Genomic DNA, 61,150 nt, shown 5'->3' on the forward strand with positions numbered 1-61,150 from the left:
TAATGAAAGAATGGTGGAATATTTTTCTTTTGTAGGAACGGCGGGTGAATGTTTTTCAAAGAAGTTACATGCTTTGAAGGAGAAATTGAAGGTGTGGAATCGAGACGTTTTTGGGAACATTGATAGGGCAATTGACTTGGCACTTACCAAGATGAAGGAGTTAGATGAACTAGATGATGAAAGGAGTTTTGACGAAGGTGAAGAAGACATGCTTGTGACGGCTAAAATGGAGTTTGATGTGGCTCATCGTCGTCAAAGCATAATGTTGCGGAAAAAGTCAAGACTTAGATACTTTCGAGATGGAGATAGAAACACCAAACATTTTCATCGTGTAGTGAGGGGTTATAGAGCTTTTAACAACATCAATAACCTTCGTATTAATGGTCGATGGACCGAAAATAAAGAAGAAATCAAGTTGGGTATTGCAAATCATTTTGAGTTAGCGTTTGAAGAAAATTCAAACAATCGTCCAAGAATCAAAAGTATGTGTCTAAAGTGTATTTATGAGAATGCAAGTATATGGTTGGAGAGATCGTTTGATGAAGAAGAAGTTAAAAATGCAATTAAAGATTTGGGAATTGATCGTGCCCCAGGTCCGAATGGATTTCCTATGAAGTTCTTTCTTGTTTGTTGGGATTTTCTAAAAGAAGATTTGATGAAGGTTTTTGAAGAATTTCATGACCATAATATTCTTCACTCGTCTTTGAAAAACAATTTTATTGCGCTCATCCCTAAGAAGGCGGGTGTAGAAGAAGTAAAAGATTTTCGGCCAATTAGTCTTATTGGGAGTGTGTACAAAATCATTTCAAAAGTTTTGGCGGAGCGTTTAAAGGTATACCTTCCTACTCTAATCTCAACAACTCAATCTAGTTTCATTAAAGGAAGACAAATTATGGATGGAGTATTGATAGCAAACGAATGTGTGGATTCTAGACTTCGTCAAAAATTACCGGGGTTGGTTTGTAAGCTTGATTTCGAAAAGGCGTTTGATAATGTGAATTGGACTTTTTAAATGAAGTTCTGTTCAAAATGGGGTTTAGTGGTGTTTGGAGGGCTTGGATTAGAAATTGTTTAACATTCTCAAAGTTCTCGGTTCTTGTCAATGGATCGTCTTTCGGATACTTCAGTAGTAAAAAGGGACTTCGTCAAGGAGACCCCCTTTCTCCTTTTCTCTTTATAATTGTTGGTGAAGTTTTAAGTTGTATGTTGAACAAAGCTCAAGAACAAGATCAAATCTCGGGTTTTTTCGTCAAGGAGGGTGGAATTAAAATAAATCACTTATAATTTGCCGATGATACAATCATTTTTCTTAATGCTAAGAGAGAACAAGTTGATGCTCTTCGTTACCTTCTTCTTTGTTTTGAGTTAACTTCGGATTTGAAGATATATTTCTCCAAAAGTAGCTTATTTGGAGTCGCGGTTGATGAGGAAGTTGAAAATTATGCTTACATGTTAGGATGCAAGTATGCGAGTTTTCCTAGCATATATCTTGGCCTACCTTTGGGAGATAAGGTAGGAGGCATTCAAAAATGGGGAAACACACTTGAAATTAATGGAAAAAGAATTACTTCTTGGAATGGAAAAACAATAGCAAGAGGAGGTAAGTTAACTCTCATCAAAAGCATTTTAGCTAGCCTACCCATTTATTATCTCTCTATTTTTCTTGCTCCTTGCTCCATAACTAAGAAAATTGATAGAATTGTGAGAAATTTCTTATGGGAGGATGAAAATAGGAAAAGAATCCACAATATTGGTTGGAAATTGTCTTCAAAAGAAAAAGAAAAAGGTGGTCTTGGTATAAGAAGAGCTAAGCAAGTGAACTCGGCTTTGCTAAAAAAATGGTGGTGGCGCTTTGGCGTAGAGAAAGAAGCGTTTTGGAGGAAGATCATAGTTGAAAAATTTGGTGAAACATTTACCGGTTGGGAATCTCTCCAACCCAAAAGATCGAAAGGCGGTAGCTTGTGGTTCAATATATATAAAGATCTTGAAGATTTCAATAAAAATATTAGATTCAAGATTGGAGCGGGTAAGGAAACTAGATTTTGGAAAGATTCTTGGCTTTGTGAACGAAGATTGTGCGATATGTTTCCTTTTGCTTATGAAGATTCTAGGACCAAGGAGTTTATGGTGGCTAGTATGTATGAAGTTAGGGAAGATGGTGCAAGGTGGGAATTTATGTCTAGGCAAAGACACTCTCAAACCATTACAAGTGAAGTGTTATCTATATCAAATCTTCTCTCTTTCATCTCTATTCAAGAAGGGGTTACGGATACCCGAATTTGGGTTGGTAGTGATCATGGTCAATATACGGTTAAGGATGGAAGTAAAGAAAACGACGATCAAGGTGAGCCGTATTATCCAATCAATGTTGTATGGAGTAATGAGTACCCTCACAAAATCAATTTTTTTCTTTGGCTTCTCTCTCATGATCGGGTAATGAAGGCGGATAAACTTCTGAGAAGAGGTATGGATGTCTCTAGTGGTTGTCGTTTTTGTGAGGAAGACGATGAATCGAGTTCACACTTGTTCTATGATTGTTGGAGAACCCGGAGAATATGGGATTACTTCGTTGAAGGGTGCCACTTTGGATGGTCATACGACCCTAATATCATTGTTTCTATTAAGAATTTGAAGTTTAATTGGGGAGACGAAAGACTTAGCCGCATATGGAATACCATCCCGGTTGCAATTTGGTGGTGTATATAGAAAGAGCGAAATGCAAGAACCTTCGATACCAAAAAGAAAAATTTGGCAAGCCTCATTAGAGATATCAAATTGCAAGCGTTTTTTTGGGCCAAATCAAATACAAGAATGTTAGGGCTTACAACAAATATTCTGATTTCTTTATGGGATTCATTATACCGGTCTCCGTAATTTTTGTGTTTTTTTATTTGGGTACCCGAATCCCCTTTCGGTTCCCCTTTTTTTGTTCGGTTGTAATCATTGGGTTAAGGCACCCTTCTTAAGTGCTTTTTTTCAATGAAATTTCTATTGGACCGATCAAAAAAAATTGTTCAAGATAGATTGATTACTATCGATAAATTTAATTTTTTTACTTGGGTTTATTTTCACTCTATGTGGTAAAGATGAACAAACCACTCGTCATTTGTTGATTTCTTTTATGCTTTCCACTGTCAATGAGTCCAGTTTACTTTGTTGGACCAACTATTCTGACGAAATCAGAAAATGAAAACTGTGAATTTTGCGACCCAATTTCGGAAACACCAATGTGAGAAAGGTGAAACTGTAAAAGGAAAGACTCCTGGTTAGTGACGAACCAGTCACTACACGAAAATCTAGTTATTGTTACACCATATATTGCCACATGTAGGTGTTGCGAAAGAAAATTTCTAGCCAAGGTACTTTTCAGCTGCATCTAAAAGCTAATATAATTTACTGTTGTAAAATGAAACTTTTGCCATACAACTGTAGCAACAATATGCAAAAAAAATTGGCAAAAAAGTATAATATCTTGTTCCAACAATAAATATCGGGTGCAGCAATAGACTTCTTACTACATAGGGTATCCCAACACTAGTATAGGTTTATGTCATAACCATCAGGTGTTGCAATATATTAAGTTTCTTGTAGTGGGTTGTACTCTACTGTAGCAGTCTGTTTTTTTTTTTGAAGCATTAGCAGTTTAGTTATGTAAGAAACTCATGCAATTAATGTTGTCATAAGTCTGCGTTTAAATTGTAGTTTGCTACTAAGATTGACTTTGTTAGTAGTCTTGGCCCTTGTTAGAAACTCACTACAAGAAACTTAATATATTGCGGCATCCATTGGTTATGGCATAAATCCATACTAGTGTCGCGATAACCTATGTAACAAGAAGTATATTGCTGCATCCAATCTTTATTGCTACAGCAAGAAATTATGTTTTTTTGCCACACTTTTTTCATATTCTTGCTACAGTTGTGTGGCAAAAATTTCATCTTGCAGCAATAAATTATAGCTTTTAGCTACAGCTGAAAAGTAGTGTGACTAGAAATTTACTTTTGCAACACCTATATTTAAGGTGTGGCAAAATATAGTGTAGCAATGGTTAGACTTTCTTATAGTGAGTGCCACCCACAAAATCAAGTAAGTTGGAATTAGGAGACATAGTAACTTTGGACGAAATCACCCCACCAGATTCTGATCTTGTCGTTTGTTGCGTAATGTTTCTTTAGAAAAATTATACGTGACATAATGCAGCCTAGAAATTCGGCTCCCTTGAGGCCCGCTGGTAATTAAGCCTAGCACACCAATTACGACTTCATCAAATCTTAAAGTCGGGCTTTTGCTAGATTCAACCTTAAACTCAAATTTCTAGCACGATCCACTTGGATCGTTGGATCAACTAACCTCAAGTGTAGAGAATCCAGCCTCAAAATTAAAATCAAATCCAGCCCGCTGATGAGCATTAAATTCTAAATTAGGGCTAGAATTTCTTAGTAGTTTGAAGCTGTATTTTTTCTTTTTTTACTATAAAAGGAGGATCCTCCTTTTACTATCCTTTTTCTTGGTTTCTACGTTGGCTTCAATATTACTCAAAGAACATGGCCCCAAAAAGACCGAGAGTTTCAGAGTCGCAATATTATACTGATGAAGAGATGTTGTCGTCCTCGTCACGGTGGATTTGTGAGACTGTGAAAGGTTGTCATGAGTTTAAGATCGAAGGATATTCTCAAGCAAAGGGAATAGGAGTTGGTAACTGCATGACTAGTAGCAAATTCAATGTTGGTGGTCATGACTGGGTTATAGTTTTCTATCCAGATGGACATACTGAAGCTACACAGGATTACATAGCCGTGTACCTTTGGTTAGTAAGCCCTGGAGAAGTCAGGGCAACGCTTGAATGTAAATTATTAGACCAAACCGGAAAAAGGAAACATGGTTATTATTCGATTACTAGATCTCTAAGAACGTTTAGTACAACAGAGGATGCCTGGTACGTACATGTTTTCCGATTCCTACGGTTATTGGAAATATTTTGAATCCTTTAGCTTTTATGGTTAACTCAAGATGTTTTTAAACTGAACTAGTAATTTCCTCCTTACAAAGCCTCTGTGCACAGAAGATTCGAGCTACGGCTTGTGCGCAGTGCAAGTTACCCCAATGATTAAAAAATAACTCGTTCAAATTAACTTTAGAACTAGTATTGGATTTGGAACTAGACAATAAAGTTTAGGTATGTGCCCGTGTTGGTATTATGTTGTAATAACAGTAATTTGAAACCTTTGAATTAGTGGAGAATCTGGAGATGGAGATATTCTGGACGCCCTATTTCTTTTAACTAATTGAATTTATTACCTAATTTATTGATACATATTTGTAAAGAACTCTTCTACCGTGAACGACCTAGTGCATAAATGACGTTTCTATATGAATTGATTTCAGGGGCTGGCCAGAATATATGAAGAGGTGGAAGTTGGAGACCTCAAGTTATCTCAGGGATGACTGTCTTAGCATTCATTTTACAGTCGGAGTACGGGAAACTCGTGTTGAAGACGTGGAACATTATGTTATTCCCGTACCTCCTTCAGATATGAGTCAGAAACTCAAGAGTTTGCTGGAATATGAAATTGGTTCTGACATTACTATTCAGGTTGGCAATGATTTATTCAAAGCCCATAAGTCAATTCTTGCAGCTCGATCTCCTGTATTTCGAGCTATGTTTTTTGGACTAGCGGGTAATCCAGACATGGAAATAGTAGCCATTGAAGATGTTGATCCCTTTGTTTTTAAGGTAAGGCTTATAACAATTCATGTATTAGATTCAGAAGTAAAGTCCTGCTAACTTACATGATGTGCTGCAGGCCATGTTGTTATTTTTGTACTCAGATGAATTTCCTGAAGCACGTGATGTTTCCGATTCAGATTCTGTTTGCACTTCAACTACAATTACGCCATATTTGTTAGCTGCGGCAGATCGTTTTGATCTTTCACGATTGAAACTCATGTGTGAGGCAAGGTTGTGTAAAGAAATATCTAAAAATAATGTCGCAACAACACTGGTTCTAGCAGACCAGTACCAATGCTTGCAACTGAAAACTGCCTGTCTAAACTTTGCAGCGAAACCGGAAAATGCCGGAGGTAAGTGTTACACTTCGACCTCTGAGAAAGTAATTAGTATGTTTCATGAAGAGTACAAGTGTGTATGTCCTATTTTGGGCTAAACATATATTTTTCTTACCAATTGAATGTTTTACTTGTAGATGTTATGAAGTCCGATGGGTTTGCAGATTTGGCGAAGAGTTCTTCCTCGCTGTTGATTGATCTTTTCAAGACTAGTGCGGCTGTAAATAAAAATTGAAGCATACTACTTTGTATGAAAGGAATGTCGAAAAAAATAACAACACCACCTACTGCAGGCTCCGGATCGTCTACACCAAAAACTCCTCCATGCTTACCATATTTCCTATATTGTACCGTGGTCCTCTTTTGTCGTTTTTATATCTTCCAGATGGTTTCCTTTGAAATTTTTATCCCTCATTAATTTTTGGTCTCATACTTTAATGAGTGTTTTTCTTTAAAATTTGTTTTTGAACCTTCAAGCTTCTGTGCAAAACTTATGTAGACCAATACATATCACCATTTGGCATAATATATTTATGGCAAAGATACGCTAAAATATTATTCTTGACCATAGCTTAAATATAGCTTCTCCATCAAAATGCCCAATCTCATCGATCAATTTAACCCAACCCTAAACTTGCAGAAACAATGTGGGAGTTCATTACCGATCATCCATGCTCTTATCGCGTCTAGCTCATTCTGTTGCAGCTGTTCCCGTCTTTGTTGCCGAGATGGAGCTGACTTCAAGTTTTGCTCTCAGACTCTGACCGGAGATACAGGAATTGCAGCAGCAGATAAGAATGGGCTTATGCTTATAATGGTTTCATTAACGCTCGAAAAATTTCATGATATTTCCAATGACATTACCTTTCTATGACATACCGTCACCGAATCTGTACTGAAAGAAAGGTTAATTTCTTGTCAAGAGAACTATGTCGATGCACATTTCTGGTCTCAAAGAATGTATGATTCTGCGGTTGCAAAGTCGTATTATGATATTTTGATTTTCTATTTGTTAAGAAGAGAAGGATGGTTTGCCGCTAGTGTTTGCGAGAATGGTTTTAAATTTGAACCTGTTCGTGCATCACCTTTAACAGCCAATTATGATCTGTTGGATCAACTAACCTCAAGTGTAGAGAAATCCAGCCACATAGTCAAAACCAAATCCAGACCAGCTGATTAGGATTAGAAATAACATTAAATTTTAAATTAGGAAACTGGAATACTCTTAGGAGTTTTTTTTTCCCTATAAAAGGAGGATCCATCTAAAGACTGCTCTTATATTGTTTTCACTGAATTTTCCTCCTATTACTGTCCTTTTCCTTGGTTTCTACGTCGGCTTCAATATTATCCAAAGAACATGGCCCAAAAAAGGCCTAGAGTTTCAGAGTCTAGTACTAATAAGGGCAACCAGATGTCGTCGTCGCCGTGGAGTTGTGAAACTGTGGAAGGTTGTCATGAGTTTAGGATAGAAGGATATTCTCAAGCAAAGGGAATAGGAGTTGGTACTACATAACTAGTGGCGAATTCAGTGTTGGTGGTCATGACTGGGTTATAACTTTCGGTCCAGCTGGCCATACTGAAGCTTGCCAGGATTACATAGCCGTGTTCCTAAACTTAGTAAGCCCTAGAGAAGTCAGGGCAGCGCATGAATTTAAATTACTGGACCAAACCGGAAGAGGGAAACATGGTAATGTTTGTCCAAGTCCTCCATCTCCAACAATATTTAAACCAGAAAGCCCCGCATCACTACAAAAAAGAAGGCCTCTAGGGACGGCCACTTTAAAAAAAAACGTCCCAAGAGGTTAGTTGCTGGGACACTCGGCTGTAGCCGTCCCTAGAGTTGATTATTTGGGACGTGCGACTCTGGCCGCCACTATTGGTCAACTAATGGGGACGTTTTATTTTCAGCCGTCCCAATAGATAGGATTTCAACGGTTGTGATTGAGTCATCAGTAATTTATTTATCTTATGCCTAAAAGCACAATATAACATTTTCCTTCTCTTTTTTTCTTGGTTATATCGTCGCTTCTTTCAGTTTATCTCTCTTCACTTTCTGCTGAAAAAACTTCTTCTCTTTCGTGATTTTTCCCCGTGTGATCTCAAATTCGTTCGCATTGAAGCACCAACAACAATTTCTAACTTAATTTTCAGGTTAAATTTCTTTCTCTTTCTCTTTCAATCTTACGTTGATTTGATTTTAGGGGTTGCGAATTATGTTTTCAAAATCTCTAAGTTAAAGATTTGAAATAATCTCAATAACCAATTGGTATTTCATTCCATTGGTATTATAAAACATGATTCAAAAGTGGGAATGTAGTTCATTCAAGTGACTACTAATACTAATTTAACCCTAGAAATCTCAATTGTTTTATTTTGTATTTTTGTTGTTTTTATTGGAATTATCTAGTGGGAAGAAATAATATAAGTGTGAATGGATTGTGTTAGCTAGTTTGAGCGAGCTGATGAGCTAATCAGATATTGGATACAAAACCAGAATAATCTCATAATGTCACTGATTTGTGTGTTTGTCATGTTATCCACAAATGTAATTGTGATTATTCCATGCCAATAGAATAGATTGTTTAATCGAGCATGTGTGCCTGAAAGGTCCAATTAAATGATCTTGGTCTTACTTTGATTGATTGATTATATTAACTGGCGCAATATATACGAAATCCTCTCTATAAAAGAGGTGGTAATTGATAGGGAAATTGACATTTGTTCCAATATACTAGAAGGCAACGTAGACTTAAAGGTTGGTGGTCATGATCATTTCATCTATGTACAGTACTCACTGATTTAAGGTGTGTTGTGCCAGGTGCATATTGCTGGTGTTGGCGATTGGGTTCATTTCATCGCAGGATCATTCTCTGGCTTGCATGCTCATAATCATCCCTCGCTATTAACTTATAAAGGTAATGAAATTGTTAAATTTGTAAAGTTTAGTGTAACTATCACCAAGTAATTCTTACTAATTCATGTCTGTCCTGCGTTCTTTTCCTCTTTCTGTTGGGTTTGTGGCATATGTGTGCGTGTGTGACTAGTGGTTTCCGTTAATTATAAGTTTTTTCCTTAGTCAGTTTGTGTAAAACCATGGATAAGAGCTGGGTTCACAAGGCTCGGTGGGGTAAAGAGTATGAAGATGGCGTGAGGCTATTCTTGGACCATGCATTCGAGAAAGGGGTTGTTACTGAAGATAGTAAAATAAAATGTCCTTGCAGAAAGTGCAATAATGTTAATTACAAAGTTAGAAGTGAAATTTTCAGTGACTTGATATTGCACGGTATGATGAGAAATTATACTACATGGTTTCATCATGGTGAGAGTTTAAGCTCAACGGTCTCATCAAGTATCGCACCACAGGATACATGTTTTGAGGTCAGAAATAACAATGATGAACGACCTGGGGATGACCTTTTTGGCATGTTGCGAGCTGTGTGTGGAATACCAATGCGTGATGATGAAGGTATGGATGATAGGGGTGACGGTGAAGGTATGGATGACGATGAAGATATGGATAATGGGGATGGAGGAGTGAGTGGTTTACCAAGTAATTGTACAACTTCTAGGTTTTATAAATTGCTCGAGGAGTCAAAGATACCATTGTATCCTGGCTGCGACAAAATGTCAATGATGTCTTTTCTTGTCCGATTTTGGAACTATAAATGTGTTGGCGGGATGTCTGAGAAGTCAGCCAAGGATATGCTTCAACTTATGAGGGATTCGTTTCCTGATAATTGTAATTTGCCAGAAAATTTCACACAGTGCAAGAAAGTACTTTCAGAGTTAGGATTGACTTACAATAAGATTGATGTGTGTCCGAATGACTGCATTCTTTATTATAAGGAGTACGCCAAACTTTCGAGATTGATTTACTTGGTCATCTGTTTCTGCTGAACAACACGTATACCTTTATACTTTTAAGTTTTCTTTCGGGTCATCTGTTTTTTGCATTTATAATTCAAATTGGCCTAACTTTCGAGATTAATTTACTTGTAGGATCGAATGGTGGAAATACACAACCAGGCTAACCAACCTGTATCTGGAGTCGTTTTAGGTGGACAAAATGATGCATTTGCGGCTGTAATGGGACCAGATAGGCGTGGTCGGGTCCGTTGCTTTGGAAGCACTGGGAAGCCGAAACAGTTTTGGGGCGAGTCATCATCATCAAGTAAAGTCGTTCAATTGAAAGAGGAAAATGCAATGCTCAAACGAAGGGTTGCAGAATTGGAGGCTCAAGTTGCAGTATTACCACCAAATCAGAACAACGAAGGACTCGAGGTATCGTACATCATTCACTTTTTTTTCTTGTACATGCAATTTCAGTCAATAGTGGAAATATTTTGGCAGAATGCAACTATTGATTGTTGCCATTTTTAATTGATATGATTAACCTTAGACTTAGTGGTTATTTAGGCATGTATGAGCTTCCGTGTTATCTAAGTCACTATCTCTTAGGCCACCTGACAAAAAATTAGGTTCTCAATTATGCCTTAAGCGTCATTGTTTAGGCTTCATGGTGGTCTCTAAGAACTGGGAAGTAAGTATTGAATATGTGGAGTGGCTTAGCAACATGTGCGTTGTGACTTAAAGTCAGCCTATGACCCTATGTCTTAAATTTACCTTAATGCTCTATGTTGTGTTAATTGACGAAAAGAACAGTCTCCATTAGAATCTCAGAACTGATTGTTGCCATTATGTATGTGTTGAGTTTTTTTTCTCTTTTCCTGGCTGAGAAGAATGTAACTACCGAGTATCTATGGAGTAGATTTCTGTTTGTTGCAGGAAATGTGACATGGAAAGGTGCAGGAAGGGTTAGTTGCTAGATTTTGACAGATGATAGACAAATGATAAAATAGCACTCAAACGCCGCATGCCGCTAATTGTAGTTAACAGATGAGACACCATTTACTGTAGAGATTATATGAACATCTAAACTTTTGCTTGTTTTTTGAGAATGGTTGGGTCTCTTTTGTAAACAAATAACTTGGTTTTTGAGTATCCATACAAAAAAAAATCTTCTATGAGTTTGTCTATGTTCTGTGGATGTATGGCATTCTAGTTGTCTTTAGTTTTATGATGTATGTCATCTAATCCTATGAGGGGATGGCATTCTGTAAATTAAAGCATAGGAACAGAGCTTCAATATTCAGATATTAGGTACGGTTTTTAAACCGTCCCCATTGTTCCAGTTTAATCTTGTTTTTCTAGCGGTTTAAAAACCGTCCCTAGAAGAATTAGTGGCGGCCAAAAAGAAACGTCCCTAGAAGATGGAGTCGTCCCTAGAAGTATTAGTGGCGGCCAAAAAAAAACGTCCCTAGAAGATGAAGCCGTCCCTAATAGTACTACTGACGGCCACTCAGAACCGTCCCTAGAAGGAAAATCCGTCCCTAGTAGTATTAGTGACGGTGGATATGGGGACGCAGCAACAAACGTCCCTAATAGCTTTTTGGGACAGCTTTCAAGTTCTTGGGACGTTTTTCTGACCGTCCCTAGAGACCTTCCGTTTTGTAGTGCATGGTACGTTTTGTAATTCCCATGGTTCTTGAATTTTGTTGAATGCTTTAGCTGTTTTACAGGTGATTCGAGCTGTTTGGAACCTCTTAATTTCGCGTTCTTTACACATTCAAATTGCATTACGGAGCCTCTTTATATCATCGATTCATAGGGGCTACGTGTTGTATGCAGTGCAAATTGGCCTGATGCAACTCATTCAAATGGTTGCTCAATCCTTTGAATTGCTAGAGATGGAGAATCAAACTGCTATTCTGGATTCCAAACTTAATTTTTACTATTTTACTCCTCATGCAATTCGTTGATAGATATTTGTTAAAATAGCTGTTCTGTTTAGGATGGCCTAGTGCATACACATGACGTTTTTTTTATGGATTAATTTCAGGGGATTTCCTCATTATATGATGAGGTCAGAGTTGGAGACCTCCAATTATCTCAAAGATGATTGTCTTGGCATTTATTGTCCAATCTCGGTAGTGCAAACTCGTGTCGAAACATTGCAGACTCGAGTTGAAGAGGGGAAACATTGTGTTATACCCGTACCTCCCATCAGATATGAGCCAGAAACATTGTGTTATACCCGTACCTCCATCAGATATGAGCCAGAAACTCAAGAGTTTGCTGGAATCTGGAATTGGTTCTGATATTACTATCCAGGTTGGCAGTGAATTCTTCAGAGTCCAAAGTATATTCTTGCAGCTCGATCTCCTGTATTTAGAAAACTGTTTTTTGGACTTGCGGATAATCCAGACATGGAAATAGTAGCTATTGAAGATGTTGACCCCCTTGTTTTTAAGGTAAGGCTTCTAACAATTCCTTTATGAGATTCATAAATAAAGTTGTGCTACCTTAAACATAATTAAATGATGTGTTGCAGGCCATGTTGTTATTTTTGTACTCAGATAAATTTCCTGAAGCATATGATCATCTCTCCGATTCAGATTCTCTTTGCACTTCAACTACAATTACACAACATCTGTTACGTACATCAGTTCGCTTTGATCTTGCCCAATTGAAACTCGTGTGCGAGGCAAAATTGTGTGAAGAAATAACTGCAAATAATGTGGCAACAACACTTGTCCTAGCAGACCAACACCAATGCTTGCAACTGAAAACTGCATGTCTAAACTTTGCAGCTAAACCGAAAAATGCGGGAGGTGAGTTCCATTTTGACCTTTGATAAAGTAATTATGTAGCTATGTATTTCAAGAGGAGTACCTAGTATGTTGTCTGTCCAGTTTTGGGTTAAACATGTATTTTTCTTACCCATTAAATGTTGAACGATTTTTTGGGGACCATGTTTTTTGTGGGATCATGGTTTTATTTTGGGTAAAGGTATTAGAAGTAATTCTAGGTCACCCCATATCTAGTTATTTATTTAATACCTAATCTACCCTCTTAATTAATTTTAGGTTATGATTAGTGAATGATTTAGTTAAAAGCAATTAGTGAGATTAAACTAAAAGATGGGTTTATTATTAGTTGAGTAGAATTATTGAGAGAATAGAGTTAGAGAAGATGAAGGAGAAAAACATGGAAAATAGATTTTTTTTTTCCAACTAAGTTTGAGTATTCAAATGATGAAAACTCATCTGATTCTTCATCTCCATCCTCTCCTAGAATATTTGTTAATCTTCAAAATGATCCGGATTTGAACTGGATTTTGAACAGTTCGGTTACTTTATATGAAGAACAAGTAACCGAACTCATCTGAAGCTGTAGTTCGGTTACTTTATATGAAGAACAAGTAACCGAACTCATCTGAAGCTGTAGTTCGGTTGCCCCGTGAGATGAACAAGTAACTGAACTCATCTGAAAGTGTAGTTCGGTTACTTGTTCCAAAAACGCAGGTTACCGAACTCTCTAATAATTTCTAGGAGTTACAGCGTTATGTTCGGTTGGTTGTCAACTAACCGAACTTTGGTGTACAAAGTTCGGTTGGTTCGCAAACTGCATGCACTTTTGATCTAACCGAACTTTACGTAATATAAGAGTATATAAGTTTACAAAGTGCGGTTCTTTCGCAAACTTGAACCTAACAGCTAACCAACCGAACTCTGGGTTCGGTTTCTGCGATAAAATTGTGAAGTTACCGAACTTAACAAACAAATTTTTTTTGAAGTTCCAGCGTTTATTGGCTAAGTTCGGTTACTTTGTAGTTTTAAAATTTTTTGCGAACAAACCGAACTCTATTGGCTAAGTTCGTTTATTTTGGAACTCAACATAGTGGCCACAACAACACAGTTCGGTTAGAGTGGACTTGTTTTTCTTTCGGTTCTAAGGGTGGAGTTCGGTTACTTTGTAATTTTAAATTTTTTTGCGAAACAACCGAACAGAGAGTTCGGTGACTTAGTTTTAAATCCAATAGAACCGAACTGTTCTTCGTGTTTTTCATTTTCAAGAAGTTCGGTTAGTAAACTAGGGTTTTTTGGAAAATCGACCTAACCTAACATGGCTCTGTAACTCCTATTGAAACCCTATTTTGATAATTTCTATTCTATTGAAGCAATCAAAATCAAATTAAAGTGAAGGATTTGTTGGAAAATACCTCCGGAGTGGTCCCATGGCAGAATCAGGTTGTGGCTGGCGTCTTTTATACTTGATAAAATTATTATGTAACCAAACTTAATTGTGATTGCATTGATGTTGTTACATTTCTTAAATAGGCGGTGGTGATGGTGGTGGGAGGAGGTGGTGGTGGTAATCGGTGGTTGGTGGTGGTGATAATCAGAGGTGGTGGTGGTGGTAATCGGCGGTGGTGGGTGGTGGTGGTAATCGGTGGTTGGTGGTGGTGATAATCGGAGGTGGTGGTGGGAGGAGGTGGTGGTTATTAGGTTGGTTTTAAATTAAATTAAGTTAAGGGTAGGTTAGTCATTTCAACGTTTTAGGACACCTCTTATCATTATAGGGAAGGTGGCCTAATAAAACCATGGTCCCCTAAAAAAAACCATGATCCCTAAAAAATCATTCTAAATGTTTTACTTGTAGAGGTTATGAAGTCCGATGAGTTTGCACATTTGGCGAAGAGTTTTCCCTTGCTATTGATAGATCTGTTCGAGACTAGTGAGATATTAAATAAAAATTGAAGCCTACTACATTGTATGAAAGGAATGTCGAAAACAACAACAGCAACAACACCTGCTGCAGGCTCCGAATCGTCTACACCAGAAACTCTTCCATTCCTACCATATTCCATATATTTTACTGCAGTCCTTCTCTTTTGTTGTTTTTATACCTTAGAGATTGTTTCCTAAATTTTTTATTCCTCATTCATTTTTAGCTTCCCTAATGAACCTTCAAGTTTCTCTTCTGTGTAAAACTTAGGTAAACCAACTGTCGTGATACCGTCTCAGACTCTCAGAGAAAATACACATCTCCACATCTCCATTTTTCATTTTCCCATTGATAGAACTGATGGGCTTATAACTGACAGTCGCCTTTGATTGAAAATTAAGTTGGCTTTGAGGTTGTTCGAAAGCTAAGCTCTAAGAGTAGGGAATCTCGTAACTGGATGACCACCATAGGCAACTCGCGGAAATACCAGTAAGCACCAAGAACAATCACTTTAACCAAAAGAAAAAAAAAATCAATAGGAACTTAAAAGAAATTTAAAAATCCTGCAATTTACAAGCCTTAGACAACTCCCAAGCCGATTTAACATTTTCCATGTAAGTAATTGTGAAAATTACAGGGAGACCTATTTTTCAGTTTTTCTCCACTGTGAAACCCACGCCCAGAAATCTTCAGGCGCGCACCCATTTTCTAGGTAAAAATTATGTTTTATCAATTATTTATAAAATTATGTTTTATCACACGCCAGCAAAATTTCTTCATCAATTCCTTCTCTTCTTCTTCTCTATTGTGAATTTCTTCTCGATTCTTAGGTTAAAGTCGTGAAGCTGTTGCGGCTGGTGGAGGAAATCGATGGAAAGAACCAGGGGTTGAGATGCTATGATGAATAATTAGTGAAGGGGATAAGTTTATGGTTTTGGGTTCAATTTCTAAGAAGTTTTGAAGCTCAGTTAGGGTTTATTGAATCTTTTGGAGCTGAGATTTTGTGTTGATTGCTACATGAAGTTGCAGATGAAAAGTTAGGGTTTGATGTTGAAGACTTGAATCAAATTGAGGAGGAAATGATGTTGCAATACTGATGGAAGAGATTGTACGAGAAGGAATCAAGTGTCTCCAGTTCATATACTGAATAATTAGGGCAAGAATCGAAATAGGTTTTCTTTGAATTCGATCTTGAGGTAATTTTGTTAGATAATAAAAGGTATTCAATTTGTTTGATTACTCTTAGGAAGTCGTAAATTCTGCTTAATATGTACTTTGAGGGGTGTCTTGCTGAAGCATTACTCATAGTATTTTTCATCATGGAGTGTTCAGATTCGAGACTCGCTGGTGATAACGTAGAGGTATGTTCATATTTCTTCTCTGTTGACACGAGTGCAATCTCAACTTCACCAAGTTCTGGAGTTCAATGATAGAATCAGGTAATCTAAAAACCGCCGAATGGGAAACTTCAATGATTCTTAGATTATAAAAAATTTAATTGTTTAGGTAATTCTACAAACTTCTTGCAATAAAAGATATCCAGTGTTAGCAATTTGTGGAGATTGGTAACCGAATCAGGAAGGGCTTTTATACCTGTATGTGAAAGATTGAGGTGCCTTAAGTTTTTCATCGATCCAATATCTTCAGGAAGCTTTGAAAGGGTGCTGCAATCGTGCAGTATCAGCGTCTGCAAATTGTAGAGACTACTGGCAGAATGATCATGTAATACATCAAGATTATGACATCTTAAGAGCTTAAGATATCTTAAATTTTTCAATCTGGAAATGGATGATGGTATGTTCGGAATTGATGAACCACTGATATATAATACACGCAAATTCCTAAATCCAAAAACACGTTCGATCTTGCTGCAGTCGCCTACTTCAATGGAAAAGATTGTGCGTAATTTATTTACATGACTGCCCGCGGCTGGAAATATTTCTGGCGCATCTTCATCAAATACTAAATGCAGACGTCGAACTTCAAAAATACGCATCACCTCCTCATCTTTTAATACGGAGTATTCGTCACCAGAAACAGTACGGGCAAGATGATGTACAAATTCATTCATCTTATACCTCTGAATATCGCCAAGCTTTTCTGTATTTTGAAATAATGAATGAGATAACAAAGTGTTAAAATATGCTGGATAGATCATGCATTTTCCTCGAATCTCTTTTATCTTTATATTTTTTTTTTTTGAAGCCTATACAGTAGTCAGCAATTGGAGGAGTCAACAATTGGAGGAGCTTACAGAAAAAGTGGGGGAGTGTAAGAGGTACATAATCGTTTCCCAATTTTGAATGGTGGTGACTATAGGAAGCATGTCAAGGAATTGGTGTTGCTGCCGGTAGAAACGGAAGACATGGGTCCGCCAAGGTGTTTTACTGAAATGCTTGTATGAGTTTTGGAAGTTGCAGAAACAGCGTGAAAAGGCAACAGAAATAGCGATTGAGGTGGTACTAGTTCTAGATGCGTGTGCGTGTGACGTGCATTTAAAAGAAAATGGAGGTGTGAATAGTGATGCATAACAGGTTTTGCATCTGCATAATTTGTTGCATAACTTGTTATGCATTCTCGAAATTCGTTGCATAACACGTTATGCAGCTATTTTTTTCTTAGTATTGAAACCAACAAAAAATAAGGTTACATATGCCATGCACCTATAATAATATCTACATAACATGTTATGCAGTCGTGAAAATTGATGCATAATCTGTTATGCATCCGAAAATATGACTGCATAATGCATTATGCATCGAGAAAATTGTTGCACAATCTTTTATGTATCGAGAAAATAGATGCATAACCTGATATGCATCTGTAAATATGGATGCATACTGCATTATGCATCAATTTTTTATGTACGCACTAAAATCAACCAAAACAATGATTACATAACTTGCTAAAGATGCATAACTTTGTTATTCAAATGCATAATTTGTTATGTAGTGGAGAAAATGGTTGCATAATTCGTTATGGTCTGCAGAATGTGTTATGCATATTTTTTGGTGGCTGCATAATAGTTATGTATCAAGTTTTCGAAAATTTTGCCTAAAATGATGATCACCTCCGATTTTTTCGTGAAAAACAAAAATTTGATATTCTTGTTTGTACTCGTTGGGCAGCTCTCTTAAAAGGATTTCCAACGATATAAAATTTGTAAAATTCTAAGGAGCGGATTTTTAGATATGTTATATCAAAGTTGCGTTGCCAATTATACCCCTGATGCATAACTCGTCATGCGGATGCATAATCCGTCATGTAGACATTTTTAATAATTTCATATAATTATGGGTGTCATAGAAATAATTATGGGTGTCACAGTACCTAAAATTAATTGTGGGCCTGACAATAAAAATATTACCTTTTTTTGGGCCTACGCTTAATTTTCCCAAAGTAATTACTAAGTAAGGCCATGAAACAAACTAGACCAACGGTATATTTTATCGTTCAAGCACAGCATGCGATCTTCACAAGATATTAAAGTTGCAGAATTCAGACCTTCATAAAGGACATACAATGTATCTACAGTTCAAGCATATAACAAAAAACTAGTCACTTGAACTCTTGGAGCCATTAGACTCAACTTTAGCGTTGTATTTACTGGACTTTAACCGAGCAAAAAAAAAAAGTAATGCGGACCGGGATTTTCCTCAAACTAAATTGCCCCCGACATAAATCTGGTACTTTCTCTTAAAGGGTGAGAATTTGATGTTTATATTACTGGAACTCGATGTTACCTGCTTATTTTATAAACAGGTGCACAGATGAGCCTTTCCCTTGAGTCAAGATGGCCTTTCCCTTGAGTCAAGATGGCTTCGATGAGCGCGGCAGGGAATTTCTACTCAAACTTAAGCTTCATATTTTCATTATATTTATTCATCTGCTAACAGGAGGTATACGTAGTCAACAAAGGGAATGGAGGAGTTAATACAAGATAAGGCACCAACTGTAATTAGGTGGTGGTGTGTACGGTGAGAAGAGAAATAAATGATAAGACTTTTATCTAATCACTATTCTATTTATACACTATTCTATCTAAACACTATTTTATGATTCAACATTCTCCCTCAAGGTGGTGCGTACATATCACATATGCCCAACTTGTTAAGAGAATCGTTAAATATAGTACAGTATAACTTCTTTAAAGTAATAATCGATCATATAATATTCTCGTTAAAATAATAAAATTTCCCGGCCCTGACTCGGACCCTTAGTGCTAAAATAATAAATTCGATAAAATCACAAAATAATACATTTCAAAAGTTCCCCTTAATGATTATTAGGTCCCAAATAATACATAAAATAAAAATGCTACCTAGAAAAATAAAAAATTAATTTCATACATATTAAACTTTCCCATAATATGATTTAACATTGGTTTGTTTTTCTTTAAAATTCAAATCAAGTTGTATTTCATCTCAAAAACTTATAATGCAATCAAAGTACCCAGGGCCACGTTGTTATATTGCAACAAGAAGTAATTTTGAAGTGTCATTAATACTTGGAGTGCTTGTATTTGTATTGCGATTAATTAATAATATAATACTTTTACAAAATTAGTGGATGTTTTACTTAACCTACAAGTATTATTTAACCTCCAAGCTAGGAATTACTTTTTAAAATAATTATATATATTATTTAACTGTAAAACAATAATTTATTATATTATGGATAGTATAATATTTCTTTAAAATATAATTTTTCTTGGTCCCAAGCCTATTATTTTATTATACTGTATTTGACACGGCCTTGGTTAACATATCGGCCAATTGTTTTGTAGTACGGACATATGGTACTTCAATTATGTTTTCTTCAAATTTTTCGTAGATAAAGTTCATATCAATCTCCACATGTTTTGTTCGATCATGTTGTATCGGATTCTCTGCGATTTTGATAGATGACTGGTTATCACAAAACAACTTCATTGGTTTTTCATGGGAAAAACCAAATTCCCCTATAAGTCTTTTCAACCATCACAATTCACAAATGCCTTTTACCATTGCTCTGTATTCTGCTTCAGCACTGGACAAAGAAACAACCTTTTGCTTCTTAGATTTCCAACTCACTAAATTACCTCCAACAAAGGCAAAATATCCCGATGTTGATCTTCTCCTGTCACCTTTGACTCCCCAATCCGAGTCAGTGTAACCAGAAATATCAAGATGTCCATGTTTTGAGAACATCAAACCTTTACCTGGTGCAGACTTCAGATATCTCAATATCCTTATGACTGCATCCATATGATGTTGACCCGGATTATATATAAATCTTCTTACGACACTAACAGCATAGGCAATATCAGGTCTTGTATGGGAAAGATAAATTAAGCGTCCAACTAACCTTTGATATTGGCCTTTGTCTGTTGGTATTTGGTCGGAACATTCTTCGAGACCATGGTTTTGTTCCATATGAGATCCAATCGGCTCACAATCAAGCGTACCAGTTACTTTTAGTAAGTCAATCACGTATTTTCACTGAGATAAGTAAATACCTTTCCCAGAACGCATGACTTCAATTCCCAAGAAATACTTAAGTCCTCCTAAATCTTTCATATCAAACTCAGAATACATATATAATAAGAGCGGTTACCCTGTCACCTACTCTTTTAAGGAACAAAGTATGATGAACATTACTCTGGATATACCCGAACTTCTTCATTGCAAGACGAAATCTACCAAACCATGCTCTGGGAGATTGTTTGAAACCATATAAATCCTTCTTTAGCTTACATACAACAGTAGCATTGTCTGGAGCATTATAACCTGGAGGTAGTGTCATGTAAACTTCTTCTTGCAAATCACCATGTAAAAAGGCATTTTTACATCATACTGTTGTAGATCCCATCCTAAATTTGTTGCCAAGGAAAGCAAGACTCGAATAGTATTGTATTTCGCAACATGAGCAAATGACTCTTGATAGTCAATACCATAAGTCTGGGTAAATCCCTTTGCCACAAGTCTTTCTTTGTACTTATCAATCGATCCATCTGGATTATGCTTGATAGTAAATACCCACCTGCATCCAAGTGTTTTCTTTCCTTCCGGTAGTGAGACTATATCCCATGTACCATTTTCTTCATGTGTCATCATCTCTTCTTTCATAGGACCAGCCCTTTTCGGATTAGATAGTGCTTCTTCTACCGTTCTAGGAATGGTAACATCTGCCATTTGACTGACAAATACTTTGCCAGCTTCTGATAATCTATGAGTAGACATGTAGTTGGAAATATGATATTTCACCTTCTTTATTGCTTCGGGTGAAAAACGATCTGCTGGCACACCACGATTAATTCGTTGTGGAAATTGATACTTTTCAGTCTCAATTAACTCACATATATTGTCAGTATTAATCAAAGTATATATGCTTACCTCAGAAATATCAGCAGGAGAATAACTGGGTGTAGGTACTGCTGGTGAAGAAAGAGAGGAGTCTTCTATAGTACGAGTTTCGACTTGTTCAAACGATTCTGAGGGTTGCACAGACTTACCAGAAACTGGAGGGATCCTTCGAATTGCTTATGTTTCAAGGATGTTGATCTCACTATTACTCGGAAATATATTTGTCCAATTCAACTCTTCACTACTACTCTCTCCCTAAAGAGGAGAACTGGAAGCATATGTTGAATAAAACTTCTCATGCTCAGAAAATGTAACATGATAGACACATTTTTTTGTCTAAATTGTACTCAATGTCTATATTGTTAGTGCTCGATTTTTGTACTAATTTTGATGCTTTGTGTGTTTGTAGGTGTTTTTGGAGAAATACACTTGTGTGGAAAAAATTGCTCAAAAAGTGCTATTTGGACTCCAGGAGAAAAGTACTAAAGGCACCCTCCATTTGGATAAGGGGAACCTCAGTTGGGCACCTGCTATTCGCACCCCCAGTTTGGTTAGGGGGACACCATCTTCAACATTTCAAAAATTCGTTTTGGCGGGAAAATTTTATTCTCAACTGTGTAACTTTCTATCGATTCTTGAAGGAGTTCTGGGTAGACTAAAGGGCTGAAACTTAATGGGTAGTTGTGATATGTCCTAACAAAGCTAGTATGGGTGTTTGTTTCGATCAAATTTGTCTGGATAACTTGGTTTAATCCAAACAGGGAGTTGGAGGAAAAACATGAGCTTACACGAGTTGTGGTGAATCTAAACGTGTACTACACGTGCTTGGAAGCCTTAATCAACACTTTGGAACGTGAAGAAGATTTATAAGGAATTTAATCCAGCTGCAGATGCGTAAAAATAAAAATCATTGATAAAAAAAGAAAGAAAATATCCCGAGTAAAAGAAGATTATTTGGGATTAATGGAGGAGATTCAACGCGTGTTTTTTCTTTAAATAGATTCTCTGGGAGTCCTAGAGAAGGGGTCGAAAATCTGGGGGGCTGAGGAGAGCCATAGAAGAAGAAATTCGAGTTTTCCCAAACTCGGTTTCTGCTGTTACTGCTGCACCAAGAACACGAAGAACATAAGACCCACAAAGAGCAGTATTATTTTGCTACAGTTTCAGCGACTGTTGTACGACAGTCTTATTTGTTACAGTGACAGTCTTACTTGTTACTGTCGTGGGACAGTCTTATTTGCCTAGGGTCATAGTTCTCTGGTTTGTAACAAATATAATTGTTACAAACCCGGTTTTGAATTATTTCTCCCCTTTCATCATTTGTAAACACCCTTTGAGCAATAATAATGATTTTTGAGCGTGTTTCCAACATGATGAGCAGCTAATTCTCCCACAACCAAGGCAATGAGGAAGCTATTTACGCATGAATAATTGGTAATTATTTTATTTTCTCTAATATTTAATTATAATTCACTCAATCACCGCTTTTGCAGAGTTTTAAATTGTTTGCGTAATTTTCCTAATCAGTTGTGATTCAATTAGATAGGTTATGCTTTGTTTAGATAATCTATGCTTAAGGGATACAATTGATGTTTGAGAATTTGCTTGATTATTAGTGAGTTAAGATATAAAGGACTTAAAAGATAATTAGAGTTTTGGATTATTTACCATCATTAATTCATGTGTAATAGTGGAATCAGTGTCTTGGTTGTTTTCTCATACCTCTCACTTTGTTAATATTTTTGTATATAATTTTATTAAATCTTTAAATTTAATCTTCACAAGTCCGAGAGTTTGAACCTCATTACCACAACATCATTCAAAAAATATTATCATTTTGGCGCCGCTGCCGGGGATTTGTGCTTAGGTAGAATTTTTAGGTTTTTTTTTTTTATTTCATTTGTTCTTTTTACGTTTCTTTGGGTGTGTCTTTGTATTACAGGTTTGAAGTTGGATACTAAAGACTTGGAATCAAAGCTTAAAGCCAAATGAGAAGTAAAAAGACAAAGCAAAAAAAAAAAAAAGAGTGAAAGAAAAATTAATAAAAAAAAGAGAGAGAATTTTTTTTTTTTTAGAGACCTTCCATTTTTTTGTAATTATTTTTTTTATTTCTTTTCTTTTGCACTTTATTTGGACTTTGGACTTGGACAATTATTTTTTTTAAACCCTAAGGAAGGGTACATTAAATATAAAACTGTTTGCAGGGAAGGACGACGATTACAATATCGTCTCGGCCCCTCGGGTTCGCAAATGACATAGGAGTCGTGGCCCGAGTTGACTTCGGCGGTTTTGCGCCCGTCTGGTACGGAAGGTAAGCTTTCGAAACACCCGCGAATCCCCTGTCAGCGGGTTTATTGTATACCTTAAGGTGAATATATGTTGAGGATTTGAATACAGTTGTTTTAATTTCCTAGTAAAGGGAAAGGCCTGGCCAAATTAAGATAAGGACTCGGATTTCATCACCGTTTCCTTCTTGCCCGCCTTAGGAAAACGAAACCAAACGCGAACCTAAGCTTAAAATTTTGACTAGAATGAGACCTATAGGGTAACGAGCTTAATAGGAAAGTCGTTCGAAAAATATTGGTTACTCTTTTGAGCATACTTTGAAGTTCATGATGGTTTCTGCGAGTTGAATGCGTGACTGCGCCGCCTTATAATACCGGTGAGACCTTGGGTATCAAAGCTCCTCGCAGCTTCCCTCGTCTCAATTCAACTTACTTAAACTCGGATTGATTCCAGAGAGGTTTGCTCAGATTGTAACGAATTCCTTTTCGAAAGATTAGAAGCTTGTCTAGAAACAATCTAAGTGGAGCCATCATGCTTGTTGTTTGCTAGATTTTATAGGTTTGATTTGGTCGAGTCAGCATTGTTTGTGATTGTGTAGAATTCCCTTGCGATGAGGTTGTCGAACTGGTATTATAATAGCCAATACAATGAGTATCCGACTGAGCAGCTTGGACATTATCCTTTTTATGACCATAATGTGAATAGTGATTGGGAACGCGAAACGTTTGAAGGTTATGGTCCATACCATTGTGAGCCCAATTACTATCCATATACCCACAGGTCATACGAGCAAAACAATCCTTCTATTTCTCTAGAAGAGTCTCTCAAGAGTTTAAATTTGTCAACACGGAAGTTATTTATGAAAGAAACTTATAATATTCTTCTCCTAGAAGATTCCGTAGAGCGGTCAACTAATATATCTCTAGAAGAGACCCTCAAGCAATTTACTGAGAGTACAAATAGGATTGTGGAAAAACTTGCTCAGGATAGTCTTAATTTCCAGCGTAGTTTTCCCAATACCACCCTCGAAAATAAGGATAGTTTTTATTCACATAATCAAGATGACGAGGTTAAAATTGGTAACACTACTTGTTTTGATGAGGTTCGACCTTTTTCATGTATAATGAGGACTGTGATGAGGATAGTATTGATGAATAATCTGAAATATATAGGCATAGTGATGAGGAATCTGTTACTCCCAATGAGCTCTTTAATGATAATATTATTTCTAGTTCAAATCCAAGTAATTTTAATAATTATTCACCTATTCAAAAGGACGAGGATTTGACTAGAGATACCCGCGTTTTAGACGATGTAGTATTTCCTGTTTACAAAGACGATAATGATTTAGAGGAAAGAGTTTACCCTGAGAATACTGTTTTAGAATCTAGCGATTTAGAAACACTAGTCTTAGAAGATGATAAACTCGTAGAGATGAGTGAGGATGAACCAGACTTAGAAGAAGCAATTGACCATTTTCAAGAATCTGATGACCTAAAAATTAGGGAAGTTGTGACTAGTCTTTCTAGAGACACAGAAAACTCTAAGTTTGGGGGTGATTATCATTCTACGTGTTCTTTAACTCTTAGAAAGTACCCTCCTGTAGGACTTGACATTTGTGCCTCAAACATCTTATAAGATTATCTTCATACACGTTTTCCCGAACCTAATGATGTCCAGAAAGAAGCTCAGTTGTTAGAAACCCATCCTATGGTTGATGTGGTTAACCCAGGCTATGATACCAAGATTGACTTTCTTTTCCCACCAAAAACTTTTCTTCCAATTGTGGGAACTTTTGATTTTCAAATGTGTCGAATATTTAGTTGTGAGACTAAACCTAATCACTTTAGGATATTAGGGTAGACACATTTTCTTAAGGAAGACAACCTCTTTCATTGTGGTCATCTGTGTGAGTCAAATATGATTGACTTAGAGGATCCCCAGTTATTCAGGTTATTGTTATGTGCTTCTAAGTTCTTAGTTGAGTTTTTCCAGACTCTAATACCTGAACCAGATCTTAGTTTTGAGGAAATCCAACCGATGAAAACCTGCTATCTAGACCCAGTTAAGGGTATGTTCGGTATCTTTTTGGTCTGTTGCAGTTTCCTCTTCTTGTGGGTAATACTTTTTGATCCAGATGACCCACAGTTATTCCGGCTACTTCTATATGATTCTATGAGGTGACTAATTCTTCCAATGTCTTTCTGAAGACTTTAAACTTAGCACTTCTTGGGAGGTAACCCAATATTCCTGCGACACGGTAATATGTTTCCTTATATCTTTTGCTTCAAGTGGTAACAGTTTCTCCTTGTTCATGCTTTTAACTTTATCTTTAGAACATCGAGGACAATGTGAGATTTAAGTTTGGGGGTGGGGAAGAACTTTTTAGTTGCACTTTTGAAACTTCTAGCGTCACATGGTACCCGGTTAGCTAAGTTTACATACTGTTTCTCACCGAAAAGATAGAAATTGGAATGCTAGGGATAACAACCTTTTGAGACATTAGAGAAAAAGACATTGATATCCTTGAAATTCAGAAGAGAACTTGTTCCTTTTAGAGGGTAACCGTGATGGACCTAACCATACATGATGAAAAGGCAAGTAGGTCAGGAAATGCCAGAAAGACAAAGCAACCTCACAATGTAGTCTTAGTTACTGGATTGCGACTCTCTCAGTAGAAACTTATCATCATCAACAAGCGGAGCGACATCAAAATCTATGAAGAAAGTTGAAGACGTTTTAGGTTTAGAAGCAACAATAGAAAAGAATAATTCAAAAATCAAAGTTGAAGTTATAAGAGAAAATGATATAAGTTGTTAGAATCCATGATACCAAGACATCACAAGTTGCGAAGATCCAAGTTTTGAAAGTCCTTCTCTCATGGCCATGTAAATTGTTGTCTGGTAAGTTTTGTTTCCAAAAAAAAAAAAAAAAAAAAAATGAAAAAAATGAAAAATGAAAAATGAAAAAAAATCATCGTTACGTTTTGTTCAATAAGGCCAAAGGGAAGTAGAAATTTATAAGTCAAGCAAGAAATCGAAGAGAATAGTTAATTTTCAAGGTTCTATGAGGTTCGATAGTTTATCATCAACAGTTGAAGACCGAAGAAGACGTTGTTTCTACTGAGCACTATGAGAGAGTCGAAGAAAGATACATTTGGTTGCTTTGTTAGTCCGCTTTCAATCTGGAACAAGATATTTCTAGCACTGATTTAACTCATCACACGTAATTAGTCCAGCTGTGTAGCAGATGTCCCTTTCATCTTTATCTCTCTCCTAATCTTATCCAGCTGTAAAGCAGCGGACGCATCTTACAATGTTTATCTAGCTGTGTAGCGGATATCTCTTTATCTAGCAGTGTTGCGGATGTGTCTCCCCTTTTCTTCAGTCAGCTTTAGAGCTGACACCTTTAATTTATCTGGCATTCTAGTTACTTGGAGATAGGTTGAGAATATGTATGTCCTCATAGCTCTTTGGATAAAATTCGAGGATGTCAAAAAAGATTTATTGAATCAATGGAAGCTATCAGGTTCGGTTCAATTTATTCCATGGAAAAAGGGATATTTTGTTATTAAGCTTGACAATGAAGATGATCGAAAACGAATAAGCTATGATGGTCTGTGGAGGATTAAATCTGAAACAGAGTTCCAACAGCTTAAAATTCATCCATGGACGCCTATGTTTGATCCTGGGAAGGATAAGATTACTAGAGCTGCAGTTTGGGTTCGTTTCACGGCTTTGCCAATGGAATTTTGGGATGAAGAGACGATTTTTCGAATGGCAAGAGGGCTTGGTAAGCCGATTTCTGTTGATCCGCGTACTCTGCGTCATGAATATGGTTACTTTGCTGCTGCTTTGATCGACATAGATTTCTCTCAACCTTTAGGAAGGATTTTGATTGATGGTGAAGAGAATGAAGAAATTTTCGTTCAAGATTATGAAATTTTAAATAGGCCAAGTTTTTGTAATTATTGCAAATCTATTGGCCATAAAAAATCTGATTGTAGAACAAAAAAGTATGATGATTTGAAAGACAAGGCTGATGAAGAAATTGATCCTGTGATCAAAAAATCAATTGAAGATGATATGGATGATCTTAAGAATTTCTGGCAAAAACAACGTATTCCTAAAGGTAAGAAGAACGTACCAGAAGATCCTCCAATCATGGAGAAAGATCAAACTAACAAGCCTGAAGATGATCCAAAAACAATGAAGAATTCAATTCTTGAGATGGCTACTAGAAAACATACAATTTTCCCCGAGCATAGTGCTAATTCTGGTGAAAAATTGGGTGAAGATGGTAATGAATCAGAGATGCATAATGATGGTGAGGCATTGTCTGTGCCGCACAATGATGGTGTGTCATTATCTGGGGTCCGCAATGAAGGTGTTGTGCACTCTGTGCAGCACAATGATGGTGTTGTTCATTCCGTACAACGCAGAGATGATGCCAACGATGGTGGTGGGACTCAACCTGTGCTGCACAATGATGGTGCAGAATCTGTTTTACGCAATGATGATGCTGAATCAGTTTTGCGCAGTGATGGTGCAGAACTTGCGGAAACTGTGCATGATAATTTGTGCAAGGAGAATGATACTAATCTGGAGATGCAAGAGATGGAAGCTTATAACACTTATGAGGCCATGAAAGAGACATCCCGATAATGTGAGGTTGATGCTGAAGTTGTTAGGATTCAACAAGAGATTGCTAAGGCAAGGCTAGAGAATTTGAGGAAGAAGGTTTTAGATTTGCAACATTCCCCAGTTACTAGTCCGACTCCTATGGATGATCATGATGAAGCTAGTTTTAGTGAAGCCACTAAAACTTCAAGAAGATCTACTCCGGCTAAATCTTTAGAGAACTTAACGCTTTCTAATAGATTGAAACTGGGACCGAAGAAATTGATGAGGTAGTTATTGAAACTGATAATGGAGTTGCAGATGTGGTGGACACGGTAGTAACAAATACTTCCAAGGCAGTTGAATAGGATGCAAGAAATTTGGAGTTACTTGCTAACAAAGAACTGGATGAGCGTGAGAAGAAGGAATTGGTTGACAAAAAGAAAAAACCGAAAGTTACTAAAAAGAAGACTATTACTGTGGCAAATGTTAGTCAAGTTCAAACACGAGGTGGTAAATCTTCCAGACAGGGTTCGGCAAACCCTTCGAAGAACAGAGTTAATTAATGCGTGTCTTTTATTGGAATGCTCAAGGCTTGGCTAAAGATGGTGCAAGGGCCAAGTTGAGTGAGCTTTATCGCTTGCACAATCCTGATGTAATTTGTATTGCGGAGCCGCAGGTTCGTTGCACTACACGTTTTGTTAGGAATTTAAATTTGCTTGATTTTTGTGAAGATGTTATCACTAATGAGGTGAATGGTCAGAGAGGTAACATTTGGGTCTTTTGGAGGAATTCTCTGGCAAGGCCGAATGTTCTATCTTCTTCAAAACAGGCTATCACTTTGGATTTTTCTGGTAATTATATCACGGCTGTGCATGCTTCTTCTGATGCGGTGGCAAGGAGGTCTCTTTGGCGTCAATTGGGGTTGGGATTTATTTCTATTCCGTGGTTGGTGTTGGGTGATTTTAATTGTGTTTTACATTTAGATGAAAAGAAGGGTGGAAGGCCGATCAAAGAAATATTTATGAATGAATTTCGAAGTTGGATCTCTGATAATGGTTTGGTGGAAGCAGATGCTATTGGGAAGAAATATACTTGGTCTAATTGTCGGAGTGGCATTCATAGAATCGTTTCTAAACATGATAGGGCTGTTATTAACGATGCTTGGCATGATAAGTATGCTAAATGGAGGTGCAAAGCTATGCCAAGAATTTGCTCTGATCATTCCCCTCTTTTTGGTTTTGGTTTTGATAATCCAAGGCCAAATAGGGCTCCTTTTAGAATTCAGAAAATGTGGCTTTCTCACCCATCTTTTTTGGATTTTGTAAAGGAAAATTGGAGTGTTAGGCTGGATGGTGCGCCTCCTTTTGTTTTCACGTCTAAGTTGAAGAGACTGAAGGATGCATTGAAGATTTGGAATAGAACTGTGTTTGGGGATGTTCAGTTTCGCTTAAAACAAGCGGAATTGAATCTTGATAAGGAGAATGATATTCTGGATCAAAATGTTAGGTGTGAGCTACAATTTTTGAAGGTTGTCGATGCTAGGAAAGCTGTTGATGAGGTGCGGACTGAATTGGCAGTTATGCTTAAGCAAAAATCGAGAACTAGTTGGTTGGAAGATGGTGATAAAAATACTCGATTTTTCCACAACAACATTCGTATGAGGAGAAGCCAAAACACAATCTCTGAATTGAAGATTTCTATTAACTCTACTTTGATTTTGCAGGATGAAATAAAAGATTACATTGTTGATCACTACCGTGCAAAATTCAATGGTGGAGCTGTGCATATTGATCCAAAGTTGTTTGATTATGAGCATGAAAGCATCTCAGCTACTGAAAGTGCTTTTATGGATGCTATTCCGTCTTTGGATGAAGTTAAGGAAGTTGTTTTTGATTTGGGCGCTGATTCTGCTCCTGGCCCTGATGGATTTACAGGTTCTTTCTTTAGAGTCTGTTGGAACATTATTTCTAGAGATCTTTTTAATGCTATTGCAAACAGTTGGGCGATGCGGAAAATTCTTAACGGCATTAACTCTAGTTTTATTGTTTTAATCCCCAAAAATAATAAATCTGATGCTATTAAGGACTATAGGCCAATTGGTTTAATCAACTTCTTCTTCAAAATCATTACAAAGATTATGGCTACCAGACTTGGTACAGTGCTGAATAAATTGATTTCTGAGGAGCAAGTGGCGTTTATGAAGGGAAGAAACATTCATGAAAACATAGCTTTGGCGTCGGAACTGATCAATGAGATTACTGTGGAAAGGAAGCATGGTAATGTTGGCCTCAAACTGGATATATCCCAAGATTTTGACACGATTAGTTGGGAATATGTTGTTGAGGTTTTTTGTTAATATGGTTTTTCTGATGCATGGTGTTCGTGGATGCTTAATATTCTTAACTCTGCTCGGATTTCTATTATGATTAATGGTAGTCCTGAAGGTTTTTTCAGTATCACTAGAGGTCTGCGTCAAGGTGATCCTCTTTCACCTTTGATTTTTGTTCTTATTGAAGATGTCTTGAGCCGCAATCTCTCTAAGTTATTTGCAGCTAAAAGTATGCACCATAGGGTGAGCAAGAAAGGTGTGGCGCCAACTCACTTACTCTTTGCGGATGATATTCTTATTTTCTGTAAAGGTAATATTCACAGTTTGCAGCATTTGAAGGAGATGCTTGGTATGTATCAACTTGCTTCTGGTCAATACGTTAGTTATGCCAAAAGCAAGTTCTATTATGGTGGCGATAGACATTCTCGTGCTCTTGCTATTGCAAATTTTATGGGCATGGAAAGGGCGTTATTCCCAGATAAATATTTGGGAATCCAATTAAAACCTGGTAGTGCGTCATATTCATGTTCGACAAGTAATGGAGAAGATTATGGATAAACTGGCAGGTTGGAAGGGTAAGCTCTTGTCTTTTCAGGCTCTGCTAGTTTTGATTAAATCATTGATTTCTAGTTATTTGCTTCATTCCATGGCTGTGTATAAATGGCCATGCACGGCTATCAAGTCAGTTGAGAGGGCCATTCGAAATTTCTTGTGGTCTGGAGATGCTGAGAAGCGTAAATACTTTACGGTTCTTTATGATGATTTATGCCGTTCTAGGCGTGAAGGTGTGGGTTTCGATTCGTGACTCTAATAAGACTTGGGCCAGATTCTTGAAGGCGAAGTATTTCAAGATAAATGAGAACTTGATCGATTATAAGTTGGGTTCTTCGGTTTTTCCAGGAATCAGATTGGTGCATAATTTTGTGCAAATGCATACACGATTAATTATAGGTAATGGTGATAATACTTCCTTATTTTTTGATAATTGGTGTGCTGATTTTTCAACTGCGCAAAGACTTGGCATCACTAAAAAGGGTCCTAATGATTTTAAGGCCAAAGTTAGTGATATTATTGTTGATGGCTCTTGGTTTATTCCTCCAAAGAATAAGGAATTGATGTTACGATGCAATATTGATATTGATAATTTTCCTCTTATTGGTGGGGGTGATGATTACAAAATTTGGGACTTGGACAGCAAGTGTGTGTTCTCTGTCAAGTCGGCTAAGGCTGCCATCAGGGCACCTATAGAAATTTCTCCATCTGCAGCTCTATTCTCGAGAAGTGTTGTGCATCCTACTTTAAGTGTTCAATACTGAAAGTTATTTAATAAGCAAAGTTACGCTACTGATGATAATATCATGAAGAAGACAGGTAGGGAGATGCCTTCTATGTGCCTCTTGTGCAGGGAGGATTGCGAAGATGTCAGTCATATTACTTGGCATTGCAAAATTGCTAAGAAGATTTGGAATTGGGTAGCTGATATTTTTAATCTGAAACCGAATGAAGATCTTGTGGCCTCTTACAAGGTTGCAAAAGGGCGGAGTAGGATGATAAAGGATCTGTGGCTTGTTGCAAATCTTGCAATAGTTACGAAATTATGGAAGCTGAGTAATAAGGCTTATTATGAGGACATGCGAGTTCGATGGCTTGAATTTAAGGGACGGGTTCATCAGGTAATTCGTGATAACTCAATTAGAATGAAGGGCCACATGTATAATGCCTTAGATGATTTGCGAATTTTGAATTTCTTTAGAGTGAAGCATAGATCTTGCAAGCACTCTGTTCCAATTGAAGTTATTTGGACGCCTCCTAATCCAGGTGAGCTTATGATCTGTTGTGATGGTGCATCACTTGGCAACCCGGGCCAAGCTGGTTCTGGTGTAGTTTTTCGTGATTCTAACTCGGCAGTTTTGGGAGTTTTGTGCGTTGGACAGGGCTGGCAGACCAACTTCTATGATGAAGTTTGTGCGGTTATCTATGGCGCAGTTGTTGCTCAAAGATGGAATGTCAAAAATCTATGCGTCGGATCGGATTCGATGAGTTGCATTTTCGCTCTCCAAAAAGGAGAGTTACCGTGGCAGCTAATGCAGAAGTGGAGAATGGCGAAGAGTTTTTACAACAATATTAGTTATGTTCATAGCGACAAAGAGGGTAATTTTTCAGCTGATGCCTCGGCCAAACAAGCTTGTTTGTTGGCTGAGGAAATTTATGAGTTTTATGAGGGTAGGCCAGGTTTTATTCATTCTGTTGAATGGCCTGGAGAGGTTTATTTTCGTTTTAAATAGGTTTTATTGGCGTGCAGCCTTTTTGGCTTAGCGCTAATATAGCCTAGTCCCTGTACAGTTTCCTTTTTTTTATTCTTTTTTTGTTGACCGAGTAAAATAAAGAAAAAAACATAGCTCTTTGGATACTTGTGACCAATTACAAGTCATGGTTTTGTGGGTACACCTCTGGTAAACCCTCCCGAGATTAACTCGGTTTTATTTTTTGTTAGTTTTGCTCGAGGACTAGCAAATAATAAGTTTGGGGGTATTTGATAGACACATTTCTATGTCTAAATTGTACTCAATGTCTCTATTGTTAGTGCTCGATTTTTGTACTAATTTTGATGCTTTGTGTGTTTGTAGGTGTGTTTGGAGAAATACACTTGTGTGGAAAAAGCTGCTTAAAAAGTGCTATTTGGACTCCAGGAGAAAAGTACTAAAGGCACCCTCAATTTGGATAAGGGGCACCTCAGTTGGGCACCTGCTATTCGCACCCCCAGTTTGGTTAGGGGGACACCATCTTCAACATTTCAAAAATTCGTTTTGGCGGGAAAATTTTATTCTCAACTGTGTAACTTTCGATCGATTCTTGAAGGAGTTCTGGGTAGACTAAAGGGCTGAAACTTAATGGGTAGTTGTGATATGTCCTAACAAATCTAGTATGGGTGTTTGTTTCGATCAAATTTGTCTGGATAACTTGGTTTAATCCAAACAGGGAGTTGGAGGAAAAACATGAGCTTACACGAGTTGAAGTGAATCTAAACGTGTACTGCACGTGTTTGGAAGCCTTAATCAACACTTTGGAACGTGAAGAAGATTTATAAGGAATTTAATCTAGCTGCAGATGCGTAAAAATCAAAATCATTGATAAAAAAGGAAAGAAAATATCCCGAGTAAAAGAAGATTATTTGGGATTAATGGAGGAGATTCAACGCGTGTTTTTTCTTTAAATAAATTCCCTGGGAGTCCTAGAGAGGGGGTCGAGAGTCTGGGGGGCTGAGGAGAGCCAGAGAAGAAGAAATTCGAGTTTTCCAAACTCGGTTTCTGTTGTTGCTGCTGCTGCACCAAGAACAAGAAAAGAACATAAGACCCACATAGAGCAGTCTTATTTTGCTACAGTTTCAGCGACTGACGTACGACAATCTTTTTTGTTACAGTGACAGTCTTACTTGTTACTATCGCGGGACAGTCTTATTTGCCGAGGGTCATAGTTCTCTGGTTTGTAACAAATATAATTATTACAAACCCGGTTTTGAATTATTTCTCCCTTTTCATCATTTGTAAACACCCTTTGAGCAATCATAATGATTTTTGAGCGTGTTTCCAACATGATGAGCGGCTAATTCTCCCACAACCAAGGCAATGAGGAAGCTATTTACGCATGAATAATTGGTAACTATTTTATTTTCTCTAATATTTAATTATAATTCACTCAATCACCGCTTTTGCAGATTTTTAAATTTTTTGCGTAATTTTCCTAATCAGTTGTGATTCAATTAGATAGGTTATGCTTTGTTTAGATAATCTATGCTTAAGGGATACAATTGATGTTTGAGAATTTGCTTGATTATTAGTGAGTTAAGATATAAAGGACTTAAAACATAATTAGAGTTTTGGATTATTTACCATCGTTAATTCATGTGTAATAGTGGATCAGTGTCTTGGTTGTTTTCTCATACCTCTCGCCCACTTTGTTAATATTTTTGTATATAATTTTATTAAATATTTAAATTTAATCTTCACAAGTCCAAGAGTTTGAACCTCATTACTACAACATCATTCAAAAAATATTATCATAACATCCATGCTAACATAATATTTTTGAATCGAAGGATGATAACACCTATAACCTTTTTGATACGGGTGATAACCAACGAATACACACTTTAGAGCGCGTGGATCAAGCTTGCTACGTAGATGTTTTTGTATGTGGACATAAACAACACATCCAAAAACTCGTGGAGGAAGTTTAAGCTGAGAAGGAATTGTCACAAACGAAGCCAATTTATCAATGGGTGTTTGAAATTTCAACATACTAGTAGGTACTCGATTAAGAAGATATGTTACATTAGTAATAACTTCTTCCCAAAAATGCGGCCTCATGTTTGCTCCAATTAAACATGCTCTAGTGATTTCAAGTAATTGTCGGTTTTTCCTCTCTGCAACACCATTTTGTTGTGGTGTAGAGGGAAACGTAGTTTCATGAATTAGACCATGCTCCTGGAAATAACCTCGTAAAACTTCATTAACATATTCACCACCATTATCAGAACGAAGAACCTTTATAGTAGTGGAAAACTGTGTTTGAACCATCTTATGAAAAGAGTGGAAATGACTGACTACATCGCTTTTATTTTTCATCAAATAGAGCCAATTCATACGAGTGCAATCATCAAGAAATAGAACAAACCAACAGAATCCTGAATTACCAGAAATACGAAAACGTCCCCAAACATCAGAGTGTACCAAAGAAAAAAGGAACAAATCTTCTACTGTAACTATCAGGATAAGTAAAACGATGACTTTTTGCTAAGATGCAAGTTTCACAATTAAAATTAGAAGGTTTGCAAGCAGAAAATAACGTTGGAAACAAATGTTCCAAATAACCGAAAGAAACATGACCCAAGTGATAATGCCATAATAATATCTGATCTTTGTAAGCGCGTGAAGATCCCTCTGATGACAAAAAACGGACTGCGCATACATCATCTACATAGTAGAACCCCTCTCTCTTAGTACCACGCCCAATTACCCCCCCAGTGCTGAGATCCTGAAGAAGACAGAAAGTTGAATAGATTAATACTAAGCAATTTAATTGTGCAGTTACTTGTGATACTGATAAAAGATTATTAGAGAGAGATGAAATTAACAGAGTATGTTCCAAGGTTAAATAAGAGTTTAAATCCACTCTCTCATCTCATGTTACCGGACACGGAACTCCATTGGCATTAGAAATTGTTGAGCAATCAGGGACGCATGTATCTTTTAATATAGAGGCATTAAAAGTCATATGATTAATCGCACCAGAATCAAGAATCCAACCATGATCTTTAGCTGAGTTAGCTGCTAATCATATCCCATGTTACCTGACTGTTGAAGAATGATAGGGTCTGTAGCCGAAGAAGTGTCCTCGGTATGGATGTAGTAGCAATTATTGGTACCGGCTCCACGGTGGTACATAACGCCGCTTTTCCTTTTCCTTTCTCCGTCTTGGAGCGAGTTTTTCACCAGTCTGGGTACCCAATCTTCTTGAAGCAGTTTTCGACGGTGTGCTTACTGTTGCCACAATGAGTACAATTCCCACTATTGTTCACTGAAGGAGATTGTTTCGATAAGAAATTAGGAGTATATTTTTTTACTGCCATAACTACCTGAGAAGAAGCTTCTTGATTCATCATAGTACTACGACGTTGTTCTTCACGCCTCACGATAGAAAAAGCCTTTTCAGGTCCTGGAAGAGGAGTACTACGAAGTATATCGCCTCTAATCGAATCATAAAGATCATCAAGACCGGCTAGAAACAAATAAACTCTCTCTTCATCAATTTTTTCTATGAATTTTTATTACATTCGCCTGAGTAAAAATAATTGGCTTCCGATAATCAAGCTCTTTCCAAATAGTAGTAAGATCGGAAAAAAATGTAGCCACTGGTCGACCCATCTGTTTTGTTGCCATAGCCTTACGGGATAAATCATAAAGAATCGATTTATCAGCCCCTTCATAATATCTATGAGACACAGCGTCCCATACCTCTTTTGCAGATGGTAAGCGGATGAAAACATTCATTAATTCTGGTTCCATGGCACCAACAAGCCATCCTTTCACAAGTGAATCTTTCATAACCCGCTCATTATATACCTTGTTCAGCAGGTTTTGGAGTAGACCCAGTTAAGTACCCCCTTCCTCTACTTGAGATAAACATAGTCACAATTTGAGACCAAAGAGTAAAATTTTTATCATTCAATTTAACTCCGCATGAAGTTGAAATAGGCTCTTGGGATGATACCATATTCATTACTGGCGTAACAATCGCACCGGATTCATCATTACTATCCATAATAAACTAACAATACTATTAATTTGAATTTAATAGTAAAGGCAAAGACAAATCAAGATAGTCTCCTCACTTACAAAAAAACAAGTATTATCTTTGTTTAAATGTTTAATTTGAGGATACCGTAAACACAAAAACACAAAGATTCAAGGAAAAACAGCAATCAAGAGTAATCAATTTCAGTTACGTCCTCAGTAGATCGAGGATAGCGACTACAAATTTCACAAGTATAGCTGATAAGCAAATGGGGTTAAGCTTCCAAAGAAATATCACAATAGGTCGGCGATATTACACTAGATCAGTGTACTCAAGATGAAGTATTTTTATATCAAAAAGGAATAAATACTAATGGATCAAGACGATGAAGTATTTTTATCTCAAAAAGGAATAAAGATTAATGGATCAAGACGAACTTACTTGTTTTCACAATAAGAACAAGTATGAGAACCTTAAGACAGCGGAATAATGATCGACCAAAGTAAAGAAGCACTCACTCTATTAAGAAGTAAACAGCTTTATCATGGAAGCTCTCATACCAACTCAAACTTAAGGTTCATATTTTCATTATATTTATTCATCTCCTAACATGAGATATATGTAGTCAACAAAGCAAATGGAGGAGTTAATACAAGATAAGGCACCAAATGTAATTAGGTGGTGATGTGTACGGTGAGAAGAGAAATAAATGGTAAGACTTTTATCTAAACACTATTCTATCTAAACACTATTCTACGATTCAACATTTCTTTCTTCCTAGATGCTACTAGGTATCACCCGGCCTACGGCCGGGCTCAACCTTTTCTTGGTAGTCTCCTTTCAAGGTTATCTAGGCCTACTGTTAGGTTAAGATGTAGTTAAATCGCGACCTGGTATGGTTAAGTTCAAGTCAGTTTTGGTCGGATCATGGCGTGATCCCTGATTAGGTTGAGGCTAGTTTTGGTCTAGCTCCGGCATGGTTAAAGTTAGCTTGGGTGGAGCTATGGCATAATCTCTTGTGACATGGCAACAATTACTCGTCCAAAAACATAAATAAAATTTTCTTTTTCCTAATGTGGATAACAACGGCACACTTGGTTGTTGTGACTCTAATAACAATAGAGTTCGAATTTCTGATGAAGATGGCGGAAATATTAAAATAAACAAATGATCAAATATTTACTTATTACTGGTCAATACGTGCATTTTAGTAGAACACTGTTATATTAGATTATAAGTTTATAACAATCAGAACTATCAATCAATAGCACATTCCAAACCACAATACATTACATGTGTACCTCTTTATGGATTAGGAGAAGAAAATACAAATGACTAAATAAGTATACTCTTCTACCGTGTTACTCTCTCACATGCATCTAGACTTCGGTGCTTCCCCAACTCCTAAGCATGTACAGTATTAGATAACAGATGTATCAGATAAGTCCTATCCCATAACCATGTCACTTATCCAATTATAACAATCTTAGTCCTAATCCGTATGATTAGCTTAGAAGCATTTTTGTTCTTCGTTCTTTGTTAGCAATGAGCAAATTCGACTATATATGTAAACGAAATTTTTTTCATTTGACTTTCCCAGTTCTTTCTTTTGAAGGAAATTAAGTACAAAATTACAGTTTTATGCCGAGATAGCTCTTTGGTGTACAAATTTTTAACTGGTATTAGTATTTTCTTTCAAATTTCTTTTATCAGATTATTTTTAACTATGAAACCTAATGGCTAATGCCGATATATGCACGAAACCTCATATAACATAACATTTCGGCCAGTGATGAATGTTTTTGTATATTTAACCAATTGGATCTTCATTCTTAGGTCACATACTATATTGCAAATCTTCCTCATTACCTAGGACATATTCTCGTTGTACTTTTCTATACTGTTTTGGGTCGTTGATTTATGTTCTAACATAATAATAATAAGGCAAATATAGCACGTCATTCATTGTCATGAATCATAAGGTAGAAGTAGTGAAACATGTGGCTCTTCCTCATCTCACCACCTCGCCCGTGACATGTAAAACAAACCTCGCAATTCCTCAGAAGAATTGAGATTGTTTGATTTAGAGTTAACCGGAGAAGAAGAGTGTATATATCAAGAGACGTGTGAGCCTGGGAGGAAAGAATAGTTTAGTCAGGGAACAGAGCTAGGGTTATAATGGGATAAGCCGTCCAAAGCTGATGTTGATTATAATGGGCCGAGGCATTATCTTAGCCGTCCAACCTAGAGATAATCCTAACTGTCCTTTGTCCATCTTAGACACCAGCTCTCCTTAGAACATTGATGATGCAATTCATTCGGCAAAAGGATGAAAAAAACAACCGTTAATGAACATTGCAAACATAAAACAAAAAAAGGAAACAATTGGAATTTGAATTGGCGATGGCAACATAATGAGTAAACAAAATGTCTCAAATGGCAGAATGAGGATATTTTGCGCAATAATTTATTAAAGGAAACATGCTCTAAAATATTATTCTTAACTTATATCTTCAGCAAAATGCATATCAATTTAACCTAACCCTAAACTTGAAAACAATATGGGAGCTCATTACCTATCATCCATGCTCTTATCACTTCTAGTTCTTTCTGCTGCCGCAGTTTCCATCTTTGCTGTCGACGTCGAGCTGATTAACAAAATCTGCGAACATGAACAAGACTTCAACTTTTGCTCTCAGACTCTGATTGGAGATCCAGGAACTGCAGCAGCAGATTTCGATGGGCTTATGCTTATAACGATTTCATTAACGCTTGAAAAAATTCAAGATAATGCCAATAACATTGTCTTTCTGCGACATATCACTGACTCTGTAGTGAAAGAACGGTTAGTTTCTTGTCAAGAGAACTATGTTAATGCACATTTCTGGCTTCAAAGAGCTTATGATTCTGGGGTTGCAAAGTCATATTATGATATTTTCTATTTGTTAAGAGAAGGATGGTTTGAGGCTAGTGTTTGTGAGAATGGGTTTAAATTTGAACCTGTTCGTACATCACCTTTAACAGCGAGTTATGATCTGTTGCTCAAACATGTCGAACTTACGTATGCTGTCATCCAGCATATCATCGGCCCAAGCAGCAAGTTACAAGAGATGGATTTATTCAAACCCTTACCAGCAGAGCTCAACCGATGATTCCAATGTTAATTTCATCATATTGATTTTCTTTTCTTTTAAGTAGCAGTACTTGTTAATTTTATGTGTAACCCAAGTAGTGTCTGTTTTTCAATTTTATATGCATTGTTAGGTGATTCAATTAATAGATCGGCTGTGTTTAACTTTTTAAGAATTGTAGAAGCTTAAATATAAAATATTTTGATACAAACTATTTCCATGACAAACAAACTCGCCAAAGCAGAGCAAGGATGCAACTATCTGGAGAGATCAACAGTTAGCCTGTAACCTAGCAGAATTGGCAGGCCAGGTGACTTGAAACCTGGCTGGACTCAATTCAGAGATTGCAGCTTTATCTACCTTGCATATGTTGTTGTAGTTTTTAAACATGTGCAAACTTCTCTCAAATGACACAAATTTCCCTTGTTTGGAGCGCGTTTCTCCCTTCTCCCTTGTTAAGAGCGCACTACCATCACAATTTTCAGGGAGGAGCGCAAATTGGCGGTTCTCACTGAGATTCTTATGGCTTTGCATGTTCCTGGCTACTAAGGTCCTGCTGACATCATACTCAAACATAAGCTAGGTCCCCATATCAAATCTAAGGAAGTCTCCTAGCACTGAATTTTTTACTCCATACACAAGCAATCAGTTGACCATAAAAGTAAAATGGTTAAGTTGCCAATGCACCAATACAATTATACTGACATAAATTAAGAATCTGCACACAAGAATATTTAACAAAGAGAAAAAACAAATATACAGAAGCATCAAATCTGAAATTCAAAGAAAATTGATGGGTGGTGTTTTAAATTCCTGACAGAAGTTCGAATTTGAAAAATTGTTCAGACAAACTTTCATATATCCAACTCTGTAAATTTATAAACAAACAAATTTCACCGAAGTACAACTCAGTTACTATGACCGTGACTTGCAAATTAGACAAGGTTTATTCATCGACCAAGCAAAGCAACACGATCTTTCTGGATGCCCTGTATGAGGTTAATATCAAAGAGTTCACACCTGATTGGCATCTCCATCTCGTAAAAAGGATTTTTCAAAACGTAGTCTGTGTACAGTTCATAAATGATCTTCAATAGAGTGTCCATGTGTTGTGTCCCTGGTTCACATACGACGAAGAATTTTGTCCCTGCAAAGAAAATCAATGGTACAGTGACTTTGTTCAATTCCTAAAACAAGTAAAATAAAGAATTTTGATGCTTCACTGCAAAAAATATGTTCTGCCATACAGAAAGAGAGTACAAGGTGTATAGCCTAACAAGTAACATCAATGTCTTCAGTGAAAACAATGCAGAACATGTAAATCTTGGTTCAACTTCATTCAAACAATAAAAAGTTCGCCTCAACGTCAGAGAGGCGAAATCCAAAGATGCAGCACTCCAGAGTGCACACATAAGATTGACTTAGCAATACTAACCAATGGCAGGAATTAGTGAGAGATTAAAATCGCAAGATTTGAATATATTTTCTACCATTGCTATGCATAGCGAAAGGAAAATGATGGCTCTAATATTAAAGATCAATCTATCCATCCATAACACGAAAACGGAGTTTTATGAGTTTTCCACTCTTTTCAATTACATCTCCAGATTTTGTCTAGTTATTTTTGACTCTTAAAAGGTTAAAATTTTATTCGAAAGGCAAAAAGAAATGCAAGATGAGAGGCGCCTAAGCGCAACAAAAGAAGGCAAAAAGGCGACTCAACACACACGAGAACAACAAAAAACATAACAACTGCTTTACTAACAAGTGCAAGCCTAACTGCAGACTAATCGATCATAAAGTTTCTTCTTGGGTATGGGGGTTCTTTTCCCTCTACCCAAATCCTCATTGCTAGGACCCAAATCCTTGATTGGTTTTGAGGAATGGAAATTATCTACATTGCCTCCAAGGATTTTCTTAACTCCAGCTTCTTTACCCCCACGAGGAAGACCAAGCAATGAACTAAATGTCATAAGTTTCTCCATGTTTTGTTCTTTAGTCACTGGTTTCCACCGAGAGACTTCCTCAACTGATTTTACCTTTGCGATATCCATGACATCATTGTCTGTCTCATATTCAGACTCTTCATTAGAATCTTCACCTATATCTACTTCAGGGTCTTCAATATCTTGTTCTTGAGAATTACAAGTTTCGTGCCTGGAAGCATCTTCTGAATCACTAATTGTAAAAACTCCACCATTAGTTACTGACTCCAGGGTGTTGAAAGGGTTCAAGTGACAAATAGGTATATCATCAGGCCTTCCCCCCTTTCTACCTGAGTTTTTTGATCTTCTAATATAAAATTTCTTAGCTGAATTGGGAGATACCATTTCCAGTACATCTTCACTGCCCAATTCATTCTCATTTGGCAGCACAATGGAAGCACTAGCTGACCCGGCGACCTCGGATTAAATTCTATTTGTTATTGGCAACGTGCTGTTAGCATCCGTGCCATCGCCTAAATCCACTCTGTCATGTTCTAGAATTTGCAACACTTTATCCACTTGTGCAGTCTTACCAATATCATCCATGATTGCCTTGTTCACTTTAGGTACCCGAATCTTCTTAAAAGTGCTACTTGCAGAAACATCAGGACATTTGACATTCAAATGGCTGAAGATTGAGCATGATAAGCATCTTGGAGGTTTCCAAGAGTACTGCACAGGTACTTGAAACTCTCTCCCATCAAAAGATACAGGGATAAAATCAGGGTAATCAAAATCTATCTCTATTTCAACACATACCCTTGCAGATTTTGTCATTATCTCATACAAATCCCAGATAGAATCCAATAATTTATTATACACATACATATCCCCTGGTTCCTACAACTACCAATTCCACTCATTCAATTATAGCGTCGTCTACCAATAAAATGTTTCAAAGACGGATCCTTCTTCCACGATCAATTTCAAGTCGCAAAGTTATCAGCACAGTTCCGTCATCTAATTTATAACTCCAAACCAAATTCGAGAATTCTATGAGATCTCTAAGAATTAGGAAACTAGTACTCCTGGGGATTGATGCTCGATATTAAACCCTGATATTGCTAGAAATGGGAAGGATTCGTTCATATGAGAACTGTTTTTTATACCTGTAAATGATTAACCAAAACTATCTAGTGCCTTTTCTTTTTTCCTTGTACCACTGGTGTTTAGACGGGGTAGGCCAGCGACTATTTTCCTTAACGATCAGCTTCTGTCTCCAACCATTAAAATGATAAGGCACAATGTCTGTTTCACACGGTTTTGTTGCACATAAACTAAGCCCAAAATTCAAAACCGGGGCTAGTACTAAATTTGGCTCAGAATGGTGATTTTGATTCAACAGTCATGTTATAAGCCGTCAGAGAGAGATAAGACTCAGAAGAACTTTAAGTGTTCATGCTTAAAACTAAAGACAAATCATCAAATTACTGCGAATACAAACACTTTAATTTAGTAACTAATTCAATTCAGTTTCATTTCGTTGTGGCTCGCTGCATACATCCTAGTTATTCCTCTAGAAGAAACCAAAATAAAACAGAAAGAAGAAACACACACACACACACAACAACAAAAAAAAACTCCTAACGCAGTGCTACTAGAAATAAGTTTCAGTACCTACAGGAGTAACAAATGATAATTTTTCTTTTCTCTTCCAAAACAAGAATAGATCCTTAGTAGCATTAGAAATATCATCGATGAAGTTATCTTAGTGAAACATCTTCTCTCACTCATTAGACATTTATACCCTATGGTTCCTACAATTACCAATTAACAAGAATAGATCCTTAGTAACCAATTATAATGTCAACTACCTATAAAATGTTTCAAAGAACAAACCCTCCTCATGCTCAATTTTAAGTCATAATTTTGTCAGGACAGTTGCATACAAGGGCATTACATAACCTAATCCAATTTTACAATTCCAAAACCAATATTGACAAATTTATCGAATTTCTAAAAAAATTGGAAACTATTATTCCTGGATATCGCCAAAAAATTGAAACCAGTAAATGAAAGGGTTTGTTCATATGAGAAGTGTTTTTTAATTCATACCTGTAAGTGATTGAAAACAATGAAGATCAAAAGTATCAGCTTCCAGTAGTTCAATTCCTTGACAACCTAACACTGGTGATAATTGTTGTGAGATTGCATGCATTGAATGCCATAAACTTGCTAATCTTAAACTATCATTAGTATCCATTCTTCCTGCTGATCCATAATCCTGAAAATACAGATTCAAAACTTCTAATTTGATTTTCGATACTGAATATAATACTCTGTATTCAGATTCAAGAAATTTATAGAGAGATTTTACCTTATAGAAAATGAGACCTCCAGATTTGTTGATAATGAAAAGACTATATATTGCAGCAGCCATTTGATAGTAAGAAGAATGGTTTGATTCAGAGATTTGAGAGAATTTTGTTGAAATGAAATTGGGGATTTTTTTTTTGAAACCCTAGATTTGGGTGGGATAGAGAGTAGAGGGGATTGTAATAGCCCAACATATTTTCTTGGGCTTGAACCGCGATGAAAGGAAAATGCCACCCGTGGGATACCCTAAATGACTTAGTTACCCTTTAAACTCAAAATCTTTCTCCTTAAAGGCCTTGACAAAATATGCTCTCACGTGGTGATGAAACCCTCGCTTCTTATTGGCCGAAATAGGTCTTTTCTAATGCAGAAATTATGGTGAGGACACTTGGCATAACTCTATTGGTTGTAAAAATTAAAATTTTGTTACACTTTGTTTACAACAAATACTTAAGAGCATCTCCAATTGGAACGTGATGTGCTTCATATGTGGCTAATCACTGAATACATCCTTAGAACTAAAATCCCATAATTTTATGAAGTTAAAATTATCCATGTCGAATGGATTAACCTTGAATTGAACTTATAATCCACTTGTAATACTATTATTGGCTCTGGTGAATCAGTATTTTCATACTTTTTTGTTTCAATAAAACCAAATCGTTGATTGGTTAATAATTGATGACATGGCTTTCTCACATCCTTAACAAGATCTTCTAAAACCAGAGGATCTCCTGGAGGATGTATTCCTATCCGCTAGCCATGTTATCTCGACGTTGGTTTACAATTTCCCGTTGGAAAGAATTTTTTAACCAAAAAGTCTAAAATCTTATGTGGCCTTAGAAATAGGATGTTAACAACGTCCCACTGGAGATGCTCTAACTGTTCGTTAGTAACGGTGTAGACAAAAGAATAGGTGGACAATACATATGTTAGTATTTGAACTTAAATAATTTCGTTACACCGTGTTTACACCGAAACTTAACTGTAGGTTAGTAACACCGTCAAAGGTGGACAACACTTACATGCGAATCGTAAAAAAAAAAAATTAAAATCTTCAAACTCACTATTTCCCATTTAATTAAGGAAATTGGTGATTCAGTTTTTGTATACTTAATTAAGGAATACTTAATTAAAGAAATTGTGTTAGACTGTTATATGGAAATTGTGTTAGAAAGAAAATCGGTGATTTAGATTTTGTTAATATATGCAGCAATTCATAACATAAAATTATTCAAGTTTTCGCCTAAACCTAAATCATGGCAGACGTTGATCAACATAAACTCAATTTATGTTGATGAAAAAATCAGAAGAGACTGATGACAGCAAAGAAAAAACAAATTCGCATCAAGAACACATTCAGTACTCCCATAACAAGAAGCTTGAACACCAACCATAAGCTTCACGAATAACATCATCAGACAAACCTTTAATCTCTATCTTTTGAGGTTGCTTTTGGAACAGTGATTTAATCCAGCTGGATTTTCTCTCTCCTACTTTAGCAATGTATTTATCAAGGTAAAGTTTAAGCAGCTTGAAACGTTCGTCTTCACCAGGCAAGGAGAATTTAAAGACTTCATCGATACGGCCAGCAACTGCATAGTCTAGATCACCAGGGCGGTTAGTGACTAGAGCTAGAGCTATATCTTTGGATTGGTCACCAGTGCGGAAAAGAAGAGCATTCCAAGCACTGCGTTGGGCTTCGCTCATGTATGTTAATATTTTTCTCTTTACTGTATTCTGTATTGGCTTCAGTTTCTCTAGTAATCAACGAAAAGGATACTAAAAGAATGAGAGTCACATGCTAAATGGTAAGACTTTCTCGGCATAACTACGATTTGATTAGAATAGTGTTGATTGTTCTTCTTTCCGTTACTAATGTTAAATATTGTCTTATCATAAAAAAAAAAAAAAAAAAAAAAAAAAAAAAAAAAAAAGCCGACGACATGAAATAAGCTGAAATTCCAAATGATGATTCGGAAGATGAATTCCCATATACAAGTAAGTTTATTCAAATATAATCAAATAGTGTATCAGAGTTAATTTTGTTGATATTTATTTAGAATAAGCATATTAATTTGATCTTCATGATTGCATCTGTCTAAATTTAGTTTCTTAACCAGTGATGGACTTGAATAAACATAATGTCGGAGGACCAACAGCTATGCCCTCATTCTCAAGCTAATCAAACCAACATAATGTTTTTAGTCAGTCAAATTTATTTTAACTTATTTGAATTAGGGGTTATTTGTTGAAGAATAAACCAAGATGTTATAAAGAAGACAGAAGGGATCAACAAGAGTTGTTGATACAGTAGTATGGATCAACTATGAGAGTTGACAGAGTATGGTTGGATCAACTGGTACAGTTGACATGAATTGGATGGATGAACAAGAGTTGTTGACGCGTGGTACGGTATTTAGAAGTTTACTTGGGTTGCAAGTATTACTGGTTTTAGAGACAATTTTTGCGGGGATGCCGAATCTGCAAATGATGTTTTGAAAGATGAATGTGAATACGTCCGCATCCCGGATTCTAGCCAAAGATTTGGCTTCCACCCACTTGCTGAAGTAATCTGTCGCTACGATCAAGAATCGTCTTTTCCCCGACCCTTCGATCAGGGGTCCGACGATATCTACTCCCCATTTTGCAAATGGCCAAGGGCTGTCTACCGAATTCAACTTCGTTGCTGGGACGTGAATTCTCTTAGCAAAGAGTTGACATTCTTCGCACCTTCGAGACATCCTGGATGCGTCTTGTATCATTTGTGGCCAATAATATCCTTGCATCTTGGCTTTGTCGTCTAAAGATCTCATTCCGCTGTGGTTTCCTGCGTCCCCATAATGGATATCCTTCAGGATATGATGACCTTCTTCTCTAGATAAACAGCGCAATAAGGGACCAAGGAAAGATATCTTGTAAAGAACTCTGTCACGAAGATCGTATCTCCCTGCTTTCGATTGTATCTTTCGGGCCTGCTTCAGATCTGCGGGCAACGTTCCTTCTTCAAGGAAAAGGTGAACTTCGGTTCTCCAGTCTTCTTCGTTCTTGAAGTATTCGTCTTCGTTATCTCTTGATATAATATCATCTTCGACAAAGTCATCAATGATATCTTCCCCCGCATCATCGTCAACAATATCTTCTACTACATCGTCTTCACTGTTAATAGCGAAGGATTGTTGTGGGGTGATCGAGGGATCGTATACTCTTGTTATTTTGATGGCCTTAATGCTTTTATATTTTAGCATGGATGATATGTAAGCTAGGGAATCAACATGCCTGAGATCCTTTCTGCACAAGTGTCGAAACTTGATGTTGGGTACCTGTGAGGCTAGGGTCTGGACCAGAGCCATATACGCCGAAAGGGTATCATCGTTGATGTTGTAATCCAATTCTATCTGTCGAATGACTAACTGAGAGTCGCTTGTTAGACTTACGTCTGTTAACCCCATTTTTATTATCAATCGAAGGGCATGTACTACGGCTTCGTACTCTACGATGTTGTTGGTATGCCCCATTGAATTCCAATCTTAGCGCATGCACGATCCTATCTCTGGTTGGAGAGGTAATTACGATGCCTATGCCTGCGCCTTCCCTGTTCCTCGATCCGTCGACGAAGACCTCCCATCTTCTTTGTCTTGAGGGCTCTAGTATGTTGGTTGGATCTGAAAAGGCGGGGGTCTAAGGCTAAGTCCTATGGGATAGATATCTAGCTGCTAGATTGGACATCCACGTCAGATAGGGCAACCTCCTAACCCCTATGGGATGGCGAATCTAGCAGTGAAACGCCTAACAATTCGGCGTTAAACGCTGAATAGTAGAGCATTCTTATAGCGCCGAACCAACAAGAGTTTGACCCTAGTCAGCTAAGTTGACGCGCCGCTCTGTTCAGCGTGGAGAAGATTCGATACATTCAACAGAAACTCGACCTTTCCTCTATTTCATTTCTTCACAAAAATGTCCACTTCTCTCCCGAAAATGTTTCTTCAAGATCTAGAGTTGTAGAAATTTTTTCTTAAATTCCTTCCGCGGGTTTGTGCTTCATTGTATTTGTGATCGATTGAAGGTGGTTTGGCGCAATTCCATCCACGAAATCATCTGAGGTAAGAAATTTAAGTTTTAGGTTAAAGTTTTATGATTTTAGATTTTTGATGCGATTTCATTTAAAGTGATGATTGATATTTGGTATTTAGATGATGTAGATGATATGTGTATGATTTAAATTGATTATTTGTGATGATTTTGTTTTTCTGGGAATTTAATTTGATTACGTGTGATGAACAAAAAAAAAAATTTTTTGTGATGAAAATGAATTAATTTGTATGATTAGTTTGTAGATAAAATTTGTATGTAAATTTATATAATTATTTTATTAGTTGTATGATTAAGATGAATGATAATTTGTATGATTAAGATGAATGATAATGATGATTTAGTTTGTATGGATGAAAATGAATGATAATGATATTTTTTTCATCTTTGTTATTGATTGTAGTACGAGTATGGATGAATTGCTAGACCGGTTGGATATAGTTTCGTCAAAGAATTGTGATAGACATGTATGTCAAGATGTTATGAAAGAGTCTCGCAATGTCAGCTTTAGAGGTAGTTTGAAAGATGTTGAAAAGTATTATCAAATTGTAGTGCAAGATAATCCGGTAGCAAAACAATTTTGTGATAATTGTGGCTTTTCGTCTGTTTTTTAGTTTAATTTTTCCAATGGGGATAGAGCCTTAGTTGAAGCCATAGCTGAGAGATGGTGGAAAAGTACCAGGAGCTTTCATTTTCGTGAGTTTGAAATTGGCCTCCTTCCTTTAGATTGGTACATGTTAACGGGAATTCCCACTAGTGATCATAGTAAACAACCAGTAGTTATGCCGCAGTTGGGTAGTGATCAAACATATCCTGCTTTGGATGATTTGTATTTTTCGGATATCAAAAATCATGGTCCATGGGACTAAGACTAATACATTTTCCTTAATTGGCTTGAAAAACTACATTGAAAGTAGAAAAGACCAGAATAATATTGAATGTGCAGTGACATTGACACGAGCATTCTTTATGTGGTGTTTTGGTCATTTTCTTCTAACGCATTCTACTGGAAAAGTAGATAAACATTGGGTTTTGTTATTGGCTGACTTAGATAGAGTTGGGGAGTATGATTGGGGTCTAGCTTCGTTAGGTAATACCTATAAATATCTCGAAGATTGGTCAACCAGGGGTACAAATTTAGTTGGCATGGTTGTGGTACTAGAGTATTTGTATTATTACTACTTCCGCAACATGCAACCCTTGCTTTGTCAGTCGCCTGAAGGACATCATGATGTTTTCCCAAAGATTAGTCTCTTCAAGAAGACTAGGATTGCATCAAGGAAGAGAGGACATCGAGAAGGCCAAAAGGATACTATGAAACACTCAGTCAAAAGCGCAAGAATACAGATTGACACTAGAACAAGGGAATCATGTATTTGGCAACCATGGACAGAGAGTCGGTATGATGTGGGAGACCAATATGAGTATGCACTAGATGTATCCAAAAAGAGAGTTCTGTTTCTTCACTTTGAAAATCACACAAGAGTTAGTTGTTACTTTGGGGAGAGATTCCAGAGGCATATTACATGTGAGATTGTAGTCCCGACAAATCCTCCAAATTTGGAAGCAATTGATGACAGAGATATTGTAGTAGAGGTCAGCGAGTATTATACAGTCACTAAGGATCAATATAACACTTGGTGGACGAAGAAGAGTGTTGGAGCTTATGTCACTGATTCATACCATGCACAGAACGTCGATGAGATAACAGTGGGTAGCTCAGTTGTTCCTCGCTGTTTGTTTCCTAGTCACCCTCCTCCTGACATGATGTCGCAGACATATACCTATCACACACAAAATGAGCCCCCATCACAACTGTCGGGGATAGAATTCACTTTACCATTTTCCAATGAAGCCGACGTAGAACGTCAAATACCAGTTCCAAGTGTTCCTTGTCCGTATAACTTTCGGGAGATGAATTTGACAATGGTTAGTACATTTACATTTTGTACTCATTTTCATTTTAAGTTTCTTGAATATTCGACTAAATTCTCTAATTTATATACTTGTAGGATGATTGCATTAGGTTTATGGAAAAATCATGTTCATACCAGCTTGGAGTTCGTCAAGTCGCACGGGAAGAGTCATACAAATTGGTTACAACTTCATGTTCCTCATCTGGCAGATCTACATCTTCTTCCGTACCATCTATCCATCCTCCAAACAATCCAAATGAAGCTGACCTCACATTAGGTGGTTCATATGAATTTACTGTGGGTCTAGGATTTTACACTCCTAGGGTCGAAGATGGAGCTACTACAACACAATGTCAACAAGGAGGAAATGAATTTACCGATGTGTTGCTGGGGGAAGCGAGCCTAACATTGTTTATGAGACTCGGTTCAGCCAACAACCCCATAATTTCTTTTGACCCGAGTTAAATTACTTGTCGTAGTGTGTATGAAACCATACAGAGTGTTATTTGTTGTTTATGGAGTGTTATACTTTTAAGTACTATTTATGAGTGTTTTAATTTATTTGTTTGTTATTTTTTTTTATGGAGTGTTGTAATTTATTATGGAGTGTCTTAATTTATTTATTTTTATGGCGTATTTTAAGTTTTAAGAAGAGTTTTGTTTTAATTTTATAAAAGCTTTATGTTGTTTTGGTACATTATGCAAGGAGCTTTGAGAAGAATTTGGTTTGGCCTTCCGGATGATGAAGATGATATTGAGACGAATGTTATAGCAGTGGATACACTTTTGGAGACTCAGAGGAGGCAGGGAATACATCAACCCGTCTCGAATGAAGTCAAGACCCATCAGACGGTGCACAGAAAACGTGTAGATGCGGATGCTCGTATGATGCATCAATACTTCAACTTCAAATGTATGTATGTGCCAAAAAAGTTAAAAGGTAGGTTTGCTTTGCCTCGTCCACTTTTTTTGAGAATTTTAGAGCAAGTTTGTGAATTTGACCATGATTTTCGCCAAAAAACGGATGCTTGCGGTATTCCTGGTCATTCTCCATATAAGAAAATGGTTGCCGTCATGAAACATTTTCCCAAAGGAATTGCACCGGATTCCTTAGATGATTACACACAAATCGGAGCCACCACTATCTACTATTATGCTATGAAGTTTATGGATGCAATTATTTGGATTTATAATGGTCGATACATGTGTTAACCTACCGCTCAAGATACAGAAAGGATTTTAGCATAAAATGAAGCTCGGGGATTTACTGGTATGCTTGGTAGTGTCGATTGTTTTCACTGGGAATGGAGAGCATGTCCAATGGATCAAGCAGCTTCCCACAGCGGCTATAAGCCATATCCCTCGGTTGTTTTGCAGGCGGTAGCTACATATGATGGATGGATTTGGCAATCCTATTTTGGGTTGGTTGGGTAGAACAATGATCTTAATGTCTTGCATGCTTCGGGTTTGTTCGATAGACAACTTCTTGGTGTAGCACCTCCTTGTCATTATCAAATCAATGGAATGAATTACGACTAGGGGTACTACCTAGGAGATGGTGCATATCCCATGTATGGTTGCATCGTGCAAGCATACAAACCCGCCTCAAACAATAGAGAAGCTCTTTTCAATAAATACCAAGAAGAAAAAAGGAAGGACATAGAACGTGCATTTGGTGGTCTTAAAGGTAAGTTTGGCATTATATTGAAACCTTGTCGTTATTATAAAAAATCGGACATGAAAGAAATTATGAGGGGGTGCTTGATAATGCACAACATGTGTGTTGAGATGGAATATCGCAATGCGGATTGGGAGAGGATCACGGGAGATGAACCTCAACCGCCAATTCAAGGAAATGTAAGGCTAGCTCCTCATGTATTGTACAACCCTGCGATTTGGGGACAACTTCGCTTGGTACTCACTACACACATATGGAACCGACACGGAGAAGGTTTGAGAGATGGTGATATTCCAAACATGGTTATGGATGATCCCTTGCCGGAAGTTGATGAGGGTACCACTGACGTGGACACCGATGAATACCAATATGACCCTCAAGGAGATGGTGCATTTTATGAGAATGAAGAGTAAATTTCATATTTTAAGTAGACATTTTATGAGAATTGAGCCACAATACCCCTTTATTTTAATCAAGCACGCTTTCAATAATAAGTAGACATTTTAATTAGTTCTTGTAAACTCCATAATACTCTTTTTATAACTTAAGTACGTTTACAACTACATTACATATTTAACTAGAACTTCATATGCATACTTCTTCATAATACTTCTTTAACAGAATTATGAATCATCGACTGGAAAACTTTGGAGGTACGAATCGGTTTTCCATATCCTGAAAACTTATCAACCTGACTGCAACCTGGCGGTGAATGATGATGATGGAGTCTGTACTTCCACTCAACCTACTCAACAGACTCAAGCTACTCAAGAAAATGAAGATGATAATATGGATGAAGATTTGCAAAATATGGCAAGGTTTGGTAGCGCTTCATCTACTAATTTTTCTGAAACCTCGGACATATCAAAGAGAAGACGATATTTCGAACAAACCGATGATGTTAAAAGTGAAGGTAGATATCAAGCAAAGAAAAGGGCTCGTGAGGCTAAAGCATCGCAAAAATCAGATGAAAAATGGACAAACTCATCGAATTTCTTGAAAACGCACAAGCACAAAGAGAGGCCAAGTGTGAAAAAAGGGAAGAGTATCTGAAGAAGAACATGGAAAGCACTTCAATCTTGGCACAAACGCAGCAAAGAGAATCGTTCATGAAGATCCTACGACAACCCTTGGATGAATTACATGAATGGAAGAAACCCATCTACAAAATATGGAAGAACGAGATTTTAGCCCGTTATGGATTGGACCCTATCCCCTAAACTAAAGTTATAATTTAAGTTATTTAGAAGTAGGATTTCAGTTTCAATGTACTTGTTAATGTTTTAAGTTATTTAGAAGTAGGATTTCAATTTCAATGTACTTTTTAATTTCTTCAAAAAACATTGTAACTTTGTTTTGCAATGTAATGGAAGATTACAAATTCTCAAACGGCTACATTTACTTTGATAAATTTCCAAATTTTAAAACAAACTACGATTGAAACAAATTGCCAAACATGTAGAAATGGAATTATGGAAAAACATAGTCATTGGTTAAAAACAGGGTCAAGCGCTGGATGGTGCAGCGTCGCAGACGAACGCCGAATGGAACAGTGTCCAACCTAGCGCCTAACAATTCGCGTTAATTCTCTGGAATATTCGCATAACGCCGAATCGTCCAGCGTTTGTATCACTTTTTGAGCGCCGCACTATTCAACGTTTCAATCTCGCTGATAGTTGGTCGGCGAGAAAATGCTATGAGAGAGAAGTAGCCAGAAAGAGTGTTAACTTTTTTCCCACACTTTTTTCATGATTTGCAACACTATTTCGCCAATCTAGCAGTTCAATCTAGCCCATAAGACTTAGCCTAACAACACCACCGAATATTTCGCTTAGCAATCTGTATAGACTAACTCCAAAACACTTTCTAGAGAATCAACTATATAGTCAGACTCAATCTAGGTAAAAGTATCTCAAGGAGATAATATCTCTCTCTTGTTTTGATTTACTCAAGCTAATAGAAATCAGCGAGTCCTAATCAAACACAAGGAACAACTTGGACGGTACCAAAGACCAATGTCCAAGGATCAATCAATGATAATCAACAACCAAAGGTTGGATTAATCTAATTGATGATCTAAACGCACAACCTGTATTATTTCAATTATAAAGATAAACAATATAATGCGGAAACTGAAATAACACAGACACCAGAAATTTTGTTAACGAGGAAACCGCAAATGCAGAAAAACCCCGGGACCTAGTCCAGATTGAATACACACTGTATTAAGACGCTACAGACACTAGCCTACTCCAAGATAACTTCGGAATGGACTATAGTTGAACCCCAATCAGTCTCCCACTGATCCAAGGTACAGTTGTACTCCCTACGCCTCTGATCCCAGCAGGATACTGCGCACTTGATTCCCTTAGCTGATCTCACCCACAACTAAGAGTTGCTACGACCCAAAATCACAGGCTTTAACAATAAACAAATCTGTCTCACACAAACAAGTCTATCAAAGGATCAATCTTTCTCCCACAGAAAAACCCTAAAGTTTTTGTTCCGTCTTTTGATAATAATCAAGGTGAACAAGAACCAATTGATAATCCGGTCTTATATTCCCGAAGAACAACCTAGATTAATCAATCACCTCACAACAATCTTAATCGTATGGTAGCGAAATAAGATGTTGCGGAACCACAAACAATGAGACGAAGATGTTTGTGATTACTTTTTATCTCTTGCCTATCGGAGAAATCAAACAATCTCAAGACAATCAATATGATTGTACTGTTACGATAGAAGATGCAAGATCAGATCACACAACTACGATAAAAGTAGTATCGGTATGGCTTCACAATCCCAATGAATTCTTTAAGTCGTTAACCTGGTTTTAGAAGAAGAAAACCAAAGGTTAAAGGAGAATCGACTCTAGCACGCAAACTAGTATCACACATAAGGTGTGGGGATTAGTTTTGCACAATACTAGATGTCTCCTTTATATATCCTTTCAAATCAGGGTTTTTCCTTAGTTACAAAGCAATCAATATTCACCGTTAGATGAAAACCTGATTTAGATTCAAGCTAATATTTCTCAACCGTTAGATCGAAAACTTAGCTTGTTATACACAAATGACTGTACGCTTCTAGGTTTGTTAACCGCACCCAAACGTGTACATTGTTGGTTCAACAATAGTCTACCCAAAGAGGTTAACTATATGAGTGTTTCGTACCAACCATGTTCTTCTTCACCATAACTAGTTCAATTGACTCAAATGAACTAGTTAAGAGAGGTGCTCAATTGCAAGGAAATCTTATGTAACTACACAAGACACAATTGAAGCAAAGACGATTTGATTCACTCGAATCGGTTCATGAACTTTAATATCCACGATTTGCAAATTCATTCTTTAGTCTTTTAAGATTAAGTTCAGAAATCATCTTTAGATATATAACCTTCTCAAGTTCGCAGACTAGGTTCGCGGACTTAAGACACCGGATAGAGTTTACAAACTCCAGCAGAAATTCTCGGGTTCGAGAACTTCGTCGGTTCGCGGACTGGGTTCGCGGACTTGGCTCACGCAAGTAGTTTTTCAACTCCAGCAGAAATTCTCGGGTTTGAGAACTTCGGCAGTTTGCGGACTTGGCACTTTCCATACTTACGGTTCTCTTGATCAACAAAGTTCGAAAACTTCGGTTCAAGGAATCCATTGGTTATGTAATCTAAACTCTCATTCCAACCATTGAAACATTCTTAGAGGACGTTATATATTTTTTACACTATTTCTCATCAAAGAAATTTTCAAAGTGATTGAAACATTCATGACTTTCGTCACTAGGTAAAGATAAACTTGGTTGAAGCGAAAAGCTTACCAACACATATTTCTAGATATAGATAGGCGAGGTATACTCGGCTTGAAATACGAAATGTGTATAATCTAGTCTATATATATAGCATACGACTTTTGTCTCAAAGAGTAGGAGATAGAATAGATAGACTTTTGAGGGACAGATAATTTCAAGTCTCGACATACCTTTTTGTCGAGAAGTTCCACCGATTCCTTGAGTAGATCTTCTACTTGTATGGTGAATCGCCATGAAGTCCTTGAGATCAACTGCACTTACTATCCTAGTCCGAGACTTAGCTATAAGAGACTAGAAATTAAGACTTATATTTTTGATCACTAACATTGACAAACATGCTTGAGATAGCAACACACGCGAGTTTGACCTAGCAGCGCTCTAACAGGATCTTTCCCATCCTCGTCTTCCTCCGGTATGTCCTTTACTTCTTCATCATTATCCAAAGGTAGGTTTTCTAAAAAATCCGCCAAGACTTGCGACTTTTGTGCAGTTTGGATCTCATGGATAATATTGAACTGATCGAGGTGAGTGTTCCACTTTGCTATCCTTCCTACTTTCTCTGCATTTTTGAGGACAACTTCGAGTGGTGCTTTACAAGGGACACGAATATAGTAAGTCAAGAAATAGGTCCTCAGCTTTTGTGTTGCCCATACTAACTCCAAGATGAGCTGCTCGATTTTTGTATAATTTCTTTCTGCCGGGTTGAGGGTCTTGCTGACGTAATAAATTGGCTTCTCTACCTTTGTGTTCGTCTTAACCAGTACTGCACTGAAGGAATCCTCCGTTGCTGCTATGTAAAGACCAATATTTCATCGGTATCGGGCTTCTGAAGGATTGGGATCGTGGCTAGATAATCTTTAATCTTCTGGAAGGCGTCCTTGCATTCAGCGGTCCATTTGAACTTGCTCTCCTTCTTGGATGTTGAAGAAATGCTTGCATTTGTCTGACGACCTAGCGATAAATCTTCCCAGCGCTACCAGGGATCCGTTGAGATTTTGGACTTCTTTTAGGTTCTTCGGGGAATGCATTTCCACGATGGCCTGGATCTTAGCAGGATCTACTTCGATGCCCCTCTTCGTTACTAGGTACCCAAGGAGCTTTCCTGATGTGACGCCGAATGTACATTTTTCTGGATTCACTTTCATGTTGTATTTCTTCATAGCCTCGAAGATATCTCTCAAATATGGATCCATGGCTTGAAGATATAATCAACCATCTTCTGGTATGTTGCCTCTGCATTCCTCAGTACAAAGGGCATCCTTGTGTAACAATAGAGGCCGTGCGGGGTGTAGAATGACGTATGTTGTTGGTCCTCTTCTGCCAGGGCTACTTGGTTGTAACCAGAATACCCATCTATAAACGATAATTTTTCGTACCCTTCGACAGCTTCTACTAGTTTATCGATGCTGGGGAGTGGGTAACTATCATTCGGACACGCTTTATTAAGGTTAGTGAAGTCGATGCATATCCTTACTCCCCCGTTTTTCTTTGGCACAATAACCATGTTCGAAATCCATGTTGGGTACTTCACCTCTTTGATGAATATAGCTTCTAACAGCTTGCGCAGCTCTTTCTCAATTTCCTGGTGATATTCTGGCGCAACTTTTCGCACTTTTTGCCCGAAGGGGTTCGTTTTCGGCTTTATACGAAGTTCACGCTGGATTATCTCCGGATCAATTCCTGGCATATCTCCTAACTTCCACGCAAATATATCCGCATATTCCATGAGTAACTTGACTAGAGCTACTTCTCGTTCTTCCTCCATTAAGGTTCATATCTTGATTATCTTCGGATCCTCTTCGGTCCCTATGTTGATCTCCTTCGTGGGTTCTACGGATGTGAATGTAGGCTTCGGTTCCCCTATGAGAGGGACATTATTTAATTGCTATTTGGAAGGCTCTTCCGCCCCCTTGGCTGCTGATGTATCTGCCTCAGTGATTAGAACGATGCTTTCCTTCGTTACACTTTTCCCTGAGATTTTTTCGAGATAGAGGTCGATTGCTTTGTCCTTTGCGGCCGCTTTGTTATTGTTTCTTCGAGACTTCCGCTGCTCATCTTTTTCATTATTGAGTTGGTTTTGTAGAGTCTGGCATTCTCGGGCGGTGACTTGATCTCCTTTAGTTTCAATTACCCCTTCGGGTGTTGGGAATCTAAGGTATTGGTGATACGTTGATGCTACTCCCTTTAGCTTGTGTACCTATCTTCGACCAATGATGGCATTATAGGGGGAAGGAGCGTCTACTACACTGAATCGGGTATCAACCTTCATCTGTCCTGCGTTTACTTGCAATACAATATCTCCTAAAGGCTTCGTTGGGGCCCCATTGAATCCGTAGATGGTATAGTATGAAGACATCAATTTCTCGTCATTCAGATCCATTCGCTTGAATGTGTTATAAAACAGTACATTGACCGAGCTCCCTCCATCGATGAGGATCTTCCTGATATTGCACCATGCGATGGGTAATGTGAGGACCAAGGGGTCGTTGTGATCCTCCATGTCATCCTCGACATCCTCAGGGTCGAAAGTCATTAGAGCGTTCATCCATTGCTCGTGTTCGTCTACTTCTATCCATCGATCTTGTACAGCTCACAGTAATCTTCGAATTGCTTTCTTAACATTTTCCCTATTTGAGCAGTTAGCGACGGACAATTAGATTAGGAGCATGAGATGGCATTGAGGGTTCGATTTCCTTCGGGTAGTTGGACTTGCTTGCTTCGCTTAGCCTTATCTTCGATTTCTGCCTTCTGTATGTACTGTTTGAGGTCACCAGCGTCGATCAACTTTTGGATCATTATCTTGAGATTCTTGCATTTCTCGATCTGCTGCCCGTTGAAGCAGTGGTACTCGTAGTAATCCCTTGACTTTTCGGACCTTGGGGGATGCTTTCCTTTGGACCACGGCCATTCCAGGTTTTCCCGATCCTTGATCTCCCTTAGGATGCGAGTGTAGTTGGTGTTCAGCTTCGTGTAAACTTGATCTTCGAATTTCCGATCATCACGCCGACGATCGCCCCTTCGTCCTCTCTTATCTTCGTTTGGACGTTCAGTTGAACCACCCCTCTTTGATCCGCTGTCTTGCTCTACCGAATTAGTCCGATGAGATCTTTGAGTTTGGGCTCTGGGATTCTCCCGCTGGATTTCTTCTAACCCAGCGTGCTTTTCAATGATTACCCGAAGGTCACTTTCAGTCGTAGGTACACTTCCATGAATCTCCACAAATAGGGGGATCATCCTATCCAATCCCCATTTATAACAGTTGATGCTGACCACTGGATCTACATTCCCTATTGCCTGACAAATCCTGTGACATCTGTCGGTATGTTCCCTTATCGCCTCTTTGTAAGCGGTTGCCAATGAGAAGAGCTTGTCCATTCCGGCGTTGACAGCCTTGTTGTACATGTAAGTTCCTAAGAATTTCTCAGTGAGCTGGCCGTAGGAGTCGATAGAATTGGGCGGTAGGTTGTCGAACCAAGATAGTGCTGATCCCTTTAGGCTTGAAGGAAAATATATGCAGAGGAACGCATCTTCTTGATCCCATCGGGCTAAAATGCGATTGTTGTACCGAAGATGAGCTGCGGGATCGCTGGATCCATCGTAACATTCGAACGCTGGGACGGGACACTTCTGAGGAATAAGTGCTTTGGCCAAGTGCGGAGTCAGCGACGTGGTGTTGGCTTATCTCATCAGTTCCTTTAGTCTTCCTCCCCCTTGTCTAGCTTTCGACTGCTTGGTTTCAGCCATCATTTCAGCACGAAGACTTTCCATCGCAAGCTGGTGAGCATCTCTGATTGTGGATCGTCCAGATCTTCGGCTCTCACTATCCAAATAGTCTGAGTCCTCCGGAATGTAGTCTGGATCGGATAATCGGTTTCCTCTTGCAACTCTTCAGTTTAATGGTTCGGGATTATTGACGTTGGCCACTACCATCCTTCGGTCCTGATTAGGAGGTGGTGCTTTAGAGTTAGCCTCCTCGTGTAGGTTTTCTACCTCGGCGTTGTGAGCAATCCTATCTTTCAGTTTCTGGTTCTCTTGTGCAAGTAAATCCACAGCATCCGCGTATACCTTTTGGTTCTTCCTCAACTCTTCGAGCTCTGCAATCATCTGAACGGAGAGATTCGATCCCTGATTCGGAGTTCCTATTTGTCCTTGTCCACCAGCTGCTATAGTGTGATCTTCATCAACAGTCTGTATCAAAGGGACCGGTGGATCGGCGAGTGGGGCCTGGAGCTCCATTGGCTGTTGTGCTGGATGATTTGCTATTTGAAGGGGTTGGTTAACTAGTAACGGTTGATTCAGCTCGTTGGTGAGTGGCATCCCGTAGAAAGGTTGTTGTATTACTGATTCTGACATTCCTTCATGTTGTTCGTTTGCTCGGGTTGTCACTGCCACTTTGGAGGCACCGGCTTTGGTTGCTGCTGCTTTTAACGGTGCTGCTGATATTGCGCTGGCGTCCATTGGCATCGCGCTTTCTGCTCTATCCTGTTTCTTGTTTGCTGCTTTAATCTTTTCGCCCTTCTGTTTGCTACGTGTCATAACGGGGGTTGTCCTCGGCGTTTCTTTTGACGATGCCTTGGTTTTTCCCACATCCTTTGTTTTTTCGATCTTCGATTTTTTCTGCATAAACAAAACATTATCGAAGAAACAACATATGCGTGGGCTTTGTTAGTAAGGTTATTCCAGAGGAAAAGGCAAAAAATACAACATCCATCTAAAGGTTTTTTGGGGATCATTTTAAAGAAAGGAATACTTGAAAAGGCAGATCCAATAATCATAAACATAGATCTGCTCATGGATCTGAAAAATCTTCTCGGAAAAGCACAGATCTACGGGTTTTTAAATATGAAAACTTGAAGACGTAGATCTGGTATTTATTCGTTAATAAACACACATTATAAATATTTCAAAATTGATTTCAGTAATTCTTGCAGATTCGAAGAGTGTTTGTAATGGAAAACAAGGACATGAAGGAATTTTTGAAAAGAAGAAAATATGACAAGTTGCTCAGAACACTATTATTTTGGAAATAGTGCTGGGTAACCAAAAAATAGGTAAAATCACAGGATAAGATAAATCTTTTACCGGGGCAGAGTCCCTGTTTCTAGCGCCAGATTGTGAACACAGAAATAACAATGGTATCATCATGTTCACAAACAATATTCGCAATTCACACGAAATCGTCGAGAAGAGTAAAATACGAGTAAAACTGTATAAATCCGATGCTTAATAGACTCAGAGCCTTCGGTCTCGTCCTCGTCTAACCGAGGGGAATAACACAAACCTATCTACCAATGCACAATACATAACATAACAAAGTATAACATATAAAGCAAAAGATCGAAAGTGCTGAATGTAAACGAGACGAAGATTTTACGTGGTGCAGCACTAAGGCTTACGTCCACTGGGTAGTTGTTTCACTATGTATTAGGGGGTTACAAAGATAATCGAATGACTCTCGGGGTGAGGAACGAAGCTAGGAAGAAGATAATATACATACTTACTCTTACAATTTCTCTCTCTTCTGCTCTTTTCTCTCACACTAACTTAAAATTGGTCGACCCCTCTCTCTTAGTGGAGAGGGGTATTTATAGGCTTCTTCGGTGGATCTCTCTCTTCGAGTACAGCTGTCCTTATCGTCTTGGTTACTGCGTCTGCCCGATGAAATCTTCTTTTTAACCCAGCGTCCTCCAACGGCTTTATGCTGAAACGAAGATAG

The 61,150-nt window shown here is 37.6% G+C and overlaps 5 protein-coding genes across 7 annotated transcripts in view; 3 read left to right on the forward strand and 2 right to left on the reverse strand.

Moving 5' to 3' along the window:
* Positions 1 to 2,706, forward strand: part of LOC113332450 — a 3,106-nt gene extending 400 nt beyond the window's left edge. The window contains exons 2-3 of the mRNA XM_026578987.1: positions 36 to 832; positions 1,321 to 2,706. Of these exons, the coding sequence (XP_026434772.1) occupies positions 36 to 832; positions 1,321 to 2,706 (2,183 nt within the window). The remainder of the gene's footprint in view (positions 1 to 35; positions 833 to 1,320) is intronic.
* Positions 2,707 to 4,544: 1,838 nt separating this feature from the next.
* LOC113332451 (BTB/POZ and MATH domain-containing protein 3-like) lies at positions 4,545 to 9,031 on the forward strand. The gene is made up of 5 exons (XM_026578988.1): positions 4,545 to 4,936; positions 5,386 to 5,734; positions 5,805 to 6,081; positions 6,204 to 6,286; positions 8,885 to 9,031. The coding sequence occupies exons 1-5, from the start codon at positions 4,545 to 4,547 to the stop codon at positions 9,029 to 9,031; spliced, it is 1,248 nt and encodes a 415-aa protein (XP_026434773.1).
* Positions 9,032 to 39,070: 30,039 nt separating this feature from the next.
* On the forward strand, positions 39,071 to 39,661 carry LOC113332452 (pectinesterase inhibitor 5-like). The gene has a single exon (XM_026578989.1). The coding sequence runs from the start codon at positions 39,071 to 39,073 to the stop codon at positions 39,659 to 39,661; it is 591 nt and encodes a 196-aa protein (XP_026434774.1).
* A 232-nt stretch (positions 39,662 to 39,893) lies between these two features.
* On the reverse strand, positions 39,894 to 44,135 carry LOC113332522 (trafficking protein particle complex subunit 4-like). 3 transcript variants are annotated; one of them, XM_026579061.1, is made up of 4 exons: positions 43,943 to 44,135; positions 43,681 to 43,849; positions 40,661 to 40,787; positions 39,894 to 40,196 (listed from the first exon to the last, which is right to left on the reverse strand). In XM_026579061.1, exons 1-4 carry the CDS (start codon positions 44,003 to 44,005, stop codon positions 39,911 to 39,913), a joined length of 645 nt encoding a protein of 214 aa, XP_026434846.1. In that variant the 5' UTR covers positions 44,006 to 44,135; the 3' UTR covers positions 39,894 to 39,910. The 3 variants fall into 3 exon arrangements, with proteins under 3 accessions (XP_026434846.1, XP_026434847.1, XP_026434848.1); XM_026579062.1 differs by having other exon boundaries at positions 39,896 to 40,193; XM_026579063.1 differs by lacking the exon at positions 39,894 to 40,196 and having other exon boundaries at positions 40,311 to 40,787; positions 43,943 to 44,130.
* A 13,496-nt stretch (positions 44,136 to 57,631) lies between these two features.
* LOC113332453 lies at positions 57,632 to 57,967 on the reverse strand. Its single transcript, XM_026578990.1, has one exon. The coding sequence runs from the start codon at positions 57,965 to 57,967 to the stop codon at positions 57,632 to 57,634; it is 336 nt and encodes a 111-aa protein (XP_026434775.1).
* Between the last annotated feature and the right edge of the window lie 3,183 nt (positions 57,968 to 61,150).

The sequence above is a fragment of the Papaver somniferum genome, unplaced genomic scaffold (assembly GCF_003573695.1).
Source record: "Papaver somniferum cultivar HN1 unplaced genomic scaffold, ASM357369v1 unplaced-scaffold_131, whole genome shotgun sequence".
Classification (NCBI taxonomy): domain Eukaryota; kingdom Viridiplantae; phylum Streptophyta; class Magnoliopsida; order Ranunculales; family Papaveraceae; genus Papaver; species Papaver somniferum.

Excerpts from the sequence above, each read along its gene's own strand:
- LOC113332451 (XM_026578988.1), top strand. The coding sequence starts at position 4,545 with ATGGCCCCAAAAAGACCGAGAGTTTCAGAGTCGCAATATTATACTGAT. Across the intron at positions 6,082-6,203 it reads GAAACCGGAAAATGCCGGAG|ATGTTATGAAGTCCGATGGG; the intron begins GTAAGTGTTACA and ends TTTTACTTGTAG. Across the intron at positions 6,287-8,884 it reads TTTTCAAGACTAGTGCGGCT|GTGCATATTGCTGGTGTTGG; the intron begins GTAAATAAAAAT and ends GTGTTGTGCCAG.
- LOC113332452 (XM_026578989.1), top strand. The coding sequence starts at position 39,071 with ATGGGAGCTCATTACCTATCATCCATGCTCTTATCACTTCTAGTTCTT.
- LOC113332522 (XM_026579061.1), bottom strand. The coding sequence starts at position 44,005 with ATGGCTGCTGCAATATATAGTCTTTTCATTATCAACAAATCTGGAGGT. Across the intron at positions 40,788-43,680 it reads TTGTTTTCAATCACTTACAG|GGACAAAATTCTTCGTCGTA; the intron begins GTATGAATTAAA and ends TTTTCTTTGCAG. Across the intron at positions 40,197-40,660 it reads GAGATGGAGATGCCAATCAG|CAGGACCTTAGTAGCCAGGA; the intron begins GTGTGAACTCTT and ends GTATGATGTCAG.
- LOC113332453 (XM_026578990.1), bottom strand. The coding sequence starts at position 57,967 with ATGACTTTCGACCCTGAGGATGTCGAGGATGACATGGAGGATCACAAC.